We start from the raw sequence: 71,137 nt of genomic DNA on the forward strand, positions 1-71,137 counted from the left end.
TAATGGGTATGGCCTTGTTAGATAGAAGCTTCCTGAAAGCATCGCGTCGCTTAGTCGCGAGCTACCTTGTAAAGAGCTATCCTGTCGCGAGCTACTTTGTAGCGAGTTCCTTGGGATACTTCGAGGTGACTCCTCTCAAGGTTGCCTTTGGGGCAGTTTTTCTGCCTAAGTGTTGAAGCGAGCTGGTTATCCTAGCTCGTGAGCTGGGATAGACTTGTCCTGGAGTATTCCCTTTCAGTAGCTCGGGGTACCTCAAGCTCACGATGTAGTGAGCTTCCCCTATAGCGAGATATGGCATGACGAGCGGTCCTGTGGGCTCGTTACTCAGTCACGGACAGGCTGTGGTGCTGAGTTGTTGCTCGTGCTGAGTCATGTCCACGTGTCATCGTCTCAAGGGGTCAGGTCAAATCACCCTCCATCAATTTCCCCCCACTCCTCGGGCTAAGTATGCTACCTTAGCGTGAAGAGTTCATGAAGTGTGACGGGTGGATTTGACCGAAGTTCAAACTTGATTTACTGCTCGCATTAGATGTGTGCGCGGAAGTCAGGGGATTTCTGACTTTTTGAATGCCGAGAAACGCGCCGAAGCGACTCTTAACTCTGGATGTTGTGCAACCGTCATTACCTCGATCATGGGAGACATGCAGTCAGTCACATTTCGGTTTCAGTAGACGTGCGGTCAGCTTGACTGCGAACCGTCAGATCTGTCTCAATCTAGGCCGTTAATCTGGGGGTACAGTGGCTATAAATAGGACGGCCCTCAGGCCTCATTTTCTTTCACGCTAACTTGTTGTCTTTGGATTCCGAGGTCGCACATCCATCTTGTCTGCCCGAGCTCTTCTCCTGTTCACACCGTTTCATCTTTTCTGGAGAGTCTAATCATTCTGTCAATCATGTCTGGGTATCCGTACCACGTCCACTCCCATGACAGAAACCAGAATGACGCCCCCTCGAGCTCAGGGAGAGCTTGGGAGCAGGCTTCGGAGGCTCGGGAGGCCTCCGTCGAGGTGGCTTCTACTTCTCGGGGCAGGGAGCCCGACAGGTTCAGTCTCTCCTCAATGACGATGGAGAGACTTATGTCTCTAGTTAACTACTTTAACCTTCCCGGGGACCTCATCTATAGTCTCCCCTCCGGTAACTTTCCCTGGGAGCATGGTCCCAACGACATAGTGATTTTCCAAGAACAGCTCGAGGCTGGCCTGCGTCTTCCTCTGCACCCTCTAATAGTGGAGGTGTTGAATCATTTCAACGTCACCATTGACCAGCTCCATACCAATGCTATCTGGAATGTAGTTGGGACTATTTCTCTATGCTATGAGTATTGTCTTCCCCTTGATCTTGATATCTTTTCTACCATTCTCTACATCAAGAATGCTACTCCCGGAGCGCCTCCGGAAAGGCGTTCCTACTACTTTTCTCCCAGCCGCGGCTTCAAGCTCTTGCACGAGCAGAGAATAGGGTCCTGGCCTGTAAGCGGGATTATTTTGTGGTCTGTAATCCCGAGGGGTGGCCCTTCCCAACTTCTTGAAGGGCTGCCATCCAGGATTCTAGGGTTGAGTTGGACCCTAAAAATTGAAAAACGCTGCAGTCCTGTGCAGCAGTAGGTCTTAATTGTTCGAACTACTTGACCGAGGAAAAGCTCGCGTAGGGTGGTCTGAGTCCGGGTAGGTTGCTTTTTAGGTCGCGTAGTGCCTTGTAAATATATATATATATTTACTGGACTAATACCTTGTCGTTTTTTGGCAGCCATCATGTCTGGTGTTGACGCGCACCGCCTTCTTTCCAGCAACTAGAAGCGTAAGGCGAAGAGGTCTCGTCCTGATCGAACTTCCACTTCTGGGGGCACTGAGTTCGAGTCTGCTGAGCCAGACTTTGTTTCTTCACCACCTGAGGCTCCACCGGTCCCATATGAAGGAGTTGTCGGGGAAGGTGGCCCCGAGGAGGGCGAGCTCCTGAGGCCAGGGTTGTTTCCTTCTGGGCCAACCCGTCCATTCCCTTACCCGTAGTTACTGGTAGAGAACTGGGAGGGTGTCAATGACTACATCGTGGCTGGGCAGAAGAGCCGAAGGGCAATCTGCCACAAGGAGGTCGCTAGCTAAGGGGAGATGGAGCCCAAGGCGCTCGCCGCGTTTGCCGCTTTTCACTGTATGATGGTAAGTGGTCTTTTCTCTTTCTTCTCGTTCTTTCCATTATGTTCCTTTTTTCTGACCTTAGTCTCTTGTTGGCAAGTGAAATCCGCCATCCACGCCATGGCCCTCCAGACCAACATCCACTCCAGCGACTCTCGCAATCAAAGGGCCATCATCCAGAAGCTCCAGAGCGAGATCAACCAGGCCCGAGGTGAGATCCTTCAGGCTCCCAAGGGGAGCGAGGCCCAGGAGTTGCTTGCCCGGGACCAGGAGGCACAGATCGCCAGGATTTCTAAGGAGAGCGCGCGCTACAGGTAGGAGTCGTCGAGGGTGGCAGTAGAGAAGGAGCTCCTTCGCCAGCAGGTTCGAGACTTGGAGTCTACACTTCTGGACCGAACTCGGAACTTTGACACCATGGTGGAGGCCGAGCGAGCTAAGGCAGTCTGGGACTTCAAGGACCCCCAGGAGTATCACGACCTCCAAGTGGAGTACGGCTCGAGCTCGTACTGCTCTGGATTCAACCTCTGTCGCTGGTTGGTCCAAAAGAAGTTCTCTGGGCTCAACCTTGACGGTATCACAATGAAGGGCCTGGCTCCCGAGACGGCGGACCAGGCGAAGGAAGAGGAGCCTGACTCCCCGGAGGACAAGGACGAGGAGGAGGTGGACCCTTGAAGCTGGCGGCTCCTCTATTTTTCTATTCTTCTGATTAACTTCTGGTGGTTCTTGGGTGGTAGAACCCAGTTTTCAAAAATCTTCTTCTTGGGCAGTTGTGCCCCTTTTCTTACCTCTTGTTGAACTTTTTCAAGCTTTTTTAGCTCGGTTTTTATTTATGCATTAGTAATGAAATTCTTCCTTTTTCTGCTAAGTATGGTGTGCTCTTTTATTTTTTTGCCAAAGCGATCTCATCACTCAAGCTATTAGAGCTACATACCCGAAATAGGATTTTTCGGTAATTATTACCCCGAGCTATCCCTTAGTGTTTTGAGGCATTTTTATAGTATACAGCGAAGTAGTTACCGTGTATGCCCGAACTGTATGTTTGTAGGTCGTACCTTATCTGGTCCAACCGATGTATTGAGACGAGCTATGCTTCATAGGGTTCAGACCCAAGCTGCTTACGCCTCTGATACTTCATACTTTGCCTTCGCTAGCGAAGCGGATAAGTCTTTCATCGTGCCGAGGTCTTGGTTAGCTCGGTGTTTTAGCCCTTAGGCTGAGGGGGTAACTTATAGTCTGCCCTTGGAGTTTGCCCATGCCATGGAGGCGACTGAGTCTTATTGCACCGAGGTCGTGTTAGCTCGGCATTTTGGCCCTTAGGCTCTGAGAGTGACTCATGGTCTACTCAGTAGTTCATCCATGCCATAGAGGTGACTGGGTCTTATTGCGCCGAGGTCGTGTTAGCTCGGCATTTTGGCCCTTAGGCTCTGAGAGTGACTCATGGTCTACTCAGTAGTTACAGGTAATACTACCTTAAGTTGACAATATTCCATGCTCGAGGTACTTGTTTCCCTTCAAGGGTTTCGAGCTCGTATGTTCCTTCCCCAAGCACCCGTTTCACTTGGTAGAGTCCTTCCCAATTTGGTCCGAACTTGCCAACGTCGGGCTCAAGTACCATAACTTTACGAAGGAACAGGTCGCCAACGCGAAGGTTCCACTTCTTAACCCTAGCGTTATAGTATCGAGCTACTCTCTGCTGGTAAGTTGCGGTCCGGATATATGCAAGGTCCCTTACTTCGTCGAGTAAGTCGAGGTTGGTACGTAGCTCGTCTTCATTTGCTGAGTTTTCAAAAAGGAAACTAATTTATAATTTTTTAAAAATATTAAATAGGTTGTTAGGACAGATGGTGAAAATTGTCAAAAATAAAGAATTTGAAGAATCAACATTCTTTATATGGATCTATACTGGTGGTCATGGTGCAATTGTAACTCTCATCATCGTTACTATTTAACCTTTATGCCCCGTTTGCTTTTCGGTAAGTTCCTTACCCGAGCAAATTTATTTTCCCATGTTCTTTTATTTCTCAAGTAAATAAGGTAATGACCATTTTAGCCATAAAAATCTATTATTAAAAGGGGCATTTTTGCCCCATTCAAGTGTTGGCAACTTTCCCCCTATGTGGGAAAGATATTTACCCACCTAGGAGATGGGTATCACTTATAGGAAAATAAACTTTCTCCGGTCCCTACATAAAGCTAAAAAAAGAACATGGGATTCTTGGTCAATGAGAACTAAAATCCCATTGATCAACTTTCCCCGCTCTCCAAAGGTCATATAATTTTCTACCCATTTCACATACCCACACTTTATACAAATATTGATATTTTAAACCTTGGTTTAGACTCCACAGGAGAAAAACAAAAAACATGTTGATTTTAATCCTTTTCTTCCTCAAATCATAATACTACAAATCAAAAGGATTATTATATTTATGGTTTAAATTCGATAATTGTACATTTTCTTGACATTTTAACACAATATTTATAATACATATATATTTTATTTCAGTATATATTAACCAATATAAAAACGAGAAAGAAAAGGTATCAGTTCGATTTCAATTAACTAATAAAAAAAAAACAAAGGTTAATTGAATGGGCCATCCAATTAAAAAAAAATCTATTTAATAAGTCAACGACCTGTTGACCTGGACAATCGAATTGTCGACTCGTTTAACATTTTTTAGCTATTTTTTATTTTTTTATTTTTTATTAGAATGGGCCATCCATTCGAACTGGATGATCGAACCGTTGGCCCAAAAACCTGTGGCCAAAACAATTCCGCTTCCGAATCATTTTTTAAAATCATGCTTTCTAGTCCTCCTTTCTCTCTTTCCTTCTCTCCCTTATGCTTTATTACAAATTTACCACTGCTGAACATGGAACTTGATTGAAAAGAAAATGGAATTTCTCGGTTACAACCCGTTCTGAATCATTCCTAGGTAGCAACCTGGAATTTCTTGGTATTCGCTTCTTTTTCTTTTACTAATAAATCAGATTTGGTTGAATTTCCCAGCAAAATAAATAAATAATTATTTTACGCATGATTTTCAAAATCGGACCAGACCGTATGGTTGGACCGGAAAATCGTTTTTTATGCGTGGTTTTCAAAATTATTTTATGCATAGTTTTCTCCAAAATCATTGATTTTGGTCAACAAACCGCTGAACCGATCAATTAACCGTTCGAACCGTTTTGACCATTTTTCAATTTTTTTAATTTTTTTATCGGAAAGGAGACGATTGATTTTAAAAACCATGATTTTACGCTATATGATTTCCCACGCAAAAAGGGCAAGCTGGGTTTTAAAATTTTTCACCCAAACATAAGGTCATACGTAAACAGATTGCTAACGGATTGCTAGAGGGGTGGTCTTTGTCCCATTGATTACCCAAGAGGAGAGGCTTAAGTCCATTTTAAAAAGATAAGGGTGGTTTTAGGATTTAGGTCAAAGCTGAAGGGAGGTTCAAGTCTTTTCCCAAAAAAAAATCATTCCAGATTTCCATTGTTTGAAAATAATTTCCAAGTTGATCATTTATAGTGGGCCCTCTGTTGCTTTGCCCTTTGAAATTAGCTAAAAGGCCAAAAAGTCCGAAGTCCAAATCCCCCCTTGTCAGGGAAGAAACCGATAAAAAAAATGATTTACCGTCGACAGCAGGGTTCGAACCTGCGCGGGCGAAGCCCAACAGATTTCAAGTCTGTCTCCTTAACCACTCGGACATATCGACGTTGTTATGTATTATGTCGCAAACGTATTTTTATATTAATGATAGTCTCTTCAACATATTTTTTATATCACCATACTCTTGCAATATCGTAGAAATTATCCAAAATATTTAAATAAGATAATTTTTATACATACAAACACATGTATAATATCATATATTTATCATATTAAACAAAAAGTAAGTGTGACATATCAAAACTATTTTTACACATTAAAATACAAAAAAAAAAGAATTATAGAAAAAATTGAACATATATATAATTCTATATTTGCACTTATATTAAAAATATAAATAAGATTATGGAATTTTCTTTTGACTAAAACACTTATTTTTCAATTTAATCACTATTTAATTGAAATGTTTAAATTATAAAGTGAACTACTACTTTTTACCTCATTCAATTTCTTCTATTTAATTCTTACATTTTTTTTATAAACGAATAAAATAAAAAAGATAAAACATTACAAAGAGAACAATCTAGCCAAGCAAATAGGCTATTAACGATACTTGAAACTTCGCAACTAGATTCAATTATCACATATTCGGATAAGGTGTTTATGTAATCAGATTTGGATTTTACAATATGCATCCGATTAATAATAAAAAACAAAACAAATAAAATACATAATTATAGAAATTTTTAGATATATTATTACTATCATTCTCATCATCTAGAATTGTCATGTACAAAACATATGTATACTTATTAGTTATTACTAAAAAGGCAAAACCATGATAACCGAATATGTTAAATCTAGATAACGAGATGATGAGAATGCTACTAGGGGGTTGCAGTGGTAAGGTTCTCAAAGTCTCATCTAAGTTGACTAGCTACCTGTGGTGATGTACCTAAGCGTGTGTAATAGGAATTTTGCACTATAGTGTCTTACAAGCATTTCGTTTCACGATTGTTTTGAAATACACAAAAAAAAAATCATATTTGGTAAAGATATAGGTTGGCAGGGCGTCTGAAGTGTTTTTACTTATTAATATAATATAATGATAAGTTGAAAAATAAGTCAACTTTTACAAATTTCAACATGTCACATCATCTTAGTGATTAAAAATCGTCGAAGCGATTTAAGAATAATCAATTTTAACAATTAAAAAAAAAGGGAGAAGTACCAATCAGCCCAGATCAGAATTTACTAAGCCTAAAGAGGGAATGCATCATGACCGTGAATTGATGCCAAATTTACGGTACAGGGCAGAGGGCTAATTGTAAGGGGGCTGGAATTCAGAATTCTGCATCGTGTGTTTCCGTACTTTTCCCTTAAAAAAATGTTTACTCCAAATTCCGAAATTGATCATTGCAACAATTTTTTTTTTCAAATACGGATTGCCAAACATGATTAATTTGCGTTTCCATTTTTTTCCTGCGACAGGCTTGTAAAATGCTCAAGTGTCAAACGCCTAATTAAAAATCTATAAAATTGACTTGTGATTTATGGCAGTGAGGGAGATTAGATTCAAAGCTAATTATTGGTGGCCTTAGAAAAAAAGACTGGAGGGAAGAAAAAAAAAAAAAGAAAAATTGTGGGAAGAATGATAATGCTCCACTTTACTATTTTAATACATGGGCCCATGATCATTTAGGGCCCAATTGGTATGTCTTTTTGGGAAGATCTTCTAATAGCTTTGACAGTAAAAATATATACCAAGCTTTTACACGAAAATCTGAACAGTTTGAAGCATGTTTGATAGAAACACGTCTTTTAGTATCTTTCTGTACGATAATAAAATGCAAAAGACACGAAAAGCTTCACTTGGAGCTTCCCAAAATGGGTTTTTCACATCTTTTCGAAACTCTAGCTTTTGACGGTTAGATCTTTCATGGACCAGACAGAAATAGACCAAAAATCAGTTTACCTAACTTGTAAACAGTTGAAAGACCGCATAAAAAGATGTGCCAAACAGGCACTTAATCTTTTATTATGGCCTAATAGATTCCATACATTTTATGACTAACATGGGATGTTTTCATTAGTTACACAGCCATCGCATTTTATTAATCCAAATTTGAGAAAGAAGGCCCAACCTCGTTGAGAATAAGAAAGATGAGAGAAAAGAATGTTTCAACATAATTAGAATAAGGCCCAACAACATTCTTATTCATGCATACAAGTTACTCAAAAAATATGTTAATGCATATGAGGGAGGCAACTCATGATTGCTGACATATTAGCTAACCAAGGGCATGAATTGGATGAGTCGTTCCTTGGGCAACGTGGTAACCCCCGAAAAGCTTGTAATTTCATGGTTTGATTAACCTAAAGAGGTCTTGGCGTGTTAACCCCCGATCACCACCAGCGAGCACATTATAAATATTTTGGCAAATCTCTTAAATTATTCCTGCTATTCATGAAATTAACAAATTGTATCCTTATTTTTACTATCAGGTCAGTGACAAAAACTCTTTCACTTTTTTTGCGATAAAAACCTTTAAACTTTTATTTTATAACAAAGACTCCTTCGACTGTTAAATCAAATATAGGAAGCATTAAATCACCAAAATACTCCACTAAAACTTTCTCTATTTTCTTTTACTCATCATTTTCTCTTAAAAGTTAAAACCTAAATCACCCAAAAATACATATTTGATTGTCGCCCAAAAAGGAAAAAAAGAGAACTCTTCATCGTCTTCGTCTTTTCGATTGACGCAACGGTGGAGCGGTAGCAAGAGCTCTCCACTTTGGACGTTTCCTTCCGAAGAGACAGCAACCTAAACTAATAAGCCATTAGAAAAATAAAAAGAGGTCCAATCTCGGTTATTTTCAACACAGATAAAATCTAATCTATTCACAGTGATCATGAAAACTATATGGCAAACAAAGCTTTTAAAGAAAACAAACTCTGGACTAGGTGAGAGCCTATAGGTTACAAGAACTGGAACTGGTTCGGTGGAATTAGATTTCCCACTGCCAGAAAAAAATCTTCGTAGTCTTAGTTCCTTGTTTTCTCCAGTTTGGCTAAGAGTTGGCTCCTACCTGTGAAGGACGGCATCTGAGAGGAAGAAGAAGATGAAGGGTTACCGGGGAGCTTTCCCGAAGGGAACACTCTGATGGCTAAGTTATAACTCTCGGGAAAACTCAAAGAAGATGCAGAGAGTTAAGAGTGTTGAAAGTGCTAGCTTCAATACCTCTGGTTCGTGAGGGTTGGGGTCCTTTTTATATCGGAGCACGGTCACATCTGGCATAACCGCCACTGCTCTAGCCGTTACTATCAGGGCAGGTGTGGCAGGTGCAGGTTGCTGCTATAGGGCTACTACAAGGTATGGACTCGACAGGCGTGCCATGCTTTTCAGAGACGACAAGCAGAACACTGCCTGGCAAGGGATCCGAGCCCTGCCACCGGATCCGGTAGGTACGAATGTCAGGCAGGCACAGATGTCAGGCAGATCTCCCTGCAGCCTGCCGAGCTATTGTATGCCGAACCACCTGGGGCAGATTTTTCTTGCACCGAGGTGTCGAGGTACACCGAGGTGCCTGCACTGGAGGCGGGCCTTAAGCAAGTTCGAACAGGAGGTCTCAACGGTGCTGCCCCGAGGTGTTTCTCCTTCGGGACACTTAGCCAAAAGTCGGGGTGCTCCCTTCTTAGGAAGGGAGAGCTTGGGGCCCCTTAGGAGGAGCTCGGGTCTCAAGGGGAACTCGGGTCCCCTCTGGTCTTAGCAGGAGTTCGGGTCCCCTTGCACAGAGGAGCTCAGGGAACTCCACCTTCAGGCTTGGGGTGAGTCGTTTAGTCGGGCTTCGGCGAGCTTGTTACGCCAAGTTGTGGCCAGGCTGTCACGCTGAGTTGTCGCTTATGCCAGGTCATGTCCACGTGTCCCCGTGCTACGAGGTCGGGCCAAATCTCCCTACATCAATTGCCCCCCTCCCCATGCTAGGGGTGTTGACCCAGCGCGGGGAGTCTGTGTTCTGCCGGGTGGATTTGGCTCAGGGTCTAAGCCTTCTTGTCCGCCAGCTCAAAGGTTGGACCTGTTCCCTACTCGGTTTTGTCAGGCACAGCTCGGGTCGCGTAAAGTCTACGCGCGGACGTCACGCGTCTTATAGACTACGCGGACGTCAAAAAACGTGCTAAACTGATTTCGCCTCGAAGGTCGCATAACCGGTTTTCATGAGGATCGTCAGATTGCTTCGATCTCAACCGTTGATGCCCGCGTATAGTGGCTATAAAAAATGGGAATCCTGGTCATTTTCCTTTGCCACAAATCTTCAGCCGTAGTCTTGAGCTCGCGTCCAAAGCCTCCAGCTCGTGTCAGTTCTTCCCAGTCCAGTCCATCTCCTTTCGGTGAGTCACCCTAGCTCCTTTTTGGTTTTCTTATGTCTTCCTTTGATAGCCAATTAGATGAGCCCGAGGTGGGTACCTCGGCTCAGGGAGTCCAATCTCTCGAGGCGCAGGTGATCTCGGGTAACTTGGCGTCCACCTCTCACCGAGGTCGGATGCCGGACAGGTTCGGGCCTTCCACTATGACCGTGGAGAGGCTTCGTTAGCTTATTCAGCAGTACAGCCTGCCTAGGGAGTACACCTACAGTATCCCTGCAGGTAACTTCCCATGGGAGCGCAGCCCTGACGAGGTCGTAATCTTCCATGAGCAGCTCTTAGTCGGGCTCTCATAGTGGAGATATTGAACCACTTCAATGTTACAATAGACCAGCTTCACCTGAACTCGGTCCGTAACTTGGTCGAGACCATCTCCCTTTGCAACGAGTATGTCCTCCCCCTTAACTTGGACATACTTTGTTCCATCCTCACCATTAAGAAGAGTGTTTCATGCGTTCTCCCCGAGCACCGGAGGGCATACTACTTGTCCCCTCGCCCGGGCTTTAAGTTAATGCACAAGCTTCTTAGCAAGATCCCGACCTGGAAGCAGGACTACTTTGTAGTCCGGAACCCTGCGGGGTGGCCCTTCCCTACTCACTAGAGGGCGGCTATCCAAGACCCTGGTGTCATACTCGATAAGAAGACCAGGGAGGCATTTCAGTCGTGGGCTGAGGTCGGTTGTGATTTCAAAGATTATATCACCGAGGGTATGCTCTTCTAGGCCGGCTTGAGCCCGGGTAGGTAGCTAGTACCTTAGTTGTTTGGCCCGCTCCTTTCTTTTACTCGAGTACAAATGCCGAGCTCTATTGCAGGTCCCATGGAGGCAGACAAGCTCACGGGAGATCGGCTCTTCAAGAATATGAAGGGGAGGAAGAAGCGGGCTGCTAAGAGATCCCGTATCGAGTCACCATCAGCCCCCACTCCCGAGCCCAAGCTCCCACCGGCTCCAACTTCCGAGCCCGAGCTCCCTGGGGCTCCTCCGATCATTGACTTGGAGGAGTCCATACCACCAAGGGAGCTCGAGACCTCGGCTGAGCCCGCTACAAGGGCAGCATCTGAGGCCAAGGCAGCCACTAGGGCTGCCGACGTAGCTGCTGAGGTCTCCGCCGAGCCCATCCGCACAGCCGAGACGACGGTCTCCAGCTCGGGGAGCCCAAATGAGGGCCAAAGTATCTTGGTACCCCAGTGCGGTCTTTGGAAGAGTAAGATGGCCATTTACTCCGAGGAAATTTCAGTCTGGGTCAAAATGTTCAACCCTGCCCAGTTCAGAGCCCAAGCTACTACCCACACTATGGTGATAAGTTTCTCTTATCTTCCCTTTTCTTTCATATACACGTTTCTTCGGAACTAACTAACTTCCTTTGTTAGGTGAACTCCACCGTGCACGCCCTCGCTCTTCAGTCTGAGACGAACCTGAAGCGAGCTCTGACCGCCGAGGAGTCTTCCGCGCCGCTCATACCGACCTGAGAATAGCTCGCGAGCAGATCCACCGGTTGGAGAGCGGCACCATGGCCTAGAGGGGCGTCATTATGGCACTGACGACGGAGAAGGACGAGTTGGCACGCGAGAATGATGCACTGAGGGGCGAGATGGAGGCCCTCAAAACAGAGCTGACGCGTGAGAAGGGTGTGTTGAGGGGCGAGCTGGACGCCTTCAGGGCGGAGGCGGATGGCCTTAAGGAGAATAAGGAGGCCCTCCTGCACGAGGTGGAGTTCCTCAAGGAAAACATCGAGGAGAAGACCGAAATCTTCACTTAGGCGATAGAGGAAACGAAGGTCAAGGTAGTATCGGAGTACATCCAATCTGATAAATTAGATGTCGTTATGGGGAAGGCCTACTCAAGGGGTTCAAGCTCAGCAGGTGGCTGATAAGGCACATGTACCCCGAGCTCAACACAAGCGCCATCACCACCTCGCGGATCACAAATGAGATTGCTCGGCAATTCGGATTCAGAGGTGGAGGATGATGACGAAGCGGACGCCCCTGACCAGCCCAAAGCTCCTGAGGAGGTCTCACGCGGAGATGAAGAGCCCCCGAAGTGATTATCCTTGTATTCTGAGCCTGCAAGCTTAGTCTTTGTGGTTGTTTTTCTTTTTTGTCGAGTTCATTGTACAAAACTTGTTAAATGAAATTGATCTTTCTTTTCCAAGTGATCTTCCTTTTACAAGCGATCTCTCCTTTCCAAGTGTTGTTTGATCAGAGCTATCATGGTTGAGTGTGCGAAGTGATTTGACGTAGTAGGGCATAGTAAAGCATATGCCCGAATTGTCTTGTGGCGTACACCGAGGTGATTGACATAGCAACGCGTAGTAAGGCATAGTAAGGCATATGCCCGATTGGTCTTCTGGTTGTATGTCAGGGTGATTGTCATAATAAGGCACAGTAAGGCATAGTAAGGCATATGCCCGAACTATCTTCTGGATGTATGCCGAGGTGAGCTAAGCGTCGCGAAATCTGCTGGTCTTCTTGCGCCCTCAATACATCATGTACTATGGTGCCGAGCTCCTTGGTCAACTCGGTGTTTTAGCCCCTTAAAATATGTTCGCGTCATAGAGGTGGCTAGGTTATTATGCCAGAGTCTGTTAGTTCAGCATTTTGACCCTTGAGCCCTGAGAGACTCGTGGTCTGCTCTTGGAGTTTTATTGCGTCAAGGTCTTTGTTAGGTCGGCATTTTGGCCCTTAAGCCCTGGGAGTGACTCGTGGTCTACTCAGTTATTTATAGGTAATACTGTCTTAGGTTGACAATTGTTTGCTGAAATAGAGTTGTCGAATGAGAGAAGAAGAAGAAGAAGATATGAGATGGGCGGCAGAATTAGTTCTCAGCCAGCCCTAATCTATTATATATAACAACATTACATAATGTTACATAATGTTACATAAATAGACCAGAATGCCCCTGATTAGTGGAGGGACACCAACTCAAATAAACACTAAATAAAATTAGGCCCAATAACTAATGACTTAAGACCCAACAAGGATAAACATACAAATTAAGACAACCGAACCAACACTCCCCCTCAAGCTAAGCATGTATGTCAATCATGTTTATCTTGCCAAGTAAGTCCAAGAATTTCACTGTAGCTAGCCCTTTAGTCAGAACATCTGCAATCTGCATCTCGGAGGGAGTATAAGGGATGCAGAGTTCTCCTGAGACGATTCTTTCTCTGACAAAGTGACGGTCTATCTCAATATGTTTAGTTCTATCATGTTGCACTGGGTTATTTGCAATGTTGATAGCAGCCTTGTTGTCACAGTACAACCTGAGAGGACACTCAATCTTTATTCCAAGTTCACCAAGCAAGATCTTAAGCCATAAAAGTTCAGCAACACTATGAGCCATAGCTCGATATTCGGCCTCTGCACTAGATCTAGCAACCACATTCTGTTTTTTACTCCTCCAAGTAACTAAATTTCCTCCAACAAAGGTGCAGTACCCTGAAGTAGACTTCCTGTCCCCAACTGAGCCAGCCCAATCTGCATCAGTATATCCTTCAACTTCAATTTTACTGTTTTTCCTTAACAGAATCCCTTTCCCCGAGCAAGACTTCAAATATCTGAGGATCCTTTCCACAACTTTCATGTGAGGGATTTTAGGAGTGTGCATGAACTGACTGACAACATTTACAGCATAAGCAATGTTAGGGCGAGTGAGGGACAGGTAAATCAACTTCCCCACCAGCTTTTGGTATCTTTCCTTATCAACGTAGTCCTCTCCTACTGACTCCTGTAGACCATGATTCTGTTCTATTGGAGTATCTGCTGGCCTACACCCCATCGTGCCTGTCTCTTGAAGAAGATCAAGGATGTATTTCCGCTGACATATATAGATGCCCTCTTTGGATCTTGCAACTTCAATCCCAAGAAAGTATCTCAGTTGGCCTAGGTCTTTGATCTCAAATTCAGCAGCCAAAACCTCCTTTAGTCTTTTAATCTCTTCCTGATCATCCCCTGTAATTACCATATCATCCACATATACAATAAGTGCTATAAGTTTGCCATTTCTCTTCCTTATGAATAGGGTATGATCTGCCCCATTTTGAGTGTAACCCCCTTTCTTCATGACCCACATAGCTTCTCAAACCAACCTCGAGGGGACTGCTTAAGGCCATATAGGGCTTTTCTCAGTCTACATACCTTCTTGCCAAAACCTCCAACTGATGTAGCTCTCATGAGAAATTTGCAGCTAATGATAATAGAACTCGGATTGTGTTGAGTTTTGCCACCGGAGCAAAGGTTTCTTTGTAGTCAATCCCTTCTTTTTGCGTGAACCCTTTTGCTACTAGTCTAGCCTTGTACCTTTCAATGGACCCGTCCTCCCTCTGTTTCATAGTGAACACCCACTTGCATCCAACAGTGCCTTTCCCTTCTGGTAGATCCACTAATTCCCAAGTCCCTGCTTTCATTAAGGCCTTCATTTCTTCATCCATAGCCTCTTTCCATTTTGGGTCAGATACTACCTCAGAATACCAGGTAGGAACATGCACAGAAGATATAGCAGACACAAAAGAACAATAACGGGGAGACAAATGTGAGTAAGACACAAAATCAACAATGGGGTGTCTGATAGTACAAGAACGGGTAGACTTATGAAGGGCAATAGGAAGATCCAAGTCAGAGCAACTGATAGGATTACCTTGAGTTTCTGAGACAGGTTGATCCGAGTCCAATTGGTTGTTGTCATGAGTTAAAGGGCCCTTCTTCCTTCTGTTGTAGGTGATTCTGATATCTCTTTGCAGCCTGCTTGAGTCATCAGTAATATCTGCAACATCACAAGCAGTGGCTGGTACAATGGGAGCCTCACAAGATTCACCTGGGATACTACAACTAGGTGGATCAGGAGGAGAAGATGGAAGGTCTGAGGTAGAGAGAGGCACAAAGAAAGGGGGAACAGAAGAATCCTCTTCAATCCCACTAATCTCCCCTTGAAGAGGATTCTGGGAAGAAGGAAAATAGGATTGAGACTCAAAGAATACCACATCCTTTGTAACATATTTTTTCTTGGTGACTGGATCATAACGCTTGTATCCCTTTTGAGTAGGAGAGTACCCCAAGAAGATTCCCTTTGTAGCCCTAGGATCCAATTTGGTCTTCTTCGGATCCTTGACAGGTATAAAGCATACACACCCAAAGACTCTCGGTGGAAGAGAAAAGTCAAGAAGACGAGGGCAAAGAACAGAGAAAGGAGTTTTCATCCCCAATACCTTGGATGGCATTCGATTTATCAGGTCATGCAGTAAGGATTGCTTGAGACCAATAGTTTTTTGGAACTTTGTGCTGAAATAGTAAGGCTCGAGCAGTCTCCAATAGGTGCCTATTCTTGCGCTCAGCAACCCCATTCTGTTGGGGGGTACTAGCACAAGATGACTGATGAATCATTCCAGCATCGTCCATAAACAGATTCAAGGACCTTTCAAAGTATTCTGCAGCATTATCTGACCTGAATTGTTTGATTTTCATGCCAAATTGTGTTTCAATCATTTTGCAAAAAGTCATGATTACCCGCGGCACTTCTTCTCGTGTTTTTAATAAGTAAATCCATGTGCATCGAGAATATTGATCAATAAAACTGATAAAATATCGAAAACCATCAACAGAAATAATGGGAGAGGGGCCCCAAACATCAGAGTGGACTAAGTCAAAAGAAGCTTGAATTTCATTACTCGAAGTTGAATAAACAGTTCTACATTGCTTTGATAGTTGACAGACTTCACAAAATAACTCTTGACTTGAAACACCTTTGAATAATTCTGGAAACAATACTTCCAATGATGAAAACGGTAAATGACCTAGCCTAGCATGCCACAGATGTAAACTAGCTATTGACTCCACATTGGACTAACTACTAGTAGCAGATGTTTGTAATGCCGAACTGATGTCTGCATCAAGGTAGTAGAGACCTCCACACTCATGACCGCTCCCAATCGTTCTCTTCGACAATCTGTCCTGAAAGACACAATGGGTACGAAAAAAGGTTATGCTACAATTCAAATTTTTTGTAAGCTTTGAAACAGATAAGAGATTTGAAGAAAGATTGGGAACATGCAAGACAGATTTGAGTGAGAGGTCCTTGCTTAGGTCAACCACTCCCTTCCCAGAGATGGTAGAGAGAGAACCATCAGCAACCCTCATTTTATCTTGGCCAGACATTAAATGATAGGAAGAAAATAGGGAAGACATGTGTGTCATGTGGTCAGTTGTACTAGAATCAATAATCCAAGAGGCAGGATCAATAGTACTAGTTGCACTAAAGGCAGAGACAATACCTGATCTGGCAAGGGAGGAGGATGGAAGAGAATTGGTCCTTAGACGGGCTAGGGCCCGGCTAAGCACCTCTACCTCATCGGCAGTAAAACCCAAGGACCCGGTTCTAGGGGAATTAATACTCTGTCCCATGGAAGAGGAAGTAACTGTGGATGAGTGTTTTGAACCATCATCACTGTGACCCGTAGCCAGATTCACACTTGCAGATTGACCCTTCTGATGCTTCTTATCTTTCCTCAATGCAGCTGGCTTCAAATGCGGATGGAGAACCCAACAGGTCTCTTTCACATGCCTTTCCCCTCCACAGTGGGTGCACTTCTGATGTCTCTTGTCAGAATGTCTGTTTCCCCTTTGATTTGTAGAGATTAAGGCCGAATGTTCCACAGATTGTTCAACTATTTTAGTTTGAGTATCAACCTGCATCTCTTTTCTTCTCACCTCTTCATTCCTCACAAGGTAGTAAACATGATGTAAGTCTGGCATTTCATCCCTTCCCAGAATTTGGGACCTTATGCTCTCATATATAGGATCTAGGCCAGCCAGAAATTTAAATGCTCTACCCTCTTCAACTTGTTTGTCATGCTTTTCCTTGTCTCTGGCATTCTCCCAATCAATAATAAGGTGGTGATCTAACTCTTCCCATAGTCCTTCTAGTGTAGCAAAATATGTTGCAACACTCATATCTCATTGCCTCAAGGCAGCAATGTCTTGATTCAGTCTGTAAATTCTTGCATTATTCTTTTTCTGCCCATAGGTTTTATAAACTTTTTCCCATATCTTGGTAGCCGTGGAGAAATGTTGAACAGTCCTAACTACTCTTGGAGTCATTGAGGCAAGTAGCCAGGACATAACTGTAGCATTCTCCTTGCGCCAAGCTGCATATTCAGCACTCCCCACTTCGGGTTCCTTCTTCTGCCTATCCAAGTAACCGGTGAGTTCCCGGGATGTGATGAACAACATGGCTGAGACAGACCATTCTCTGAAGTTGTACTCATCCAACAACACACTTGTGATCTGTAGGTTGTGCAGATTTGGATTCTCCAAATTAGGAGACCTCCCACAAGCCCTAACATTTCTAGAAGACACTTCCCCAGATATGGAAGACATCTTCTCCTACTCGTAAAGTCAACACTGTAAACACAATATATAATGAACTGTTTCACACTTATGGAACTTACTGCACTGTAAACTCAATCCTGAGAACCCGACACAAAGCTGAAACATCGAGTACTACACTGCACACTGTTCCCTAATTACTGTTGTCGCAGATAATAATCTGTTGTGCTACCTTCTGCTGTGTTCTAATCACTGCTGCCGCAGCCTGCAACTTGTTGTGTTACCTTCTGCTCTCACCCACGAACAGTTCTAGGACTACTGAGATTCGTCCTTTCTCCTAGATCTGTTCTACACATATCTATCTTAGCCGAATGGCTACAGTCTGTTGTACAACGTCTATTAGGGCATCAGCCTCTGGGTCTATCTCCCCTTGGGCCCTACAACCAAGGGAAACCCTAGATGTAGGTCCAGTTGTGTTCTGCGACCAACCCTAGGGTTTCTTTGCAGCAACCAAGAAAAAGAAGAGAGAGAGTTAATTGCGAGTAAAAGAAAAGGCGGTTGCTGTAACCAGTCAAAAGATTAGTGCTCTGATACCATGTTTGCTGAAATAGAGCTGTCGAATGAGAGAAGAAGAAGAAGAAGATATGAGATGGGCGACAAAATTAGTTCTCAGCCAGCCCTAATCTATTATATATAACAACATTACATAATGTTACATAAATAGACCAAAATGCCCCTGATTAGTGGAGGGACACCTAGTCAAATAAACACTAAATAAGATTAGGCCCAATAACTAATGACTTAAGACCCAACAAGGATAAACATACAAATTAAGACAGTCGAACCAACAACAATATCCCATGCCCGAGGTACTTGTTCCCCTTCCCCTAGTACTCGCTTTACTCAGTAGGGTCCTTCCCAGTTCGGACCGAGCTTGCCAACACCGGGCTCATGCACCATAACCTTATGGAGAACCAGGTCGCTAACGCGGAGAGTCCGCTTTTTTACCCTGGCGTTATAGTACCGATCTACCCTTTGTTGGTAGGTTGCGGTCCTGATGAATGCGAGGTCCCGTACTTCTTCAAGCAAGTCGAGGTTGGTGCATAGCTCGTCTTCATTCGCCCTGTCATTATGCACTTCTACTCTCAGCGAGGGAACTTCGATATCGGCTGGAATGACTGCTTCAGTGTCGTAGGTGAGGTTAAAGGGGGTTTCTCCTGTGGCGGTCTTTTCTGTGGTACGACAGGCCCATAATACACATGGCAGGTCGTCTGCCCATAGTCCCTTAGCTCGGTCTAGTCGCGCCTTTAGTCCGCAGAGAATAGCTCTGTTCGTGACTTCCATCTAACCATTTGCCTGAATGTGCGCCACAGAGGTGAAGTTCTGCTGAATTCCCATGTCTCGGCACCAGTTTTGGAATTTGATGTTTTCGAACTGCTTACCATTGTTTGAGATCAGTACCCGAGGTAATCCGAAATGACATAATATGTTCTTCCAAAAGAAGTTCTGTACATTCCGAGTTGTGATTGTTGCGAGAGGTTCAGCTTCGACCCACTTTGTGAAATAGTCAACTGCTACCACCATGAACCTCCTTTGTCCTGTAGCCGGTGGGAATAGCCTGAGTAAGTCAATCCCCCATTATGCAAATGGCCACGGGCTATTGAGGTACTTTAGGTCGGTGGCAGGTTGGTGGTGGATGTTGGCGTGCTTCTGACACTTGTAAATTTTTTAATGAGATCAGTCGCATCGGCCTTCATCGTTGGCCAGTAATACCCCTGTCGTATTGCTTTCTGAGCGAGGGCTCTGCCCCCCAGGTGTCCACCGCACAGGCCCTCATGAGTATCACAGAGGACGAGCTCAGCTTCAGAGGGTCGTAGGCAGCGCACGTAGGGGAGCGTATAGGATCTTCGGTACAACCGTCCGTCTATCATGACGTATTTGGCTGCCTGACTCTCTACCCTCCTAGCGGCATTACGATCTGTGGGGAGGGTCCCATGTAGCAGGAAGCTCGTGAGCGGATCAATCCAGCTCGGCTCTGCTTGAACAACAGGAGCGACCTCCTTTGCCCCCCTGAGAATGCTAGGCTGAGGCAAGTTCTCTATATATACAGTCCTCATGGTGTTATCACCAGTGCTGGCCAACCGGGATAGGGCATCGGCCTCAGCGTTCTCTGACCTCGGAATTTGCTGGATGAAGTGTGACCAGAAGTTGAGCAAAGCTCCTCCCACTTTAGCTAAGTATGCTACCATGGTTGGCTCGTGAACTTCGTACTCACCCATAACCTAATTGACCACGAGCTGGGAATCACTACAAACGACGACGTGCTTGGCTTTTACTTCCTTTGCCAAATCCAACCCGGCTAGCAGCGCCTCGTACTCTGCCTCATTGTTGGATGTCGCGAACTCAAAGCGTAGTGTGTACTCCAGTTTCACACCGCTTGGCCCGTACAGAACAATCCAAGGTCTGCTGCCCTGCTGATTTGACGAGCCATCTACGTGAAGGATCCAGGGTTCTTCCTCGCAGTTCGGACCTGGCCTAACTAGGAGAGATGCTGCGCTGGTTGCTACTTCACGAGGCTCGGGTTCAACCGACCCGGGAACCCCGGGCATACCCGCGCGGGGGGCCTCATGTTCCACCGACCTGGGGGCTTCGAAGCTAAAGGTGCATTCTGCGACGAAATCTACTAAGGCTTGGGCCTTGATAGCAGTTCGTGACTTATACTGAAATTCATATTTGCTGAAATCGATGGCCCACTTTGTCAGCCTTCCCGAGACTTCGGGCTTGAGCAATACTTGCCTCAGAGGTTTGTTGGTAAGGACAACGATGGTGTGAGCTTGGAAGTACGAGCGGAGCTTCCGGGCTGCTATGACCATGGCATAGGCTAACTTTTCTATCTCTGGGTACCTTGTTTCTGCCCTGTAACACTTTACTAACATAATAGACGGGTCATTGAACCGGATCTACTTCTCTTATTAGTACCGATCTGACCACCTCGTCACTTGCCAAGAGGTATAGCTCTAAAACATCACCCACTTCGGGTCAAGTTAAGACCGGGATGCTGGCGAGGTGCCTTTTGAGCTCGTCGAACGCGAGTTGGCACTCTTCGGTCCATTCAAAGCCTTTGCTTTTTATGGCCTTAAAGAATGGCAGGCAGCGATCTGCTGACTTGGACATAAAGCGACTTAGAGCGGCTAATCGGCTGTTCAGCTTCTGGACCTCCTTTAATTTCTGGGGTCGTCTCATTTCTAGGATGGATTTGATTTTGTCTGGGTTGGCCTCAATGCCTCGCCGGTTAACGATGTACTCTAAGAATTTACCCAATGTGACACCGAAGACACACTTGTTGGGGTTTAGCTTCATATTAAATTTACGCAAGATTTCGAAAACTGAATGTAAATCTTGTATTAATTCATGTGAGAATTGGGTCTTGACGACCATATCGTCCACATAACACTCTACTTTTTTTCCAATTATTGGCTCAAACAGTTTGTTTACAAATCATTGAAAAGTGGCCCCAGCGTTTTTCAACCCAAAGGGCATGACCTTGTAACAGTACAGGCCGAACTCGGTTATGAAAGCAGTTTTCTCTTCATCAGTTGGGTCCATCCTGATCTCCCAGAGGGAACACTCTGATGGCTAAGTTAGAACTCTGGGGAAAACTCAAAGAAGATGCAGAGAGTTAAGAGTGCTGAAAGTGCTAGCTTCAATACCTCTGGTTCGTGAGGGTTGGGGTCCTTTTATACCGGAGCTCGGTCACATCTAGCATAACCGCCATTGCCCTAGCCATTACTGCCAGGGTAGGTGTGGCAGGTGCAGGTTGCTACTACAGGCTGCTACTGCAAGGTACGGACTCGACAGGCGTGCTATGCTTTTCAGAGACGGCAAGCAGAACGCCGCCTGGCAAGGGATCCGAGCCCTGCCACCGGATCCAGTAGGTACGGATGTCAGGCAAGCACAGATGTCAGGCAGATCTCCCTGCAACCTGCCAAGCTATTGTACGCCGAACCACCTGGGGCAGGTTTGCCTTGCACCGAGGTGCCAAGGTACACCTCGGTGCCGAGGTAGACCGAGGTGCCCGCACTGTAGGCGGGCCTTAAGCAAGTTCGAACAGGAGTCTCAACGGTGTTGCCCCGAGGTGTTTCTCCCTCAGGACACTTAGCCAAAATCTGGGGTGCTCCCTTCTTAGGAAGGGAGAGCTCGGGGCCCCTTGGGAGGAGCTCGGGTCTCAAGGGGAACTCGGGTCCCCTCGAGTCTTAGGAGTTCGGCTCCCCTTGCACGGGGGAGCTCGGGGAACTCCGCCTTCAGGCTTGTGGCGAACTGGGCCTTGCTTCTCGGTAGGTGTGAACCCGCCGAGTCGTTTGGTCGGGCTTCGACGAGCTCGTTACATCGGGTTGTAGCCAGGCGGTCACGCTGAGTTATCACTTATGCCAGGTCATATCCACGTATCCCCGTACTACGAGGTCGGACCAAATCTCTCTACATCAGTTACATTTTGATGATTTGGATTTGGTCAGAGATATCTTCTCACCGTTGAAATAAATAAGAAAAGTATAATTTAGAAATTAAAATAATTAAAATAATTAAATAAATATCCTTTTTGAAAATAACTGACGGAAAGACTAACGAAAGGGGCCTTTACTTAACGGTTAAAATTCAGGGAGTCTTTATCGCAAAAAAAAAATAAAAAATAAAAAAGTGCAGGGTCTCCCCTAACGAAAGGCGAGGAGTGGCATTATCATCCACCAACCACCGGAGAATTCCACCTTTTTCAAAAATCAAAGTATCCCTTATATTTTAGTTGGCGGGAGTCGACAGTCGAGAAGGTGACAGGCGGCTTCCTGTCGTTCCAGCAAGAATCCCATCTACGGACTGCTCTGTAAATTATGACGTCATAGCGTTTGTCATTGCTGGTCCCGCATTCAATGGCATTGATGAAACAGAACATTCCAATGGCATGAAAATTTAATTTGCTGAATCTGCAGGGGCATTCTGGTAGCCACCTAATCTTTACCGGTCCACGCATAGATCTTTCCAGAACCAGAACAAGTGGCCAACCGGGTTAACGGGAACTCGGTTGGGTTCCTCCCTCTATAAAATGCTCTCCCGAGCTTCTTTCGCCAACCATCTCTGATCTCTCCTTAGTCTATCGCTTCTGCATCCATCTAAATCTAAATCCGAAGGCCATGGCGGTTCCCAAAGTCCACGGTAGCGTATTTTCAACGGCGACGAACCGCGTCGTCGCATGCCTTCACGAGAAAGGCATCGCCTTCGAGTTCTCTCCCGTCGACATGAGATCCGGAGCTCACAAGAAGGAACCATTTCTTTCCCTCAACGTAAGTCCAAACATTCATATTTTCAGTCCACGCAAGTGAGTAAATGCTGAAAAGAAAAGGAACAATTCTATGATTTTCTTTCTCGCTGATTCTTCTGTTTGCTGGGTTTGCAATTGCAGCCATTCGGTCAGGTTCCGGCATTTGAAGAAGGAGATTTGAAGCTGTTTGGTAAGGTTTTTTTTTCTTTTTTTGCTTCGATCAGCTGATAAGCTTTGAAGTTTGAAGGCCGGATTAATTGTTGACTGAAGATGAAGCTATATATATTTCTGAGACTTATTTATAATCATATGTTTTGCAGAATCAAGGGCGATCACCAAATACATAGCCCACGAGTATCAGGAATCTGGGACTGAGCTGATCTACAAGGAACCAAAGAAAATGGCGATCCTGGCGGTGTGGATGGAGGTGGAGGCTCACCAGTTTGATCCGGCGTCGTCGGCGTTGGCCTGGGAGCTGGTGTTCAAGCCCATGTTTGGCATGACGACGGATGCGGCCACCGTGGAGCAGAATGAAGCGAAGCTGAGTAAGGTTCTGGACGTATACGAGGCTCGGCTGTCGGAGTCTAAGTACTTGGCCGGAGACTGCTTCACCTTGGCCGATCTCCACCACCTCCCTAACATCAATTGCTTGATGGGAACGCCGGTGAAGAAACTCTTCGAGAGTCGCCCTCACGTCAACGCCTGGTGCTCCGACATCTTGTCCCGTCCGGCATGGTCAAAGGTCCTTGAGACGCAAAAGCAGTCCTAGAATGAAGCCAGAAGCCATGGGCTCTTTTGTCTATTGCCTACCTTTTATGAGCAACGTGTTGATTGTTGTTGCAACTCATCTGTGTGACTTCGTGGGACCTACGTTCGCTGTTTGAATAAGAGTCTAATTTCCTGTATGGTATTTTCAATAATTGTCGAATCATCGTTTTCTTATCGGATAACGTTGGAGAGTAGTACACTTTTATTTATTTTTTCTTTTTTAGTTTTTTTTTATTTTAGTTGGGTCGTTATCGGGGTGTCAATTGGATCGGATTTGATCCAATCCGATTCACTCTAATGTGAACATCATAAATGGAACAGTTCCTTTAAATTCGTTTTGATTAAGATTGGTTTCAATCCAAACCTCGTCTATTGATACTTATAAACGTAAAATGGATTCCGCAAGGTAAAATGGATTCCGCATCTGCTACTCTTACATCTCGTTAGCCCTCATCAATAAAAGAATTGGGATCTTATTCTCTCTCTTCAAGATGAAAGGTTTAGGAGAAGTAGATACGATCTTGAGAATAAAAGTTAAAAAGCATAGTAGGGGTTATGCATTAATCCAATCACATTATATTGAAAAAGTACTTGAGAAATTTAATTATTTAGGGTTTAAATAACATAGCATATGATTCTAATATAAAGTTAGAATAAAATACTAATAGAGCAATTGTACAACTTGAGTATGCTAGTACAGTAGGAAACTTGATGTATATTATGCTTTGTACCAAATCTGATATTGCATTTGCAGTAACTAAATTCAGTCGATTTACAAATAATCCCAGTGCTCTGCACTGGAAGACAATTGAGAGAGTTTTTGAGTATCTCAAGAGAATCTTGAAACATGGTTTGTTTTACTGTGATTATCCAATTGTACTATAAGGGTACACTGATGCAAATTTGATTATCGGTAATAGAGATAACAAGTTCACCTCTGGATGGATTTTCGTCATTAGTGGGGGTGCGATCTCTTAATCATCTAAGAGACAAACTTGTATATCTCACTCGACCATGGAATCCAAATTCATAGCCTTAGCAGCTGTTGGAAAAGAGGCTGAACGGATTAGGAATTTATTATTGGATATAAAACTTTGGTCCATTCCTATGCCTCCAATTTTCATTTACTGTGATAGTGAGGTAATTCTGTCAAGAGCCTATAGTAATACCTACAATGGTAAGTCCAGACATACAAGTCTGAGGCATGAATTTGTTAGGCAACTGATTCAAGATGGAATCATTACTATAACCTATGTGATGTCAAGTAAAAACTTGGCTGATCCTCTTACCAAGGGCTTAGCCAGAGAATTGGTAAAAATGACAACCAAAGAGATGGGATTAAAACCCTTTACTTAATCACATGTAATGGTAATCCAACCTGAACTGAAAAACCATCAGTATTGGGTTTAATGGGTAACAACAAGTTACAACAATGTGACTATTAGCACTGACATTGAGAAATTTCTCATCACAAAATAAACAGTGTTGTCCGTTATGATGATAGGTTGAGTTGAGCTCTTAATGAAATTCTAAAATGTGTCAAATAACGGAACACATAGTGGAACTTCACCTATGTGAACATATAAGAGGTGCCGCTTCTCATGAGAGTTTGATTTGCTCCCGGGATTGTTCATGAAACCAGGAAAGAAGCACACATGGCCATAACAGTGCTAAGCAAAATTTGAAACTCTTGTAGAGATTGGACATTTTTTGTGTGTATGGGTGTCTCCGGTCTGTTTTGAGTGTAATTGGTTTAAGTTCTTACCACCAATAGCTTTGACAAAGCTTTGAGATATCTATACTAACAAAATGTTTAAATTGATAAACACATTTTGTATGCATAACCGTATCATAGTAGTTTAGATTGAGAGAAAACTATGTAATTAATCAATCAATGTGGGGGATTGTTGGATTTTAATCTCATAAGAGATTAAATCCAATGGGTTTGATTGGTCAATTACATGAGAATTTGCACTTGCACACTTGATTGAAAAATTAGCTTTTCTCTTACAAAACTCAGTTTTGAACTTGTCCCACATTGGAAAATTATAAGCTTTGTTTTCAGTATTTCAATAGGAGCTGATTTACACTCCTTAAAAATAGTAGAGGAGAGTATGGGGGTTTGATACCACGCAACGTGTGCACGCGTGTGCGCGGCGCATTGAGGAGCTTTATATGCACACTTCGCATGGCTCGCGAAGGACGGCTTTGGTTTTGGTGCGTTGTTGACCGTTGATGAGATCAACAATCACGATTCGATCGGGTGTGATCAAGAGGCACAATTCAAAAATAACAGTCATTAACCTTCAAAGTGCATTCTCTAAACCAACACCTACATTTTCTTCATACCTCTTCATAAACTATTTAAGGAGCATGAATCAGACTCTAAAAATACACATTTTCGAAATTCACTCTCTCTCTCAGTCCGATCTATTACAGTCTCACAGAAAGTTTTTCCGGAGATTCTTCAACTTTGTTGGTTGTAGTTCTATTGTATCATGTGAACGGATTTATCTGTAACTCAATAACAAACTCAGTAAAACTGAGTAGGGACAAATAACGTTCTAAAAACAATATCTTCAGACACGCTTCATAACTTCTCCAAAGTTACAATGACTCCATTTTCCAACAGCCCTCACGTCAACGCCTTATGCTCCGACATCTTATCCCGTCCAGCATGGTCAAAGGTCCATGAAATGCAAAATCAGCCCTAGAATGAAGCCAGAATCCATGGGCTCTTTTGTCTATTGCCTACCTTTTATGAGCAACGTGTTGATTGTTGTTACAACTCATCACAAGTCACCGCCTGACTTCGTGGGACCTACGTTCGCTGTTTGGATAAGAGTCTAATCTAATGTATAGATATTTTCAATAATTGCCGAATCATCGTTTTCTTATCGGATAACGTTGGAAAGTATTCCACTTTTATTTATTTTTTCTTTTTTAGTTTTCTTAGTGAGGTCGTTAACAGGGTGTCAATTGGATTGGATCAAATCCAATCCGATTCACTCTAACGTGAACATCATAAATGGATCAGTTCCTTTAAATTCGTTTTGATTAAGATTGGTTTCAATCCAAACCTGGTCTATTGATACTCAGAAACGTAAAATGAATTCCGCATCCGCTACTCCTACATCTCGTTAGCCCTCACCAATAAAAGAATTGGGATCTACGCATCATACAGGACACCTCATAATGACCTTACAGTTACAGTTACACGCACATCTCATCGTACATTGAGAATATCTTCCATACGGGAGTTGAGATTTCAATTCTATCAAGACGATTAATCTCTTTCTCCCCCACAAAACCGATTAACCTTTGAAAACCCTTATACCCTCTTCCCTGAACTATGAGTCGGGAACTCCGGTGGGAAGATCATCTTCAACTTCTCTTCTTCCTCTACTTTCTTACTCCCAAATTTTGTTTGGAGGAAAAGATTGCTGCTTATTTTCTTTCCATGGCACGATTTCATGTATGCATCTAAATACTCCCTGTTTTGGGTTGTAGCTAATTTACTTCGGTTAGTTTTAGGTGCATTTGTTAAAATGCAAGCTTGCTAATTAGAATGAAATTTATAGTCAAAACCTGAATTGAATGTGTATGTATTACTCTGATACCCAGATCTTGAATATGTTGAGGAATATTTTGTCAACGATTTCTTAATTTGTAAATTTATTATAAATGACTTATGTTGGCTTTTGTTCTCTTATCTTTTTATTACTTTTTTCTATTTTATATTATACCAGCAGGACTCATGCGATGCATTGGGATTTACTAAACGAATGCTAAACAATAAAAATATATATTTTTATTTTTTAAATAATCAATAATTATTTATATTTTGGGTTCGACTATGAAATGGGAAAGATGTGATGTTAGAAATTATTTTACCAATCAACTGGTATTACAAATGTGATATCTGATGTAACGGTTTCTGGTCACGTATCAATTTCTTCGTGATGTATCAATATTTTGGCTAAGTACCCCGTCAATGATGTTTGCTCCCAAGTGGCCTGTGACTCAGAGGCTGAAGTGGAGCTCCCTAGTGGCGAGCTACCTAGTGGCGAACTGCCTTGCAGTGAGTTACCTTGATGAGCTGCTTGGTGGTGAAATCCGACTACTCCCTATAGGAGATAATTAGCTCATCTTTGTAGACGGTGGGAACTGAGGGACCATCCTCCCTGCAGGAGATGATATGCTCATCCATGTAGACGACGGGAGCTAAGGGACCTGCAAGAACTGAATCAGAGAACCTAGGGTGTTTACCCGGCGAGGTCACTCCGAAGGCTAAGTTAGCACTTTGATAGTAGAGAGCTTGAAGATGATATTAGAGAATGAGAGAGCTAGAGAGCAGGGGTTACCATCCTTCCATCCCTCTTCCCCTCTAGGGGGTGAGGTTTTTATATACTAGAGTCCTCGTGGGTTTGGTGGAGCAATTCCTGGATTCCCGCTGTGATGGGACCTACTTTCGTGTTAGGTGGGGATAAAGCCACAAACTGTTAATGTTGCCCATTTCCGCCTAAGTCGGGGAGTGGGTGAACTAATATAGTCGTTACAAGTCACAATCTCGTAAAATGCGGGGTACGGTGGTGAGCTCCTCGGGGTTGTCAAGTTGGCGCGTGGGCCAGGCCGCCAGGTCGTGCCTGGGTCAGGCTACCAGCTCGTACCAAGGCCAGGCTGCCAGCTCGTGCCGAGGCAAGGCTGCCAGCTCGTGCCGAGGCAAGGCTGCCAGCTCGTGTCAGGGCCAAGCTGCCAGCTCGCGCGTGCGCCAGGCCACACCCGTGCCAGGCCGCGCCTGTGCCTGGTCGCGCCTGTGCTAGGCTACGCCTAGTGGAACACCATCAACTTAGCAAAGGCAAGTTGTTGCCAAAGTGGTCCCAGGTGTCACCTATTTGCTCTGAGGTGCCAGGCTACATGAGGGTGAGGTGCCTGTAAGTGGCGAGCTCGAGCTGTCTAGTTAAGAGGCTGCACTTAATTGGCATGAGGTGCCAGGTGTCACAATGTCACTAGAGGGCCAAATCCGCCCTCATCAGTATCCAATCAGGTGGTATTTATCAAAATTCATGGGTGGATTTTGATTGATGAAAACTCTTCTAATACTATATATTTCCCGTATCATAGTTTTTCCCTTATATTTTATATACTACTTTTAATAATTGTTTTACAATACAAAAATAATAATAATTAATTTCAGCTAGGGTTGTTCATCAAACTGACGAAACCAATCAACTTGAACCAAGTTGGTCGGTTTTCTAGCATTTTCAGTCAGCTTTGGTTCAATAATTTCCTAACTTGATCAGGTTGGATCAGTTTCGTTTTGGCCATTTTTAAATCGGCTTTAGTCTAAAATATTTTATGTCATAAATTTAATTTTTAAATTTTATTTTTCATAATACCATTATAATTTTTTAGATGTAAATTTATTTTTTTAAGTTTAAATCTTTTGAAGCGGCAAACAAAACCGAAAATAAAAAAGACCCAAACTGATACAATCCAAGTTGTCCTGTTTTCACTAATGGCCAGTCAACTTCGGGTGACCAATTCCCTAGCCTTACCAAGTCGATTTGGTTTGCCAACCAGCCTACAACCAACCCATGAACACTCCTAATTTTATTTAAATTAATAGTCTAATATGTCTCTAATAAATAATAATAGTTAATATCCAATAATTATTGAAAAGTTTTTATGAAAATACACAATTATTGAAAATATATTGATAATGAAAATACAATAATTACAAAAATACAATAAATACTAAAAAATATATTAAATTAATCAATAAATAGTGTAATCTCAAAAACTAGTTTAATCTCTAATAAATATTAATTAGTAAATTATAACAAAAATAATGTGGTTACTAAAGTGGAGGTTGGATCAGAACCTAATAAAGTGGGTTTTTGCCCCCCCCCCCCCCCAACATCAACTAAAATGTAAAGGATGATTACTCTTCAACACTCCTCAAACAACTTTCTCAAGTTATTTTCCCTCAAACCCTGTTTCTCCTACTCCCTATCTCATTTTATTGTCTAACACTTTAATTTAGCCCCCCCACCCAAAAAAAAAGTTCCTAGCTTAGCCAGTACTCTCATCCCCAACACATTAATTGATTATTAATGGACATTTATTGAACAAGGTCTTGAAAAAATTTGGATTTCATCATAAATACATTATTTGGGTTATGGAATGCATCAAATCTGTATCCCTCCAAATTCTTATAAATGGTTCTCCTTCTAAAGAAATTACTCCCTCAAGAGGTATTAGGCAAAGAGTAAAGGAGATCCTCTATCTCCCTATATTTTTTTTGTGTTATGTACTGAAGCCATGGGTAGAAAGATGGATAAAGAGGCTTCTATTAGGGAAAAGGAAATTGATTGCAAAGTATCTAGAAATGGGCTTACTATTTCCATCTTGCAATTTGCATCTGCATTATTTTTGCCAAAACATAAACAAATACTTACCTAAAAATCAAAGATATATATTTTGGATAATATTGTTGCAGCTTCGTGACAATGCCCTAATTACTCAAAAGTCTACTTTGGGTTTCTCTAAGAATGTTCCCCCTAGATTGCAAAAAGTCATGTCCAAAGCACTCAAAATTCCACTTGACAGCAAAAAAGATTCTTATCTTGGTGAACCTGTAATTGATGGTAAAGTGTCGACTAGTACATCTCAGAACCTCAAAGATAAAATTAGTAGTAAACTTGTAGGTAGAAGAAAAACACCATATCCATGGCGGGTAAGCTAACGTTGGTCAACTCAACAACAAATATTTGGGTAGAGAGAATTTCAGGACTATTAAACTAAGAAAAAACACATCTTGGGCTTGGAGAGGCATCCTCCAATCCCATGCGGTGATCAAGATGGATCATTGGTGATGGGTGTAAATTCAATGTGCATAATCATCGAGGGAGATTCGAAGTTGGTCATTGATTGTTATAAGAAGCTAGTGCTACCGCCATGGAGATTGAAAAGTGTAATTGAGGATTACAAGAGGATCAGGAGTCTCTTGGATTGCACGCTCTGCTATCGCCATGTCTATCGTGAAGCAAACCAAGCTGCCGTCTCACCTATCTTCCGGTGGAGATGGTTTTTCTTCTTTGGATCTGCCTAGAGAGATTTCTATAATTTGTTACGTCCCATCTTGTGTAGAAATTTACCAAAAAAGAGGCATTGGTTTGAAAATATGTGACCTGTGTGACCTAACCTGAATTTTAGTTCAGATCGGCTTGGTTCAGCCCGCCTTCTAGTTCGGTTCACTAGATAGGGGACCTAACCTGCTTTTTAAGTTAAGTCGGGTCGAGATCACGGATTGGATCAACTTTTGCCAGGTTTAAATGAAGGTCAATAATTGCTACCCATGGTGTGCAGGAAAGCCTCAGAATTATAGGACATATTGTGCAGCCTCATGAGTTTGCAATAAGAACAGAAGTCACATCTGCCCCACAGAAAGCGCTCCACACAAACACAATACATCCCAACTGTGTATTGAGAAATGAGAAGAGAACAGACCTGTTTGGGGCATGTGGGACGATTTTGGGGCGCGTTCAGTGGTGACTGGATCTGCTCCTCACAGCCACGCATTGAGAACATCTCCCCTGAATAATAACCAATAAGTAGGGGTGTCAATTGGACTGGATTTGGTCCAATCTGGTCCAGTCCAATGTGAGCCCATTACACCAATCCAGTCCAATGAATATTTTGGACCAGTCTAGAGACTGTTCAATCTGTTCAAATTCCTGTTAATTTAGATCGATTTCAACTCAAGCCTGGTCCATTGACAACTATGTTCTTATCTTCTATCAATCGATCAGATATTGGCTCAATCCAATATAAATTCATTATGGACGGACCAGGTTCAATCCAATATGTTATATTGATCCATCTAGTCCGTCCAAATTCAATATGTCTTATTGGTCCATCCAAAAGGATTTTGATTTGGACGGAGTCCAACCCAAAACCGGTCCATTGACACCCCTACCAATAAGTACGGAGCCGATCCGGTCTCCGTTCAGTGGGGCAGATGTGAACTCGTGAGAACAGGCCTGCTTGTAGTAGGGGAAAGTGGAGAACTGACAGCAGCTTCCTCATGTTCCGACTGGTTTGGTAGTTGAGAGGTCATAGTGTTTGTCATTCCCGGGGCCCTAGCTGTTTGTGAAATTGTTTATTTACTCTATTATTTATACCCTCCGAATCCACTAAAACAGCCATTGTTGATTTGTTGAATGATCATGAACCACGAACGTTCTTTTCTTTTTTTGCTTTTGAAAGAACCACAAGTGGCTTATGAATTCAGACCGGCCGGCCACACAACCATCTAGAAACTGTCCAGCTTTTACTAGTCCACGCCTTGGATCTTTCCAGAACAAGTGGCCGGCCGGCCCAAAGGCGGCCGAGTTCCATCCTTCGGTCGGTCCCTCCCCCTCTATAAAAAAGCCCTCTACAAGCTTCTTAATTTGCCCAACCATCTCTCCCCATCTAATCAATCTCTTTCAGTCTTTCTGCATCCATTTAAATCTAAGTCAGACGGCCATGGCAGTTCTGAAAGTCCACGGCAGCGTTATATCAACGGCGGCGAGGCGCGTCTTAGCATGCCTTTACGAGAAAGGACTCGACTTCGAGTTCGTTACCGTCGACATGAGAGTCGGAGATCACAAGAAGGAACCATTTCTTGCCCTCAACGTAAGTGTAAACACTAACATTCATCCACGAAGCCAGTGAATTATTGGCAAGCCAAAAACAAAGAACAACTCTGACTTTCTTTTTCTGTTGTATGGGTTTGCAGCCATTCGGTCAGGTTCCGGCATTTGAAGACGGAGACTTGAAGCTGTTTGGTAAGTTTTGCCTCGATCAGTGCAAAGACATAAGCTTAATTTGAAAGTCGAATTGTTCAGTACTGAAAGCTATGTGTTTTAATTGCAGAATCAAGGGCGATCACCAAGTACCTAGCCCACGAGTACCAGGAATCCGGGACTGAGTTGATCTACAAGGACTCAAAGAAAATGGCGATTCAGGCGGTGTGGATGGAGGTGGAAGCCCACCAGTATGACCCGGCGGCCTCAAAGCTGGTGTGGGAGCTGGCCGCGAAGCCCGCGTTTGGCATGACCACGGATGCAGCAGTTGTAGAGGAGAACGAAGCCAAGCTGAATAAGGTTCTGGATGTATACGAGGCTCGGCTTTCAGAGTCCAAGTACTTGGCCGGAGACTGCTTCACCTTGGCCGATCTCCACCACCTCCCTACCGTTACTTACTTGATGGGAACGCCGGCCAAGAAACTCTTCGAAAGCCGCCCCCACGTCAACGCCTGGTGCACCGACATCATGTCCCGACCAGCTTGGACAAAGGTCGTTGAGATGCAGAAGCAACACTAGATGAAGAAGCCATGGACTCTGTCTCTCTTCCGCATCGTCTCTCAAATTTCGAGCAGGGTTTTAACGGTGGTTTTGTCGTCGGTCGATTTTTTAGCGAACGAAGTTTGGATTGTTGTTACAACTCGGAAGTCATCTACTCTACTTTAGTTTTGTAATAAGAAGAATCGATATTTCAATAATAGTCCATTTGTCGTATTATAATAATAATAATAATAATAATGGAGAGTGTTCATTATAATAATAATGGAGAGTGTTCACTCTATTCTTGTTGTTCATGGGAGCTTAGTGGGTAACAGGATAAGATTAAAAAAACTGACACACCACGTGGATAGCAGCATCCAGGTCTGACTTCAGTCGGATCAAATCATCTACATCTACTGCAATCTTAATTGTTCCTAAAAGATGCGTTTGGATGCACTACAAGTTTAATTGCACTGATACAAAATTGTGGTAGTGAAAATGATTTGATGCAAATTCTTATTTATTCTTTGTATAATTTTTTTCTCAAATCAGAATTTACATCCCATTCATTAGTTAGACTCGTAAATCGGGTTGTGTCGTCTGGCATGATGGTCCATGAGCCGTGTTGAGCCTAGGGTCTTAGGTTCATGGGTCGGTACGATACTGTACAACCGAGTGGACAATGCTGCCTGTGTCTCGCGGGTTGATACAGCCTATATATATTATATATTTATATAATATTATATAAATTATAATTATATAATAATATAGTATATAATATATTAATAAAATAAATATTTTTTAATTTTATTATATTAATTTATTTAATTATTATATATAAACAATTTTATACATAAAATTCATATAAAATTAAAATTTTAAATTTTTATCAATTTTTTTTAAATAAATTGCTTTAGCCGATATACGGCTCGACTTGGTCTAAGACTCGACCCACGATACAATATGGATCCACATAGGCCTGGACTATGAGCCGTGTCAAGCTGACCCGAAATTTTTCATGGAAAAAAACAACACGGCCCATGACGACCCACAAACCAACACAGCACGGCTCAAGCTTTGAATGGACCGCCCACAGGCTGTGTCGTGACGGCCAAAAAGTCTGCTGTACCCATGCTAATTAGATTGTTTTGCCAGACGAGAGGCAACAAACAAGATCTGATTCGGAACATGACAATGAAGTCAAAGAATGAAAAATAAGAGAAAAGGTTAAGACGCCTGTTGCACATGTGAGGTGTACACATGATTCAATGCTGAGATGGCACATTGTTATTACGAGTGCAGGGAAGTGTGCATGATGCCATGTGCAGGAGATCCGGACTCCATTCATTATTGACACTACACTCTAATAATACTTGTAGCACTGCAAATAAATGCAACCAAAGTGAGATATAGAGCGTGTTCGGTACCGTCGGCGTTTCCTAAACAAACGGTGCCGTCTGTGCGCCTCGAGTTTGGGGAAAAGTGCCTCCATTTATGTAGCCGTTTGGGAAGCTTCACATTCTCGCTTCCCCTAACAGTCCCGACTCCCGCGTTTCACCAAACGCCAATCTTACCTGGCGTTGATGTATTAGTTGAGTGGGTATGGTCTAGTGTGTCACGGCCACAAAAAAAAGACTTGTAGCGCCGAGGCAATCATTCCACACAGCAATAGGAGGAATCGCCTTCTTCTCATCCTTAGCCCGTTCGATATACCCATTCATTCATTATCTCTTTTGAGGAAAAGGGGCCAACTGCTTAGTTCTTAATTTTCACAGCTAAAGTCTTAAGTTTTCTCCAATAAAATTTTGGGAAAACTTTTTATAGTTATCTGTATTTTAGGGCAAGTAATAATTTAATACTTGAATTTTAAAATATAATAATCTAATATTCGAATTTTCAAAATGCAATAATTTAGTAATACTGTTAATGGACCATTAATTATGTATATCATGTGACCTTATATATGATTTAAGACTTAAAATATCAAAATTTTCCTTTGACATTATTTATCTTCTTTCTCAAGAAAATGATTAGGTTCCAGGAACCCAAATTTCTTTATAAAGGTGAAGCCTCCATCCACCACCAAACCAAACGTTCTTTGTCGCACCGGAGAATGCTTGCATCAAAGGCTCCAGCCATGCCCGATTCCACCCCAACATCGTCATGATCTCGCTCATCTTTCAATGGCAAAACCTGGTTTTAGCCCTTTCTTTGAATTGGTATCAAATATCGTTCCCTGATTCTGTTGGTCTAATGGAGAACTCTTTGGCGGATTCCCGATGCAAGGTGTTTGGAGAGGAAATCCACACAAGGAAGGGTTGTTAAGAAATGCGGTCGGCCCTTGATTTTCAAAAGTGCCGATCTGAGGGATTTGTTCGTTGAGGTTGTTATGCCTGAGACCGAAGCTTACCATCATCAACAGTCTGTCAAGTGATCTTGGGAACTCGTCGGAGAAATGATTGGAGAGGTTTAGAGTCTCGGAAAGTGATTTCAAATCGCCGAGATCAGCTGGGATCGATCCGTTGAATTCGTTAGACGACAAATCGAGTTTAAGCAAGTTGTCGAGATTGGGCCAAATTCCGTCGAAAATCTCGCCGAAGAATTTGTAACAGGAGAGAACAAACCTCTGCAGCTGACAGCAATTCGCAAGGTCACTCAGGAGGGATCCAGAAAGCGAGTTTTGCGAAAGATCAAGGTTTTGAAGGCAGAGGAGATGACAAATTGAAGGCGAAAGCGGACCAGATAGATTGTTACTGTAGAGGAAGATACTATGGAGAGAGGTAGCGTTGAAGAGCTAAAGAGGAATGGAACCATAGAAGCAGTTGCTGTAGAGGTGGAGTCCGCCAAGAAAGATAAGAGCTCCGAGCTTGGAGGGTATGTAGCCACGAAGATTCTGTCTTGAAATGGCAATTGCGACAATGCAAGGGTCGGAGTATCCAGCAACATTCATGTAGGAAATTCCGGACCAATGGCATGGATCGGTGTTGTTTTTGTTCCAGTTGGTGAATGCAGAGATGTCTGACGTTTGGTCGACGGCAGACTTCAAAGCCAAAAGGGAGAGACCATCAGGGGATAGAGAGAAGGCAAAATTAGGGTTTTGGAGCAGCATAAAAAGAAAGAGTAGAAAGAGCTTCATTAATGGAAGGATGGCTCGTAATTAATCGGGTACTAAATTGACACTCGGCCTAAAGTATAGGGTACCTATAGAAATTTTCTGTTTTTCTCTTTCCGCTAGTAAGCCTCAAGTATGGGTTTTCATTAGAGTTGTTATCCATCTAAACTGACTAGAACTACCAGCCTACCTCCATAACCTCCATCAACAGCAGAACCCATTGGGTGCTTTGTCCAAGTGCAAGTTGAAAGCTCAAAAATGCAATTCCTGAAATCATAAGTAAAATATAGAGCCATATATGAAAGCATAGAGGACGATTCACAGCTTCTATAATCACAATTAGGTGGGACTCACAGGATACCCAGACCCACGGGTCATCCAAGTTCACTTGTAATCCGGACTTGCAATTTGCCTGGAATTGTAAATGAGGCTCGCAAGACAATAGATTCACAATCTATCACATTCTCCATTTTGTTGGGCAAACACAGAGAGGAAGCTTCATAGGAGCAATGGTTTGGTACTTTAGCATGTACAAAAGTATGGCCAAACAGAACAGAGGAGTCTTAAAGGAATAGCATTTTGTGGACTTCAAGTAGTTGGGACGAAGGGTGATATAGATAGAACCTAAATTTCAGACTTCGAATATAGTTTGCATTCAAAATCCAACGTTAGATCTCAAAATCGGCTATTATATGCAAGACTGGAACTTTCAACAAAAACCTCCTCTACTGTCATCGAAAGTCCATCCATAGTTAACCGTTGACACCCGGCAGAAAAACCCTAGCATAATGCATTAAATTTTTTAAATACCCATTTCTCCTTCATGTCAAATTGAAGAAAGTAAAACACTTTGTAAGGCCCATTATGTTCGTTGTCGTAATCAGAAATAGAATAAACTCCCCCGAATCAAAATTATAATGGTTTACTCCAACAACGTTGGTTAATACAAGAACGGGACTGGGAGCTAAAATCAGCTTGAATGAGATTTCGTTGCAAAGGCAGGGGGAGGGAATGAAAAATCCCTCAAATGGGAAAATGACATTCCACCTATATTGAAAACGGGATTCTAATCCTCCTCAAACAAACAGTTAAAATCTGAAGGTAAATTTCAGATCCAACCCCCCGATTCCCACAAACTAAATAGGGAGGCAATCGCAGGGGGTTTTCACGATTGTCAGACACCTCAGAGAGATTCTTACATTTAACCGTAATTTCTTAATAGTTTCGTTCCATCGCCAAACCCCTATTCTGCATTAACCCCGTTCGATCGAAATCGAAGAACAAGAAAAAAAATGAGGAAAACGGAGGCGATTATTTGTGAATTTTACCACATACTTGGAATGTACTTCAATAGCAACACCATAAAAAACTGAATCTCAAGATGAGATTTTTCTATTGGAGACGATTAATTAAGAAAAGAAGAAGGATTGCTACAAGGTTAACAGCACCACTCAAAGGGCTGCATTCTCTATATGGCACAAGTAATTAAGCCTTCTTGGGGGATTTAGGTTGAGAGGCCTTCTCGCTCTTCTCCGTCTTCTTGGGCAACAGCACAGAGTGAATGTTAGGGAGGACACCACCGCTGGCAATGGTGACTCCGTCCAGCAATCTACCCAGTTCCTCGTCGTTTCTTACTGCCAACAGTACGTGTCTGGGTATGATACGGTTCTTCTTGTTATCTCTTGCCGCGTTTCCAGCCAACTCTAACACCTATTTTCACCCAGAATTCACGAAGCAAACGACACGATTTAGGGAAAAATTAACAACGAAACGAAGCAGAAGTAGTTGATGACTTGAAGAAGCTGGTAAATAGAAGATCTGGTAATTTACCTCAGCTGCCAGATACTCGAGAACAGCGGCGAGATAGACCGGAGCACCGGTTCCGATCCTCTGAGCGTAGCGGCCTTTCTTCAGGAAGCGAGCAACACGACCGACGGGAAATTGCAAACCAGCCTTGATGGACTTCGAGACGGCCTTCTTTCGCTCACCACCTCGCCTGCCACCGGCTGCCTTTGTGGACTTCGTGCCCTCCATTACTGACTTTCAGAGAAGAGAAGAGATTCGAGAGAAGCAGAAGATTTTAGAGGGAAGAGTTTGATTTTTGAATGTGGAATGGTTGTTTTGGAGAATGCAATTCTATTTATAGTGGTAACGGGGCGGGAGTTCCATTTTCGCGATCGTGATCCAACGGCCGTAAGGCATGACGCGATGGCAATCCATGAGTCCGTGGTTCGTCCAATGGGGTTGTCTTTCCGCTTCAAGACTACAGCTTCTGTCGCGATGGTGATCCAACGACCGTGAGGCCTGACACGGTGGCAATCCGTGCGTTCCGAGCCCGTGCAATGAGGTTACCTTTTCGCATTCAAGACCACGGTTTTAGTTGCTGGAGTCTCGGTAGTCGGTACAAATGACTCTGATCACATTCTTTATCTTGACTTTTTTTTGTTTCTTCACTTCACCGGTGACCCAAGGATATCATTGATATTACTAATGCTATGTTTGGTTTGAAGGACAGAGTAGGGAAAGGAAGGGAAATGCGGGAACTTTATACAATATTTGTAAAGGTTTCGTTTCCTTACTCTTTCCTTCAAACCAAACATAGCCTAAGGAAAATTTATGATACAAGAAAGATATGATATGTATAGAGTTTTGAACCATCAAAATCTACTCATGAATTTTGATTGGTTAGTTGATTTTTTGATATCATATTTTTCCATATCATAGTCCAACCCCGTAGCAAGATGGCATAATGGTCTCCTACAAATATTTCGACTTCCCTCCTCAATTGCCATTATGTAATGAAAATAAAATCAATGAGCAATTGAGCAGCGTGTCAATGACAACAATAAATTAAGTTAATAAAACACAAATAAATTAATGTTAACTTATAAAACAATTAATCTAATCAATATAACTATTAAAATTAAGTTTTAAGTTTTAATTGAATCTTATTCATATTTCCTAAATCCTAGTGTAGTAATATGACATAAAAAATATGATTTGTTAACAATAAATCTGTAATACAACAATTTCTTAGACCTGTTATACTTGAATTTGGTTTTCACTAATGATACATGAAAAAAAAAACATCAAGTGAACAACACACATATATATATGTATATATCAAAAGGGCTAATATAAGAGCAAATTCAGTGGTAAGTGGTTAACAAACAGAACACATGTAGGTAGGGGTGGATTCGAGCTGAGCCGAGCTGAATACTTGGCTATTCAAGCTCAGCTCGCTGAAATTGTGTTAGGCTCAAGCTTGATTCAAGCTATAGATTTGAGCTCAAGCTCGGTTTGATTCAAAGCTTGCAAGTTCGAGCTCGGCTTGGCTCAAACTCAATTGCAAGCCAAGATTTTTTTCTAAAAAATATAAAGTATGCATATAAAAATATTTTTTTTTATTTTACATATTAAAAATTAAGAATTATAAAAATAATTTATTATTATACATATAAAAAATAAAAACATACATATAAATAATGTTTTATTTTACATCCAAAAAATAAGAATTATAAAAATTATTTACCATTATACATAAAAATAAAGATATCGTATATAAAATATTATTATATAATAAAAATTATTTATTATATATATTTATATATTTATATATTTACATTTATATGTATATAATAAAAAAATATTTATTTATTATACTATGCTTAAAGCTCGGTTTAAACCGAGCCAAGCCGAGTGTTAGGATTAGGAGTCCGTTCATGTATATATCCTCTTTCCTTATCATGAATAATTCAGATAGGATAGGAAAGATTGAGTCCCTGTAAACTTAGGAGTTCTAGTTGCCATAAGCTTAGGGGTTCAGTGGTTGTATTCATGTATATATATTTGAATTCTCAATGAATAAGAGACAGAAAAAGGAAAAACCAGAAAAGCTTTGGTTTTTTACATGGTATCAGAGCCAACTGAAAGTCACAGAGAGAGAGAGAGAGGAAGAAGAAGAAGAGAGAGATGGCCATCGACGACGAAAGCGGCAAGGGATACGCGACGAGTTGGAGCTTGTCGGCAAAGCCCTGTGATTCGTGCAAATCGGCGTCGGCCCTACTGTTCTGCCAGGCAAACTCGGCATTCCTCTGCTTCAACTGCAACGCCAAGGTTCATGGCGCGAACAAGCTCGCCTCCCGGCACAAGCGGGTCTGGATCTGCGAGGTCTGAGAGCAAGCCCCAGCCAGTGTCACCTGTAAGACTGACATTGCTGCCCTCTGCGTCACTTGCAACCGAGACATCCACTCGGCAAACCCACTCGCCCGGCGGCACGAGCAAATTCCTGCCATTCCGTTCTACGAATTGGTTGCCTCTGCCATGAAATCTAACATAGCCAACCTCCTTGCTCCTAATGGTCTCCTCAAGTCCTCGGACGACGATGACGATCGTAACGACAAAGAGGAAGACAATAACACCTGCCGCGAGGAGGCCGAAGCTGCTTCTTGGTTACTTCCAAACCCAAACCCTGGCAAACTCATGGAAACACCCGATCTGAAGTCAGACGACTATTTCTTCTCCAACGTGGATCCTTATCTCGATCTTAACTACGGGTCATCCATGGAGACGAGGTATCACCACCATAACAGCGCCAATGTTGATAGTGTAGTTCCTGTGCATACGAAACCCCCTCCGCCACCACTGATGAACACCTCTGATCGCTGCTTTGATATGGGTTTCTACCGATCCAAGCCTTCTTACGGCTACACCACTCCAACAATTAGCCAGAGCGTCTCTTCGTCGTCGTTGGACATTGGAGTAGTGCCCGACGGGAACAGCAACGCGGTCTCGGATATAACGAATCCGTTCGGACGGAAAGGCGGAGTGGATGCGGGCGGGGGGAATCACAGAGCAGGGGCAGGAGGAAAAAGTCGTGACGGCCAAGTTAGGGCCAATACAGCCAAAGTCTCTACGCAAGGCAATGCGTTTCAAGGAAAATCGGTCGATGCAGTCAAAACTGGGTTAAATGGACTAAGTAGTGAGCAGTGGAACATGTTACTCAACCTTTTGAACACACAAAAAGAGGGGAGTCAACAACGAAGTGATAAGCGAAAATTGTCAGAGTGAATAATAGACACAGGGGCTTCTCATCATATGACAGGAAGCCTTGAGTCGATGAGAGACATAAAGAACGTCATTCCATGCTCTGTCGGGCTGCCATATGGAAAAGCGACAATAGCAGTGAAAGAAGGCACAGTTGCGTTGGACGGTCATCTGAAACTGACTAATGTTTTATATGTGCATAGTTTGAATTGCAATTTAATTTCATTGTCGCAATTGATTGAGAAGTCGAATTGTGTTGTTCAGTTCACTAATAAATTTTGTGTGATATAGGACCGAACTACGAGGATGTTGATTGGAGCAGGTGAACAGCGAGAGGGACTCTAATATTTCCGGAGCATTGCTTCAGCAAGAGCTATGAAGACTACAGAGAGCAAGACGTGTGATATTTGGCATCAAAGGTTAGGGCATCCTTCTCATAAAATTGTTAAGTTGTTGCCTTTTGTTAGTACTAAAAATAATAAGAATGACAGTATTAAGGGTTGTGACATATGCTTCCGACCTAAACAATGTCGATAAGAGTTTGTTTCTAGTAATAATAAAGCATCCGATATTTTTGAGTTAATTCATTGTGATTTATGGGGTCCTTATAGAATTGCAACTTCTTGTGGTGCTCATTATTTCTTGACAATAGTAGATGATTTTTTAGAGGTGTTTGGATTTATCTTCTGATTGATAAGACAGAAGTGGGACAAGTTCTTCAAAATTTTTTTACTATAGTTCAAAGGCAATTTAACAAACCTGTCAAAGTGATTCGTACTGATAATGGGATCGAGTTTGTCTGTTTGGCTAGTTATTTTGCTCAACATGGTATTATTCATCAAACCACTTGTGTCAGGACCTCTCAACAAAACGGGAGGGTTGAACGCAAACACCACCACATACTCAATGTTGCCCGAGCATTGCGTTTTCAAGCTAGCATGCCTATTGATTTTTTGGGGGAATGTGTATTGACCGCATGTTATTTGATCAATCAAACATCGTCCATTCTGTTGAAGAGAAAGACTCCCTATGAAGTTTTATTTGGGCGACCTCCTTCTTATGATAATGTGCGAGTTTTTGGTTGCTTGGCATATGCACACAATCATGGACATGGAGGGGATAAATTTGTCAATCGAAGCAGACAGTGTGTTTTTGTTGGGTATCCTTTTGGAAAGAAAGGATGGAGCTTGTATGATTTAGAGTTCGGCACGTTCTTTGTATCAAGAGATGTTACATTTTTAGATGATGAATTCTCTTATGCACGCAATGAGGATGAACATCCAAACAAAGCACAAGGCCAATTTCATTGTGGAATAGGTGGGACAGATGAAGTATTGGTGCCGTCTACTTATTTACTAGGACAAGCAAATGGCGAGATGGAGATTGACCAGTGAGGCGAAATCGCTGAAGAAGGAGTCTGTGTAGAATAAGGAACGAACCCGCGTAGACCCGAATGCAAATGTTGGTGAACCCATGCATTCTTGTGACACCACCACAGAAAATGTAAGCGAAGACAGTCCTGACGTAAGGGGGGTGGCAATGTTGAACACTCTGAATTTCATTTGGGGCATGGGCATCAACAAAAACAACAGTCCACAAGGTTGAGAGATTATGTGCTTCACACCACACAGCGATTGAGTCCTTCTCCGCGTCCCTTTGCAAGTTCACTCGGCCAATCACATTCTACAGGTAGTCCTTATCCCATATATAACTATGTGAATTGTAACAATTTTTCTTGTCGACATCGCGTTTTCTTGGTAGCTATTACTGCAGGAGTTGAACCTATTTCTTTTGCTAAGGCTATGGAGGATGAAAAATGGAGGGATGCAATGCAGAAAGAAATGCAGGCACTTGAAAATAATCAGACATGGACCATGGAGCCTTTGCCATCCGAAAAATGAGCCATAGGATGCAAATGGGTGTATCGAATCAAATATAACGCTGATGGGACAGTGGAAAGATACAAAGCCCGTTTCGTGATTTTTGGGAACAAGCAGGATGAGGGAATTGATTATAATGAAACTTTTGCCCTAGTTGCAAAAATGGTTATTGTCCGTACCTTTCTTCCAGTCGCAGCAGTTAGAAATTGGGAGCTTCATCAAATGGACGTACATAACGCATTCTTGCATGGTGACCTTCATGAGGAAGTCTACATGCGAATGCCTCTTGGTTTTCAGTCAGATAAACCAGGTATGGTGTGTCGGTTGCGAAAATCTTTGTATGGCTTGAAACAAGCGACTACCAGCAGCGAGTAGCTCGGTATTATAATGCCCAGGTCAGGAAGTGACTATTCCGAGTCGACGACCTGGTCCTCTGTAAGGTGATGGTACCTGAGCCCGGTGTGGGTAAGCTCGGTCTGAATTGGAAAGGTCCATACCAGGTGAGACGGGTGTTCGGAGAAGGGACCTACGAGCTCGAGACCATGAAAGGAAAACGAGTACCTCGAGCTTGGAACGTTGACAACCTGAGAAGATACTATTATGAATTCGCGACTCCAACGCAACTGAAAAATTACTAAGTCCACAAGATCACTAAGTTGATCAAAAGGATGACAAACTGGAGAGAGGACCCCACATAACTCCCAGAGCCTAAGGGTTGTGTCGAGCTGATAAAAGACCCTGGCACAATATAAGACCTAGTCACCTATTCGGCATGGGCATAGAAGTCCTAGTCACCTCTTCGACATAGGCAGCCTAAGACCCAGTCGCCTTTTCAGCATGGACTTACAAAGACCTAGTCGCTTCGGCATAGGCATCCTAAGACCATGTTGCTTTAGCATAGGCAACCAAAACCCCAGTCGCTTTGGCATGGGTATGTCAAAAGTAGCTCGTGCGCAGGCAGGTCGGGCATATACTATACAATGTTTGTTCACCCTGCGCATACAACAACATCGGATTATTCCTACATGGTCTAGCTCGTCAGCTCGACGATTTGGGAGTAATCTATACTTAGAAAAATTTTGTGCACAAGAGGTTTCGAACTATTGTATTTCTTTAATGGGGAGATACTTGGAGTACATGGCAAAAAAAAAACAAGAGATTACAACTATTTAACCAAGCTCGGAGGCTCGGGACATCAAGTATGTACGGGGGTCCAAGAAAAGAGGCATATAAACGTCGACCAATTTGGGGCTTCTCACCCCCAACAATGGCATCAACAGGAAGGTCGGTCTCCATGCGGTCCTCGACGGTGGCATCCCCTTCTCCCTCCTCCGCTGTCTGTTCGTCGAGGAGGTCATTGCTACTCTCCTCTTCGGAGTCCGGGTCGTTAGCAGCCTCCCCAGCCATCTCCTCGGTAACCCGGGATGTGGTGATAGCGCTGAGGTCGAGCTCAGGGAACTTACATCATGTCAGCCACCTGCTAAGTTTGAAGCCCTTGCGATAGGCAACCGTTCCAGTCTTGATCAACAGATTATGCTGCTCCGCCGAAGACTTGTACTCCTCGATGGCCTTGACCTTGGCCTCCTTCAGCGCTTCGGTGAAGATCTCCGTGCGCTTCTTCACAAGTTCTTTGAGGTTCTCCTTTTCTCTTTGGAGGGCCTCCCTCTCTTCTTTGAGCCTCTTCTTCTCCTCCCTCAGCAGCACGATCAACTCCTTTTGAGCTCGCGCATCCTTCTCCAGTTTATGGATCTCGCCACAAGCTAAATCTATTTCGCACTGAATGCTTCAGGAAGTTTCTTCGGCTTGGAGGGCCCGCTTCAGCTGCACCTCTGACTAATAAGTCAAAGCATGGATCGCGGAATTCACTTCCCAAAAGAAGAAAAAAAATCTAAGTATCGAGAAAGTGGCGTGAAGAATATAGTCCAAGGTTTAGGTATGTACCACCATGCAGTGAGTCACCTCTTTAGCCCCGAGCTGAGCTACCGGCATATCGACCCAATGTACAACCTCCTCGGAGAAGACCGCTTCCTTACTCTTGAGGAGATCGAACCTTGGAGTCAAAATGCTCCAACCTGCTTGGGATGAGTCATCTCTCGAAGGGGTGGCCGCCTGAGTGTTCTGGGGCTTGGACACCGGGGTCTTCCTCAACCAAGTCGATAACTGGCGGGTGCTCGAAAATTGGGGGATGCTCGGGGATAGCGATGTTGACGTTGGAAGTGGTGGTGGCTTTGTGGAAACGAGCCTTTTTGGAGGCCCTCTTCTTCATCTCCCAAAGCGCTCGATAGTAGGAATATCAGCAATGGCTACTGCAAAAAGTAATGAACAGGGTAAGTCACAAGATCAAGATAAAACAAGAAGAAGAAAGCAAATACGACAATCGTGATGGCGATCTGCCCGAAGGACTTAGCCCGGCTTGTATGAGCTTCTCTTTGGTCACGAAGTTTTCAAACTTTAGCCCAAGCTTCGCCCAAGATTAGACTTCCTCCCGCGTCTGTTTGTCCAACATAGCGCTGGGGTCCTGAATGGCAGGCCTCCATTGAGTTGGAAATGGCCACCCCGCACTCTTGCGAACTACGAAGTAGCGCCTCTTCCAGGTCGGGACTTTGTTCGGGAGCTCGTGCAAGAATTTGTACTCGGGACGAGGAGACATGTAATAATTTCGCCTATGGTCGGGGAGAACACAAGATGAATTCTTTTTTATGGACAAGATCGAGGAAAAGGTATCGAGGTCCAAAGGCCGGTTATAGTCGTGGAAAAGGGAGATGGTACCTACAATATTACGGATCGAGTTGGGATAGAGCTGGTTTATGGCGACGCCGAAGAATTTGATGACCTCAACTATGAAAGGGTGAAGTGAGAAACGTAGCCTAGCTACGAGCTGCTCCTCGAAGATCACGATCTCGTCATGATCGTGATCACAAGGAAAATTACCTAAGGGAATGCTATACACAAGGCTGTAGGGCAGCCTGTACCGAGCTACCAAGGATAGGAGCCTGTCAGCCATCATCGTAGATGGGCCGAAGCTGTCCGATGCCCAACCCTGACGCAAAGTGTAGGATAGTTGACACTGAGCTAGGAGACTCGGACCCGATCTCAAGGAACTCAATCACGTGGTTTGTGGTGAGAAAAATGGGCCCTTTGGCCCCTATTTATAGCCACCGTAACCGAGGTTCAACGACCAAGATCTGCATGATCCAACAGCTCCTATGAAAACCGGCTGCACGCCACCCGAGGTTGAAATCAGTTAAGCGTGTGTTTTGATGTCTGCGGAGTTTATAAATGGCGTGACATCCGCGCATACCTGATACGCGATCTGGGTCATTTCTTGGTCGAGCCAAGCGGTCATATAGGTTCGACCGAACATCCACCCTCCGCACCATCTAGACATTGTGCCAAATCCACCTGGGTTCGTCATGAACTCCCCATGCTGGGTCAGGACCTCTGGCATGAGGAATGGGGGGAAATTGATGAGGGGTGATTTGGCCCGACCTAGTAAGTGAAGGACACATGGACACGACCTGCCAGCAGGATGACAAATCAGTAAGGAGAGACTTGTTAGCAGTTCGGGAGCTTGGGTGTTCGGGCACCTCGGTACCAAAGCCACTTCGGCACCCGAGTACCGAAGTGAGACATAATCGATTCCAGAAGCTTCTCAGCGGACTCTGAATCTCCCAGGATCACGCCGCGAAACAACAGGCCTTATCCTCTCCCCGCCCGAATTGAAAGATAACGATAAACTTCATTGACTGATACGTTACTCTCCTTCTAAAGCGAAACGGATCCCATCTACGCGGGTTGAGGATCCCAGAGCCGTTTCGTGAGACCCACGACAAATCAACTATATAAGGGCATCGACCCCCAAGACCCAGGTATGCGCGATTAAGTGCATTCTAGCTCTCCTATTTCTTAAACTCTTAGCTCACATCACAGTTATTGACTTAAGCATCAGAGCGATCTCGTCGGGTTAGCCACCCCGGGTTCTCTAATCCTTCTTTTCTTTGTAGTTCGAACAACCTACTTGGCAACAGACATTCGAGCTGCCCTACAGCTAGAAGCATCTAGATCGCGCACCATCACTATTTATATATTATTAAAATATTTTTATTATACATAATATTATTGAGACAGGCTTTTTAAAAAATGTCCAAACTCGACTTAAAAAATATAGTTTAAAACCCAACCCTGAACCCATAAACCTAAAATTTTATCCAAACCCAATAAAAAAATGGACCCGTCTAGGCCAATTCGTCAGGCTACCCAATCCACACACAGGTCTAGGCACAATGAAAGAAAATTCATAAAAAACTGCTTTTGTTTCATAGTCCATTTTGACTAGCATTGATTGACAGAAAATAAGGACCGTCCATTTAGTATAAGAATGGAGCTTCGGGCAGCCGAAAGTCATGATGGACGATCTGAGTCATATATTGCCGGAAGGGTTTGATTACAGCCCACAGGTGATCGGTTAAGTTTCTCCGGTATCATATATGGAAAAGTTATGATATCTGAAAAATAATTAACCAATAGTTAATTTAATAATTTTAAATTTTTAGCTTAAAGGAATCGTAAGCAAAAATGCGCATCCGGGGAATCGAACCCCGGTCAGTACCGTGGGAGGGTACTATGATACCACTACACCAGATGCGCTCGCTTGCTGCGTTCTGAAAAATAAAATCTTTAAAAACCTCCCCACCTTTTTATGAATGGATTGTACGCACCAACAAAACATATTGAATTTAACCTGTCCTGACTTAATGGTCTAAAGTATTTATTGGATTGGATTAAACCTTATCCATTCATAATGAATTTATATTGGACTGGGTTGGACTGAGCCAATATCTGGTCCATTTATAGAAGATAAGAATATAGGTATTAATGGATCAGGTCTGGGTTAGAATTAATCTAAATTAAAACAAATTTGAATAGATTGGATGGTCCAAAATGGTCCAGAATATTCATCAGAATGGATTGGACCTGGCCCATTTGTAATGAACTCACATTGGGCTGGATCGGATTGGACCAAATCCAGTCCAATTGACACCCCTATGCCAATCAACTGATCAAGGCGATTTACCATGCACCTAACAGACCCAGAGAACGAACCGATTAGGGGTCTAGTTCCCAGGTCGAACAATCGGTCCATTCTGACAAAAAAATAAAAAAAATAAAAATGGTCAAAACCGTTCGAACGGTTAACCACCCGAGTCAGTAGTTTGCTTACCAAAATCAACGGTTTTTGAAGAAAATCTGACTTTGGGGAAAAATGGAATCGGTCACCTGACCGGTTCCCAGTTTTACCGGTCCGGTCCAGTTTTGAAAACCATGCTTCAGATTGAATCCTGCCTGCACCAGAGTTTTGGGGGGGGGGGTTGTGTTTTGGGTGATGGGCTACCCCCTGTAGCCCAATGGCGCAAAACAATCAAGAGACACCTTCATGTTTCTTTGCAAACTACAAATTTACTTTTTGTAGTTAGGGCTGTCAATGGACCAAATATTGGTCCAACCCAGTCCCATCCAACATGAATCCATTACAGATGGACCATGTTCAATCCAATTCAATAAATATTTTGGACTAGACTGGTTCAATTCAATGTCTTATTGGACCATCCGACATATTCAAGTTGGTTTTAATTCAGATTGCATCCAACCCAAACCCGGCCCATTAACACCCTTACTCTTATCTTTGTCAATAGACCAGATATTAATTCTACTGGACCTGATCCAATATAAATACATTACAGAAGGACCAGGTCCAATCCAATCCAATAAATACTTGGGACCATTAAGTCTGGATCGGTGCAATTCAATGTCTTATTGGATCGTCCAACCCATTCAAATGGGTTTTAATTTGATGGAATCCAACCCGAACCTAGTCCATTGACACCCCTATTTGCAATACAATGTATTTGATAAATGAAAAATAAAAAAAAAGTTTTAAACAGTAACTCGTGAAAGAATATATATATACTCTACATATGTATAAACAGTGTATTTGAATTGGGCCAAATAAATGTACATACCCTATGCATACAATTACATCTACTTCTCTCCATACAAAGATATTATATAAACATGTCATGGAGCTTAGATCTGATGGGGTTCGGGTGGGCTGGGCTAGACTAACTTGAATGTTATCCATCTGAAAGACCAAGAGTTCAAATCTAAACTCGGGTTGGGAGGAGCTGATCCAAGTTTCCCATAATAGAGGGGTGCATCTTGTGTGGATTAAGGTTGGGATTTTGTCAAAATTCCAATGAATCCAACCCAAAACCTGAGCCCCAATCAGTGTAAAATGCTATTTTTTTTGAGAATGTGTAAAATGTTAATTTGGGCCTACCCAAATTGCATCCTTATTAGTATTTCACCATAAACGAATCACAAGACAAATAGTAACCTTTCCATGTCAAATTTTTGGGAAACCGAAGTAGCGAACTACTCAGTCTCTCTTAATCTCAGTTAATTTTGTATTGATGGAATTACGGATGTAGTAAAACAAAAGAACAGAGGACGTTCTTGTACTTTTCAGTTGGTTGGAAAATTAAGGCAGGACCAAATATCTGTAAAAATGTAGCTTTTATTTAACCAGTCCATAATCCATATGACAGGCACGAGAATCATTAGTCTATGTGAAAACTGAAAAAGTGAAAACACAATCGCCAATCCACCTTTGGTCGGGTGATTGGGGCACCTGCTTAGAAGGCCTCCAAATCTCCAGAGCGAAGCAAATAAATCTCTATAGATGATAAAATGAGAGAAAATAAATTAATATGTTTTGAAAACATGCACAAAAAATAAAAAATCAACATCGGTTAAAACTTAAAAAGTGATTTGTTATAATTTACAAGTACTAAATGGGTTAAGGACAGACAAAAAAGGACGTGGGTAAAAAAAATAATAAATGATTTAATCACTACTAATTTAATAGTGAATATAGCTTTAAATAGAACAGATTTGCGAAATAGGATTTATGTAACTGATACTGAGGGCAAGGCTTGGACAGCGACAATGACGGCAATGATGACTAAGATAATGTTTCTAAAGTGCAATTGTCCACACAAGTGATAAGATTCATCATGGTTTTGAAAATCAGACCAAAACAGAATCATTTTAACCGCCGGTTCCCAGTCAAATGGTCTGATTATCCGGTTCGAGCCTGAGCCACAGTTTTAAGGTCCAAAATTAGACCTGAACCCATGACCAGTTCCCAAGTCAATGGTCCAACCATCCAGTCCGATCTGGTTTTCAAAAGCATTATCCTCGTATTGCTTCCAAATCACATCCCTGTAAAATTGTTTTTGAATTTTTAAAAATAAGAAATTAAATACGGTATTATACTATTTATAAAATAGAGTTACTCAAGTCAAACTCCTCATATTGCTTGGCATCTCCTTTATAAATTTGTGATTTTTTTGAATTTTTAAAAACAAAAAATTAAATACAGGGCCATTAATTTGAAGCTCACCCGCAACTAATTAAATTGAGGAACTGAATGTAACATTTGGGCATATTTTAACACCCGCCCGTACATTGCACGGACCTCTTTAATAACTTCAATAGAATAGTGAAGCCCTGCAAGTGTTGCGACTTACAAGTAGTTTCTCAAGTCCCAAATCACAGCGCCTCGCCTCGCCTCGGTGTCAAACCTGTCTTCAGCTGCATTCCGGTTGGTACGACTGAGTTCAGGTTATATGGAGTGATTTGGCTCACCCGTTCTGACTTCTGATCCAGTGTTTGCCCATCCCTATCAAAAAAGCAGAGTCAGTTCTCTTATTCTTGTCGGGAACATGAATCAGCATGTCAAACTTGAACGAGGTCCCCTCCCTGAGTTCCTGGTACTTGAGTAACCCAATTCAAAGATACTAATTGCTTGAAAATTTAAAACGACGACTTTGGCTAATTTTATCGGTCCGGACTCCCCATTAGCTGAAACTGATGTGTTAGGGGATGTATAGCTAAAAATAACACCCGCATCAAGTGTACCATTCTCAACCTCTCTTCACATGTTGGCTGACGTAGGATGTTAAAACTGGGGCCAATCCCGAATAATGGTCAGTTTTTTCCCAATCTTAAATGGGAATGAGAAAAATATTTTTACCCCGATTTGGAAATAGGGTTTGTATATAATTCTCAAAATCCAGTGATATATTAGTAAAATACCCCTAGATTTAATATTAATTTTTATAATATCTCTAACTTTTCTTCAAATTCTTAAAATCCTAAAGTCCCATAATTCCTTTTCTAAAGGACCCCCAAATTGTTATAATTCAATTTCTAAAATACTCTTAAATTTCCATAATTCTATTTGTAAAATATCCATAAATTATATTATTTTTAAGTGATTGATCAAGGTGGAGAAAATTCAGGGGTTCCTTATACCCGATGGATAATGAATGCTCCACCATGAACCTGCCTGTTGCTGGGGACAGGGCAGAGTGCCTTGGGGTGCCCCGCCATTGCTACTTATTATTGGTTACACAACCCAGAGAACGGCCATATCAAGTTCAGCTAATCCATGCTCAATTTTGCCTGAATTCAATGTGAAACAACCCGGGGAATAAAAAAGGTTAGGTGTTAGATTGGGTTGAAGGTCGGATGAGGGTATGGTTTGAAAAATATCAGTCCGATTTAACTTGGGTTGCGTTTGGGGAGCCTTGATGTTTCAGGTGAACTTAAAGCCTCTCACATTTCTTTCCTTGAGCAACCCAAGCATTCCAATGCATAGTTGTCCTTGACATCTGAACGATTAACAGGTGGAGAAAATAATAAATAGATACCTGATAGGCCGATACTTGCTTATTTCCCAATATCAGTGCTCCAACATAGAATTTGAGGAAAGCGGAGGGAAAGCTTCTTGGTTGCTTACATGGCTGCGGTTGCAAAGTTTGCCTACGTTCTCACCAGTCACCGCACTAGATTTTGACGTGCATGGATTAAGATTCCTGGAGCCATGCCCTTTCCTAGGTGGGCCTTGGCTTAATGTTTAGGCTTCAATAATTTTGCTGCTAATCTTCCTCTAACTGTTCTAAGATCTTGACGATGGCCTGCTTTTCTCTTTCGTGTCTTCCTTCTATTTTTCCACTTTTCTAAGCGCTTGCGACGGATCTCAGGATCAGCCCAGCCCCTTCTCCAGTCTGAGAAAGAGCAATTAGATTTGCATTTTCTCGCTGAGAGCAGCATATCTGCTTCAGGGTAAACATAGAAAGTTTGCTCTGTGTCTGACTGCAGAAACCCAAGTCCCAACTTTGTTGGCTCTGGGAATTTTATACAAACCCGTGTCTGCAGAAAGAATTTCATTTCAAACAATCAGAACAGAGTGACTACAGCTGCTTGTAAAAACATAGAAATCACATACAGATATGGATGCTTACATATGCACAACCACGCATTTCTTATGAAGAATGCAAGGGTTTCTTTGAAAAACACTTACTAATACCAGAGAAGAGTTAAAAAAGGAGTACGGCTCAATAATCTGAAAATCATGCATGTCCAAGTGGAATGGCAGAGCAGGATTAATGTAACGAACCCCACATATTTGGGGCCCTTAGTTGAGTTATATGCATATCCAAAACTAATCATCTTTTATTTTATTTGTGGGCATTAGGTCAAACTATAAGAGGAAGTATGCTTCGAACCAGGGAAAACAGAATGAAATAAGGGAAAACAAACGCTTCACTTTCTTGAAAAAATCATTCTTCCTAGATGCGTGTAAAACACTTCCTGCAATAAAATCAACTTGTCATCATGAGCTATTCATAGCTGAAACATGACTGAGCATGTATGCCTACAAATACATGGTAACCTGAAAATTAATAACATAACAGAACAATTTTGTATTTTCATAATTGATAACTACTGAATCAACAAAAAATAAAATTAAATAAATAAATTACGACTACTAAGAGCATCTGGAATGCAAATATATAATCACTACGAAAACAATTCATGCATTTGCACTTCATGCAGAAACCATATATTCCTCGTACTACATTTTAATCGTTACTTCCTCTGTGCTATGAAAACATCTATGGAAAATGATATCAATAGTAACTATGCATCAAAATAAAAGAGAAAATATTAATGTGGTTTTAAGTGCAAACCATGCCATCTCCTTCTTTTATATAGCCCCTATCTTCTAATATGCGAGCAAGACCTTGCCACCACAGTCGATCACTTGCTGCAAATTTGTGGTACTGTCCAAAAACGCATCAGTAAGAACTATGTTTTTTATTTTTTTTTTGGTATGAATAATGAAGAAATCAAATAATCTGATTTTTTTTACAGGCAATTATGACAAGAAACTTGAAAGCTGTAGAGAAGATGGGCCGAATGGCCCATAGGCTGTTTATCCTTCTTTATCTTTTATGTTCTTTGCTATAATGGGCCTTATTCTGGGCCTATTCTTTCTATGTTATGCTCTTTTAATTTCTTGCCCAACTAAGGGCCTCTTTGTAAATTATCAAAGTTTAACTTAATAAAATTGTGTTAGGGGTGTAAGAGTAGAGATGAAGGTTCGAAACTCTCTTACTCTAAACCCTTATTGCCGCCATCTTCTTCTTCATCTTCTCTTCCTTAAAAGAATGATTTCTGTTGTTTTATTTTGATTTCTGCATCTGTTCTAAACAGTCCTTTATTCTCAAAAGACTGTTTTTCTTCTTGGTATCAGAGCAGGTTCATTTTTCCCTCTTTTTCACATTTTTTCCCATACACAGTGTGTATGGAGAACTGAACCGTACAGACTGTTAAAGGACTCGGTTCTGCCCAGTTGTTAGTGGTTTCTGGAGAGAAGAGGACTGACTGTGTCGCCTCCTTGGTTGATTCTAGTGTACTGCCCGAAACCCTAGTTTCCTAGAGAAATCTGTTTGCGAGCTCCGTAGGGTGTTTGGACTGGGTGCTCAGTGTTTGGAGGTTTTCTGATTTTCTTTCTTGAAGACCGAACCAAGTTGGTTAGTGTTCCGTGTAGTCTACAAGGTGCGGCTTCTGTTTCTGTTTCTCTCAGCTTCCGGGTGTGACTCAGATTTGTGGTACTGCTGCATTGAGGTAGGCTTAACACAGTCCTTGTTCCATCTTCATTCAGTGTCTTTTGAAGTTGATTGAATTTTTTTTTTGAAGTGTTTAAAGAGATGAACTCCTCAGAGATTGAAAACAAGAATGTTGCTGAATCCGGGCAGGTTCTAGGAGCCTCTGTTGACTCTTTATTGACTGTGACCACAGTCAAGCTGGATGGAACTAATTATCTGGCATGGTCACAATCGATAAAGATTCATATCTATAGTAGAGGAAAGTGGGGTTTTATCTCCGGGAGTAAAAAGGCTCCCTCAGAAGATGATCCATCTTATGAGAAGTGGATGCAAGAAAATTATACTATTATTGGGTGGCTTGTGAACTCAATGCAGCCACAGATTAGTCAGCACTATTTGTGGATGAACTCAGCAAAGGAAATCTGGGATAGTGTTGCTGAAACTTATTCCCAAAAATTAAATGTAGCTAGAGCTTACAAGTTGAGAAGTGATGTGAAGAATATAAGACAGGGGGAGAAACCTTTAGCTGTATACTTCTCAACACTGAAGTCTTTGTGGCAAGAAATAGATTTGATAGATTTGATGCAGAGACCTACAGAAAACTGGTTGAGAGAAACAGGGTGTTTGAGTTCTTAACTGGACTAAACCCAGAGTATGATATTACAAAACAAAATATTTTATCCAAGGATAGTATCTCACTGTCACAAGCTGATGCCTTGGTAAGTAGTGAAGAGAGCAGAAAGATTGTCCAGGTTCAAGGGGCTGGTCTAAATGATCACTTTGCTAATATGGGAGTGAAACCCAAAGGGGTTGCAAGGACTCCAAGTGGCTCAGGGAAGAAAGAGGTTGTCTGTGAGTATTGTAAAAGGCCAAAACACACTAAAGACAAGTGCTGGAAATTACATCCTGAGCTTCTACCTCTTCGGTTTCAGAAGAAGCATGATAATAAAAGGGCAGAGAGTGCTAATGTTGCTGCTGGTCCAGATAGTGACAAGTACCAAACTGAAGAGATGACAACTAGTGCGCAGTTAGCAGCCATGAAAGCAGAATATGAGAAATTTGGGAGGATGATCAGTCACCTAGAGGGTGTGACTTCTTCTTCCAACCCTTCAGAAAATTCAACATCTTTTGCATTTGCTCATTCAGGTATACAGGCTTTTGCCAATCATGCAACCATTTCAGGTAATCATAGGATTCCTTGGATTATTGATTCAGGTGCTTCTGATCATATGACCAACCTTTCTACCTTGTTTGTTTCATATGATTTACTTCCTGGACATGACAAAATCACCCTAGCCGATGGTTCTCTTGCCTCTATCTCCGGCAAGGGAACCATCAAGGCTACAGATTCCTTGATCCTTCTTTCTGCTCTTCATGTACCTAGACTAAATACAAACTTGTTATCTGTAAGTAGTCTAACTAAGCCAATAAATTGTTATGTAACCTTCTTCCCTTCCTACTGTATTTTTCAGGATCTGGAGTCTCAGAAGGTGATTGGGAGTGGCCGTGAGGCGAATGGAATATACCTGCTTGATACTTCGGGGCAGTGCTCTGAACAACCTGGAAAAACTGCTTTTGGGTCTATATCTACAGAGTCTATCAGTCGAGTCATGTTATGGCATTTTCGTTTGGGTCATCTTTCTTTTTCTGCATTGAGTCATTTATTCCCTAAACTGTTTAAGGGAATTAGTTTGTCCAGTCTTCATTGTGAGTCTTGTGAGCTGTCAAAGCATTGTAGAAACAGTTATCCCTTGAGTAATAAAAGATCTTCTTCTCCTTTTAATATTGTGCATTCTGATGTGTGGGGGCCTTACCACTTACCCTCTATGGGTGGCTACAAATATTTTATCTTGTTCATTGATGAATTTTCTCGGTTTACTTGGATATTCCTGATGAAATCCCGTGATGAAGTTCCCAAACTTGTGAGGCAATTCCATGAATTTGTCCTAACCCAGTTTGATACCGGGATTAAAATTTTTAGATCTGACAATGCAAAAGAATATTTTGAGAACTTGTCCTGCTATCTCACTGACTTAGGGGCTATTAATCAAAACTCCTGTGTTAGAACCCCAGAACAGAATGGAGTTGTTGAAAGAAAAAATAGACATATTGTTGAAGTTGCAAGAAGTATCATGTTTGCCTCACATGTTCCTACAAAGTTTTGGGGTGATGTTGTTCTCACTGCTACCTACCTCAAACCGTATGCCATCCAGGGTTTTGGGGTTTAAGTCTCCTTTCAGTCTCCATCCGGACAATAAGCTTTTTTCTATTCCTCTTCGTGTCTTTGGCTGCACCTGTTATGTACATATCCCTAGTGTCCAAAGACATAAATTTGAGCCAAAAGCCCACAAGTGTATCTTCCTTGGTTATTCCCCCACATAGAAGGGCTACTGTTGCTTTGATCCAAAGATTGGTACTCGATATGTTACAATGGATGTCACTTTTGATGAGCTTTCTTCCTTTTATGGTTCCACTATGGAGGGACATTGTCCAAAGGGGAAGGATTTGTCACAGGCCTTTGCTCTTCCTCTTCATGTTTCAGTTGAGTCTTTTACTTAATCTCTTCCTCCTTCAAATGAATCAAGGGAGGATCAATCATTCCACTTTTCCTGTCCCAGTGTTCCTTCCCCTTTACCTCCTCGTCCTCTTTTTAATCCCAGGATGTATCAAAGGCAAAGATTCAGAAATGAGCAGGTTGTTTCCCCTACAACACATGAGCCTCGTGCACTTCCAGTTACAGATGAGACAACAAGTACTGTTTAAGCCCCTTTGGAACCATCCTTTCCAGACCTTGATATCCCCATTGCTATTAGGAAAGGAAAAATGAAGTGTACTACACATTGCATTTCCAAACACCTTTCTTATAGTATGCTTTCTCCTTCATATTTTGCCTACCTTTCTTCTGTTGCCTCTAACCCAATTCCCAGGTCTGTGTCAGAAGCTCTTAATATTCCAGAATGGAGGGATGCTATGAGATCCGAAATTGATGCCCTACTCAAAAATGACACTTGGGAAGTGATTGATTTGCCTGAAGGGAATGATCCAGTTGACTGTAAGTGGGTCTTTACTATCAAATATCATACTGATGGTACCATTGAGAGGTACAAGGCTAGGCTAGTTGCAAAAGGTTATACACAAGCATATGGGATTGATTATCTGGAGACCTTTGTCCCTGTTGCCAAGATGACTTCTGTGAGAGTTCTTCTATCTTTGGCTGCCCACTCAGACTGACCACTTTATCAACTGGATGTAAAGAATGCATTTCTGAATGGAGAATTACACGAGGAGGTTTATGTCTCTTCCTCCAGGGATGTATGAAACAAATATGAAAGGAAAGGTATGCAAGCTGAAGAGATCTCTTTATGGACTAAAACAGTCCCCTAGAGCATGGTTTGAGAGGTTTAGGGCTGCCCTTGTTAACTTTGGCTATGTACAGACACAATCTGATCATACTCTCTTTGTGAAGAGGAGAGGATTTTTGGCAGTTTACCTGATTGTGTATGTTGATGATATTGTTGTGACTGGTAATGATGTTTCAAAAATTAATGATCTCAAATCTTTTCTTCATACAGAGTTTGAGATCAAAGATTTGGGGGAATTGAGATACTTCCTTGGCATAGAAGTTGCTAGATCCAAGGATGAGATTCTTATCTCTCAGAGGAAGTATGCTCTTGATTTGCTCTCTGAAACAGGGAAGATGGGTGCTAGACTAGTTGCTGCTCCTATTGATATGAGTCATAAACTCTCTGCTTCAGATGGAATATTGTTAGAAGACAAAAGAATCTTCCAGAGACTCCTTGGAAAACTTCTTTATCTATGCATGACTCGGCCAGACATTGCATATGCTGTCAGTTGCATCAGCCAATTCATGCATGCTCCCCGGGATACTCATATGGTAGCAACAGAGCGAATCCTGTGTTATTTGAAGGGCTCCCCTGGAAAGGGAATAATGTTTGCCAAGCATGGCCATATGAAACTTGAAGCCTATACAGGTGCTGACTGGGCTGGAAACATTGATGACAGAAGATCTACTTTTGGGTACTACAGCTTGGTGGCAGGTAATATTGTCTCTTGGAGAAGCAAGAAACAATCTGTTGTTGCTCGATCTTCAGCAGAAGTAGAATACAGAGCCATGACACATGGAGTTTCTGAACTATTGTGGTTAAAATCATTGATGGAGGAACTGAGGATTGAGCATGATAAGCCAATGATGTTATATTGTGATAATCGGGCTGCCATCAACATTGCTCACAACCCAATACAACATGACAGAACTAAGCATATTGAAGTTGACAGACACTTCATTCGAGAAAAAGTGGCTTCTGGTGAAGTATGTCTACCTTTCATCACCTCTGAAGGATAGTTAGCATATTTCCTCACCAAGGGCATTCCCAAGGCTAAACTTCAGCATGATACTGGCAAGCTTGGCATGATTGACATCTATGCTCAGCTTGAGGGGGAGTGTAGAGAAGATGGGCCGAATGACCCATAGGCTGTTTATCCTTTTTTATCTTTTATGTTCTTTGCTGTAATGGGCCTTATTCTGGGCCTATTCTTTCTATGTTATGTTCTTTTAATTTCTTGCCCAACTAAGGGCCTCTTTGTAAATTATCAAAGTTTAACTTAATAAAATTGTGTTAGGGGTGTAAGAGTAGAGATGAAGGTTCAAAACTCTCTTACTCTGAACCCTTATTGCCGCCATCTTCTTCTTCATCTTCTCTTCCTTAAAAGAATGATTTTTGTTGTTTTATTTTGATTTCTGCATCTATTCTAAACAGTCCTTTATTCTCAAAAGACTATTTTTCTTCTAAAGCAATAATTTGTTAATCCGGTTCCTTAGCAAGCTTATAAGAGATGACTTAACATCTAACTGAATTTACAACCATGTTTATAAGCGTCACAGCGTACAAATAATATCATTCTACTGATTCTTTTCTTTCACTTATATCAGGTAGAACCAAGTTTGGTTCATTTATATTTGAATTTGTATCAATTCAGAATTTCAGGTTGTAATTGGATATTGAATAGAATTAATAAATTAAACTAAAAACTAACAAAGTATCATACATAATTAATAAAATGACTTTGATATTGTAGATCATGAACAAAACATATAAGCATATACATTGAAATCAAATTGAATCAGATTATATTTGATTGAATAGGGGTAGATCCATATTCAATCTAATTATAAATTGATCAAATTTGGATCACCCTTAACTGGATCAAATTTGAATTCGAATTGGAATAAATAGATACCATTTACATTCCTATTTGGCCTGTCCTTGGTCAATACACATCCCCCAAATCACCTGATCTCTGACTCTAACCATTGAATATGAAAAGTCTTCCATAATGTAGTCAGAAGCAATGCTGTAATTAGGAGCTTTAAGAACACTGTATAGTCGTTTTGTCAGCAAGTTAAATTTACACACCAGAATAGAATGGCGAGGCAGGATTCATGTAGCCGACCCCATATAGTTAGGATAAGGGCTGTTCATGACCATGCAGTGGGGCAAGCATCTGCACGCCAGTGTTCCAATAGCAGTTCATCTGTTGGGAATTATTGACCAGGGTGATTTCTGACGTGTTTATTTATTGAGGATTGGGAAGATATGTTCATGAGGCTAGTTTGCCCAAAAGCAAGAAATATGACAGCAAAACAAACTGCAGACAGAAAGGCCCTTGTGCTTATGATACTTGCCTCCAAGTTTATGCAAAGAGATATGAAAATATAATAGAGCAAACTGAAAGTAAATTCAAGAACTACCTGTTCCCTTATTTTGCAGACCACCATCCTGAAGTCTGGTCTCTCAATGAGTCTCCCTCTAAATTCACTACATATTGGATCATCAAAAGAGCTATACCTGTGATTCATTGGCTCCTGAAATTCCAAAGATGCTTCTTGTTCAGAAAATATAATACAAGACCAAAAAAAAAAAGAATAATGCTCTTTTCTATCTGCAATATGGGCATATGATACTACAAAACAAGCATCTAAGGGTTGTTTCACTGTTTGCAAGACTTTGTATTTTATGCAAAGAAAGTCAAATGCTCTCTTGCTAATTTGACCTTTACTTATTTACTCAAAAAGTTAGGGTTCCTTGTACAAAAAGTAGTTTTAACTTGCATGACAGGCATCCATTTTAGGAAAAGCTTCAAATCCAAATTATCAGTTCTCACACTTTTCAGCCTAAGATATTACCAGTTCACTAAGCAATATCCCCTAGTTAAAACCCACCTAAGAACCAAACATTTAGAACCTTGGCCAGGATGCACATGGAAGCAAAACAAGTAGGCTGGAATCTAGCCATAGCAGGGGTTGTAAACAGTTGCAAAAGACCTCTTGTCAGAGTGGGTCAATATCTGACCCATTCATAAATTTGGGTCCCAGTCAGATTCTAAAGGAAACCACATTTATGGTGGAATCCAGATCAACCCAGATGCATTTCAGATCTATACTGGACCCGGTCCATTAAAAATATAGGCCCTCTAATGATACTGTTACGAAATTATAGGCTGTAAATATGTAGTATTAGCCCAATTAGGAATAGCTTGATTATAGGAATTATTCTTTCTTTGATTTTCTTCCTATTTTAGTATCTACAAGGCTGTATGATTTTCTTCCTTTTTTGTATCTGCAAGGCTGTATGATTTTCTTCCTTTTTAGTATCTACAAGGCTGTATATATATGTACTACTTTCTCAATAGAAAGAAATCAATTTCTTCCAATTCTTGTTCTATCACATGGTATCAGAGCTGGAGACACCAATTCCAGTCTGAAACTAATTTCTGGTTTTCTTCCCTCTACTGCCCCAGTGAGCAGCAGCTGCGATCTCTAGGTCACCCATTCCGAGTGGCATCTGCATCTCACCGCCCCTACCAGTGGAAGCGGAATCCCAGATCGACCTACCCACCATCACCCATCTCTTCTTCACTTCGATTGGGAGAGGGGTTTCAAGTCTGCAACAGGTCGGAGAGTAGCACAACAGCCTCGGTGTTACTCCTGTGGTGTTTGTTTACCCATCAGGAAAATCTTTCTTCTCTGTTCTTTTTATACAGTTGATATTTCGGTGCTGCCAGTTGTGGTTTCTTGTTGTTTGGGTGTTGCATTTGTTGCCGATTCTGTTTAAGTGTGTTTTATTAGCTTTGCTGGTTGTTAAGAGTTTATTTTCCTGTGCTTATGATGGCTGTTGAACAAAAAAACTTGGCTATGCCTAGTGTTATCCCCATTCTGTCTAAGATCACTGAACAAAAACTAAACGGAATTAATTATTTAGACTAGAGTAAGACTGTTCGTTTGTATTTACAGAGTATCTCTAAGGACAACCATCTGACTAAGGACCCTCCTACTAATGAGACCCGCACTGAATGGCTAAGGATTGACGCTCAATTGTTTTTGCAAATCCGCAATTCTATTGAGAATGAGTACGTCGGTCATGTCTCTCACTGTGAGTTTGTAAAAGAACTAATGGAATATTTCCCATATTTTTTATGTTTGCAAGACATTTTATCGGGCTGAACAACAGGATCCAGTCTCTTCAGACCTATTTCATGAATTTCAAACGCACTTATGAGGAATTGAACGCCTTGTTACCTTTCAGTACTGATATCAAAATTCAGCAGACTCAACGCGAACAGATGGCTATTATGAGTTTTCTGGCTGGCCTTAATCCTCAATTTGATGGTGCTAAGTCACAGATTCTGTCTAATCCTGAGATTACCTCTTTAAAAGAGGTCTTTACTAGGGTCCTTCGTACAGATACTGGTTCCCATACCTCACCTGTACAACAACCTAGTGCACTTGTCAGTCAGAATGGATCAACTGGCCAGTCTCATTCTCAGAATAGTAACAGAGGTGGCAGTAATAGTGGTTGGAATGCTGGAACTCAGGCCACAAGGGGAGTAGTTTGCTACTATTGTCATGAACCAGGACACACTAAAAGGACTTGCCAGAAATTGCCAAAGAAAAACCAGAAGTCTTCTGGGTCTCAGTCAGCTCATGTTGTAACTACGAGTGATGCTCCCCATCCATCGTCAAATCAGACCATTACAATTTCTGCAGATGAGTATGCAAAATTTACCCAGTATCAAGAGGCATTAAAGAACTCCTCTCAGTCCATCACTGCCCTTGCTGAGTCAGGTAAAACCAATACATGTCTTCTTTCTTCTTCCTCTCAGTGGGTCATTGATTCTGGTGCAACAGATCATATGACAGGTAATCCTAGTCTCTTTTCCACTTTCCAATCACACACTTTTCCTTCTTCAGTCACCTTAGCAAATGGTTCTATTTCTTCTGTCCTTGGTTCTGGCACCATCAATCCCACACCAACACTTTCTTTGTCATCCGTATTGAGTTTACCAAAATTTTCTTTTAATTTGGTATCTATTAGCAAACTCACTCGTACTCTTAACTGTTGTATCTCATTCTTTCCTGATCATTGTCTGTTTCAGGATCTTATGACGAAGAGGATTATTGGTAAAGGACGAAAATCAGGAGGTCTGTACATTTTGGATACCCAGGAACCTCAGACCATTGCCTATTCCAGTACTTTATCTCCTTTTGAAGCTCATTGTCGATTGGGGCATCCATCTTTACCTTTGTTAAAGAAGTTATCTCCTCAGTTTCATGATGTATCTTCTTTAGATTGTGAGTCTTTTTAGTTTGCAAAACATCGTCTATCGTCTGTTTCTCGAGTTAATAAAAGGGCTAGTCATGCTTTTGAATTAGTACATTCAGATGTTTGGGGACCTTGTCCTATTATGTCTAAGACTGGATTTCGATATTTTGTTACCTTTGTGGACGATTTTTCTCGTATGACTTGGCTTTATTTAATGAAATCTCGTTCTGAGTTGCTTTTACATTTTAAAACATTTTGTGCTGAAATAAAAACCCAGTTTGATGTGTTTGTACAAACATTGCGAAGTGATAATGCCAAAGAATATTTCTCTGATTCCTTCCAGACTTACATGGCTCAAAATGGAATTCTCCATCAATCATCTTGTGTTGATACTCCATCTCAAAATGAAGTGGCTGAGAGAAAAAATAGACATCTTCTTGAAACTTCCAGGGCTCTTTTATTTCAAACACATGTTCCTAAACAGTTTTGGGCTGATGCTGTTTCTACAACCTGTTTTTTGATTAATCGCATGCCTTCCACTGTTCTAAATGATCAGATCCCTTATAAGATTCAGTTTCCTAATAAATCTGTGTTTCCTGTTGAACCTCGTATCTTTGGATGTTCTTGTTTTGTTCGTGATGTTCGTCCGTAGGTTTCCAAATTGGACCCCAAGTCATTAAAATGTGTCTTCCTGGGATACTCTCGTCTCCAAAAGGGGTACAGGTGTTTTTCTACTCTCTTGAATCTTGTGTCAGCTGATGTTACATTCCATGAACATCTTCCTTTCTTTACTGCTCCATCTACACCCGTGTCCACAACATGATGATCTACTAGTGTATCATGTCACCGGTCCAGACGCTAGTGTTGTTCCAATACCCCATCACCACCTTCTCAACCAAAACTACCTATTACTCAAGTCTATTCTCGACGACCTAATCCTCCTGTGACAAGTCCGGCACCGGTCTCTTCTTCGTCATCGGATCCAATGCCCTATGATATTGATCTACCTATTGCTCTTCGGAAAGGTAAATGTCAGTGTACTTATCTAATTTCCTCTTATGTTACCTATGATCGTTTGTCCTCTACTTGTTTGTTTGTTGCCTCTCTTGATTTTGTAGGGATTCCCAAAACTGTTCACCAGGCTTTATCCCATCTTGGGTGGCGTGATGCCATGCTTGAGGAAATGAATGCCTTGACTGAGAATGGTACTTGGGATCTGGTCGATTTACTTGTTGGTAAGAAAGTGGTTGGATGCAAGTGGGTCTTTGTAGTCAAATTTAATTCTGATGGATCAGTGGCTCGCCTAAAGGCTCGCCTGGTGGCCAAAGGCTATGCATAGACATATGGAGTGGACTATTCTGATACTTTCTCCCCTGTGGCAAAATTGACTTCAGTTCGATTATTTATTTCTTTGGCAGCTACATATGATTGGCCACTTTACCAGCTTGATATTAAAAATGCTTTCCTGCATGGAGTTCTTCAGGAGGAGGTTTATATGGAGCAACCACCTGAGTTTGTTGCTCAGGGGGAGTCTGGGAAAGTTTGTCGTCTTCGAAAATCGCTGTATGGACTAAAACAGAGTCCTCGAGCTTGGTTTGGAAAATTCATTCAGGCAGTAGAGAGATTTGGGATGAGGAAGTGCAAATCTGACCATACTGCTTTCTATAAGCAGTCCACATTTGGCATCATTATACTTGTTGTATATGTAGACGATATTGTTACCACTGGGAGTGACACGAAGGGAATCTCATCCTTGAAATCCTTCTTGCAGAGCCAGTTCAATACTAAAGATTTGGGGCACCTAAAATACTTCTTGGGGATTGAGGTGGCAAGGAGTGAAAGAGGCATTTTCTGTCTTAGAGGAAGTATGTTTTGGACCTGTTATCAGAAACTGGGAAACTGGGAGTCAAACCATGCAATACTCCAATGCTTCCTAACCAGCAACTCACAAAGGATGGAGATGCTTTTGATGATCCTAAACGATATAGAAGATTAGTTGGAAAGTTGAACTATCTCACAGTGACTCGTCCAGACATTGCTTACTCAGTTAGTATTGTAAGTCAATTTATGTCCTCTCCTATAGTGCATCATTGGGCAACCTTAGAACAAATCTTGTGTTACTTGAAAGGAGCTCCTGGACGGGGGATACTGTATCGGAATCATGGTCACAGTAACATCGAGTGTTTTTCTGATGCGAACTAGGCAAGTTCCAAGATCGAAGGTCCACTACTGGCTATTGTGTTTTCGTTGGTGGTAATCTGGTTTCGTGGAAGAGTAAGAAGCAAAATGTGGTGTCGCGATCTAGTGCAGAATCTGAGTATAGAGCAATGGCACAAGCTTTGTGTGAGGTTATGTGGGTTTCTCAACTCTTAACTGAGGTCAGTCTTAAAGTCTCAGTTCCAACGAAGCTATGGTGCGATAATCAAGCTGCGATTCATATTGCTTCGAATCCAGTTTTTCATGAACGAACTAAACATATTGAGATAGACTGTCATTTCGTTCGTGAGAAAATTCAACAAAACTTGATCTCTACAGCATATGTGAAGACTGGAGAGCAGTTAGGAGATATCTTTACAAAAGCTCTTAATGGAGCTCGGATTTCTTATATTTGTAACAAGTTGGGCATGATTGACATCTATGCTCCATCTTGAGGGGGAGTGTTACGAAATTATAGGCTGTAAATATGTAGTATTAGCCCAATTAGGAATAACTTGATTATAGGAATTATTCTTTCTTTGATTTTCTTCCTATTTTAGTATCTACAGGGTTGTATGATTTTCTTCCTTTTTTGTATCTGCAAGGCTGTATGATTTTCTTCCTTTTTAGTATCTACAAGGCTGTATATATATGTACTACTTTCTCAATAGAAAGACATCAATTTCTTCCAATTCTTGTTCTATCACAGATACAAACTGTTAATAGCCTAATAAATGCATGAAGAATGGCAGATATCAAGATTTGTTCTGCTCCTTTTCATCTCCTACACCCACAGGTTGAAGGGAGTAAGATGGGCAGTATTAACACTGGGCACTAGCTTGCCCATTTTCCTGGAGAAGATACAATCTTATAAATTTTTTTAATTTTAACAGGTCAGAAACGACTCAAGAGCTATTGTAAGTGAATATGAGCAAATAACCAAATGCTAATAAACGATTCACATGCTAATAATACTTACATACAAAGCAGAAAGAACCTGCATGAAAATATGTGCCTCTTCCCACAGATTCTGCATTTCTGGAGGCCTACCAACACAGACATCACACCTGCATATGGGAAATTTTCAAAAAGAAGAGATTGCAATTGTAGACATACATGAGTATGAACAGTGGAGACAAAGATTAGCATCATCTTCCTGAGCATTTGTACAATTATGAACACTTGGATATTTCATGTTTGGAGAGAACACAAACAGAATAAAAAGGTCATTAACCAATGTTGATCCCAGCTATCTGGGGTCCTCAGAGAACAGGGTATTATGAGAAATATGCAAAGACATTAGAAAAAGATACATGGAAATAGTATTAGAAAGAGAGAACAACAAATTCAAGCATGCTTGGCATTTCCATTTGGCAGATCCTCTGATCCTGCAGCGAAGCTTAACAATAAAGTAAAAACATGGTTTTACATATAAAGGTAAATCTTAGTCTTCCCTAGATCATATCAGGGCATGACTTCTTGCTCTGGCATGCTTGTATTGGGTGTATCCTACAGAATCTGCTCCCTTTCACTCTGGTGCGAAATAAGAGTTATTTACTGAGCAAATCATTGGAAAAAAGTTCTTCATATGAGAAATTATTGAAGATAATCAAGGACAGTATTTAATTAGATTGGCATTGAAATTTAAATATGAATATGGAGTTTTCTTTTAAAACTTGCTAACAGAAAAATTTATAAATCTGCCATTATATCAGTTGTGGAATTCCCTTATTATCTCTTCTTGACAGCCATATAAGTTTTTCATCCATTGAGGAACCCTTTCCATCGAACAAAACAATCTTATCTCAAGAGATATAGAGAAACTCTAAATTAAGGGAGGGGGCATAACATACAAGAGACACTTCTCATAACTAAATTTCTCTCCAAAGTACTCCACCAAAGTCTTTGCTCGACAACATGCAGTAGCCATTCCATATCTGCAAATGAGAAAGGTTGTGAGATTTTTTTATTATTAATTATTGTTATTATTATTATTTTTTTTTTTGGGGGGGGGGGTGGTTACTTGTGGACATGGAACAAGATAAAGTCCTAGCAGAAGTATTTAACACAAACCTGAAGCAATCAGATAACATTTTATATGCTTGTTTTGTCTGCTCTTCACTTCGTTGACTTGGCAAAAGTGTTGGTATTCTGGCTAGGTTTGCATAAAGAACTGCTTGACAAAACATAAAAATTATAAATATTAACAATTAAGACAATGACTGTTAGAAAGAGAATTCCGACATAGATTTTGTGCATGAAAGATAATCCAAGAACTGTTATTCAAAGGTACAATTTGCGATGGTTTTAGAAGAGGAAGTTTAACTGCAAAATCAATTTCTCACTTTGTTTTGATTCTTGCCTCATTATGCAGCAGTTGTCATACTGCTAAGAACTGACAATATGCTAATTTGTCAATGATTGCCAGATCAAGACAGTTTGTTACTATATTCCAAGAAGATTAACTGAAAATATTATATAACCATATTCAAAGAGAAAGCAACAATTGCCATTAAAAAATGTAACTCACTGCAATCTGCTAATTTCCCATCCCTTCCAGCTCGACCTGCTTCTTGGTAATATGCTTCCAAACTCTGCCATTTGATTTAACAAAATCAAAAGATGCTGCAACATATATAAATATTTTGTATGGAAAAATTAAGAGAATAAAGAATGAAAGCTTGTCGGTTAACCACAAAAAGACTCTCACACACTCCAAAAATACACAATGATTTGTTGATTGAAAAAACTTGTTATTGAAGCAGAAAGTTAACTATTTCAAGCAACCATGTAAGACTCAGACTGGACAGATTGGTCAAACCATTAGACCTGGGAACCAAAAGTTATTCTGGTTTTTTTAAACCCTGGTTTTCAAATTTTTGGAAAACCAGCAGTACCAATTAAACCCCAGCATAACCACTGACAACCAGTTGGGTTTTAATGACACACCGGGGTCAGTAAATGCTCAGAAACTTAAAATGCCAATGGTATGATATGAACTCATGACCTATTAGTTAGGTAATTATCTTATTACCAGTAATCCAACACAACTACATGTGTTATAATTTACAAAAAAATATGATGTATATTGATTATATAACCTGCAGTCAAACTGTTTGACCCACAACCTGGCAAGCATTTCGGTTTTTTGTCTGGTCCGAGTCTTACAGCACTGATTTTAAGAATAAATCAAGTTGGGAGAGGCTGAATTCATACAAGAATAGTGCAGAGATATCGGATCCAAAAAATAGACCTGTGGCCAACCATAATGGATAATTCTCCGGACATTTGACTTGTCAATCCCCATCCCAAAAGCAATTGTTGCAACTATAACCTGGAGATCAGAGAAAACAACAGTGCACTTTATGACACAGTTTCATTTATTTCTTATGAGTTATATTTTCAAATGGAAGAAAGAAAGGTGAGAATGAAAAGTATTCACAACCCATTATAACAATGTTAGGTCATTCCATTTGAAAATCCACAAAAATTTGGTCGACAAAAGTCACATCCACTTGAGCTGTCGTAATGGCTATTCCCTTAGTTCATTTGTCTTATAACCATGTTTACTCTTCAACACAATGTTGCAGTGTGTATAAATATGTCTGATAAAATGTTTTAAAAGGCATTTGAGGTGTGCACAGGCACGCACAAAATACCCTGATGCATATGCTGGAGGAATGGATGCTTCTGAGGCATACACCTCAAACACCTTTTGCATGAGGTGTACAAATCATGCATTCCCCATGACAGAAAGAAGAAGAACTTCCTCCTCTTGACGAGCTTTACACCTCCTTGTGCACAGGAGGCTTATGCCTCTTGCATTATGAACTACACCTTGCACTTCATATCGCACCTCCCACTTTTTAAAACATTAGTGTACACATACTTTCAAGGTCCAAGAAAGTTATTTTGCCTCCAACCAATCAACCACCTAAGAATCCATTCTATTTCTATATTACTATAGACATGAGAGCATCCTAATCTCAGCCTATGCAGACATGCAGTAGAGCTAGCAGCTATGCCCAAGTAAAATCCATTTAACATATTGGACCAGAATATAGCAAGATAATGTATCTTTGGTTATTTCTAAGTACTTCACCAATATTATCTGAGTTCCCAGGGTTCCCAATACAGCATATTGAGAAAATGGCTTAGGGAAGTTGTCCTTTGCATGCTTTGTGCCATTAAAACAATACAACTTTAACTACCATAAAGAAAAAAAGAAAAAGATAGTTCTCATTGCAACTTTCCTTGCTGGGATTATAATCATCATTAGAGTGCATTATTCAATCACAAGAACACCATGTTGAATTGAGATTCCATGTAGCATGTACCCGAGATAAGTAATTAACTTAAAGTAGTTATCTAATGGTAGTATGGTCCTATTGCCCTATCTTTTTAACAATGAGCTTAAACTGGATACCTATCATCTTAAAGTCAAAATTTTCCTGATTTTAAAGAGAACTCAGCACCGACTAAATGGGGCCAAGGAAGAAAATTTAAGAAAAAAGAAAAAAAATGTCAAATATCTTTCTTAAAAAATTATGTTTTCCCATTCTATTGGAGTGAAGGAGATAATATAACAAGAAATGGCAAAAACATGTCAAGCCCCAAGAATTCTACAAAAAAAACCAGGAAAATAGGAAGGTCTCTCTTGTTAGTAGCATAGATACATAATAGTAATACTAAACCCTATTAAAGAGGACAAACATTAAAAAAAAAATAGAGAGAAGCAGTTTCTCTACATAAACAGAATGTTCATTTACACCATATCATGACTAAGACTCAACTATCAAATTGCTAATATATGAAGAGATTCAAACTATAGGTTTGAGCACCTAGTGAGAAATCAATCAGCTTACCATTCAAAAGTTATACATGGTTCGACTTGACCAAAATTAATCTAAGAACTATTTTCCATCATATAGTTTCTCCATACCTCCAAAGCATTTTGATGAAAATCTTTGTGAACACGCCTTAGATGTGACTTGGGCAACTGGAAAAAGGCATATAGATTAATTGTTCAGCCAAAATACAAATAACATTTTGATGGCAACAAGCAACTTATGCAGTAATAAAGATAATATCCTTTTTTTTAATAAGCACCAACTCAAAATATATACCTAAGTGACTGAATTTGTATATAACCTTGACAAAAATTTAAGAGCATATTCAAAGGCAAAGTAAGATTGCAAGAAAGGTAAAACAATCAAATGCCATTCCAGTTGATTGTTTAGTGCTTGATGAAACACCCTGCAAAGCTGAAAAGAGTGTGGATGATGGTTGTCTATATTTATTTCTGCAGCCACCAAATTTCCATGTTCTTTGGTGTTTCTGCACCTTCAAGGGTCATGCACCTAATATCTACGATTAAAGAAATTGACTAACACTATAAATTGTTTGCTTGTGGTCTCATAAGAAAATATGGAGAGAGAGAGAGAGAGAGAATTGAAGGATATCTGAGATATGGAAGAAGGTTAAGGAAAAAGGCACAAACATACCTTTGCATTGTAAGCAGCAGCCTTTACACCAAATTTGCATAGATATTTTGCTAATCTTAGCGTTTCCTTTCTAGTGGGGACATATATAATAGTCGGTCCATGATCTGAAGGCCCTTGTAAATGTCTCAGGCTTTCTTCCAGCTTGATTGGGGGACTGAGTGTCTCTAATGAAGAACAAATATCTCTGTTCTCAGGAGAATCCCCATAGAACTCACCACAGGCAACTACAAAATGGGGAATCGTGGAATTGATGTATTAGCACAAGAGTTTTGGAGACTCATAGTCAAACCCTTGATCTTTATTTGATGAATAGATATCATTATTGAACAGTAGGAGAAACATATCCACAGCCAACACATACAATGCTAAAAGTAGGAGAGAAATTAGCAAGTAAATGGTGAAGGAAAATACCATCCAAATCATCCACACAGCGAAAGTTATCTAGATCATCTTCCAAATATTCAACCGAAAGTTGGTCTTCCATTGAAGAAGCTGGATAATTCCCAATTTGAGAACTTGCTTCAGCATCATTTCCATCCAAATAATCCTGTTCGAGATCCTCAAAATCGCTCAGAGATCCTTCATTTGCATCAGACATGCTGCAATTGTCAGAGTCATCATCTGACTCGCATGAGATAACACAATCTTCCTTACCACCATCAATTCTCTTTTTGGTATAAATATCTATCAATTCAGAGAAGTCCATCTCATAAGATGCTATAGAAGATGTTCTGCTATGCTTTACCTGTAAGCAACAGAAAAGAGAATGAACATTGATGTACATTAAAAGAACTAAGGGATACATCAAGTGGAAGCCATGATGAAAGCAAATTAAAATGGTATTTAGAAACAATACTG

General features: G+C 41.6%; 4 protein-coding genes, 2 non-coding genes and 1 pseudogene across 8 annotated transcripts in view; 3 read left to right on the forward strand and 4 right to left on the reverse strand.

Moving 5' to 3' along the window:
- Positions 1–5,772: 5,772 nt before the first annotated feature.
- On the reverse strand, positions 5,773–5,854 carry TRNAS-UGA (transfer RNA serine (anticodon UGA)). Its single transcript has one exon. It is a non-coding gene; the product is annotated as a tRNA-Ser (tRNA).
- A 16,742-nt stretch (positions 5,855–22,596) lies between these two features.
- On the forward strand, positions 22,597–23,915 carry LOC104599001 (glutathione S-transferase-like). Its single transcript, XM_010261358.3, has 3 exons — positions 22,597–22,824; positions 22,944–22,992; positions 23,123–23,915. The coding sequence occupies exons 1-3, from the start codon at positions 22,675–22,677 to the stop codon at positions 23,569–23,571; spliced, it is 648 nt and encodes a 215-aa protein (XP_010259660.1). The 5' UTR covers positions 22,597–22,674; the 3' UTR covers positions 23,572–23,915.
- A 7,868-nt stretch (positions 23,916–31,783) lies between these two features.
- Positions 31,784–33,203, forward strand: LOC104598999 (glutathione S-transferase-like). The gene is made up of 3 exons (XM_010261357.3): positions 31,784–32,252; positions 32,356–32,404; positions 32,493–33,203. Exons 1-3 carry the CDS (start codon positions 31,857–31,859, stop codon positions 32,939–32,941), a joined length of 894 nt encoding a protein of 297 aa, XP_010259659.1. The 5' UTR covers positions 31,784–31,856; the 3' UTR covers positions 32,942–33,203.
- Positions 33,204–37,376: 4,173 nt separating this feature from the next.
- HTA7 (histone H2A 7) lies at positions 37,377–38,137 on the reverse strand. Its single transcript, XM_010261356.3, has 2 exons — positions 37,845–38,137; positions 37,377–37,724 (listed from the first exon to the last, which is right to left on the reverse strand). Exons 1-2 carry the CDS (start codon positions 38,046–38,048, stop codon positions 37,500–37,502), a joined length of 429 nt encoding a protein of 142 aa, XP_010259658.1. The 5' UTR covers positions 38,049–38,137; the 3' UTR covers positions 37,377–37,499.
- A 1,820-nt stretch (positions 38,138–39,957) lies between these two features.
- On the forward strand, positions 39,958–41,084 carry LOC104599068 (zinc finger protein CONSTANS-LIKE 5-like; annotated as a pseudogene).
- Positions 41,085–47,516: 6,432 nt separating this feature from the next.
- On the reverse strand, positions 47,517–47,587 carry TRNAG-CCC (transfer RNA glycine (anticodon CCC)). Its single transcript has one exon. It is a non-coding gene; the product is annotated as a tRNA-Gly (tRNA).
- A 2,663-nt stretch (positions 47,588–50,250) lies between these two features.
- The window catches only part of RECQSIM (RECQ helicase SIM), a 26,105-nt gene continuing 5,218 nt past the window's right edge, over positions 50,251–71,137 (reverse strand). Inside the window, exons 6-17 of one of the 3 annotated variants that reach the window (XM_010261353.3) lie at positions 70,691–71,024; positions 70,280–70,503; positions 69,718–69,774; positions 68,029–68,109; positions 67,306–67,369; positions 66,849–66,951; positions 66,629–66,712; positions 65,755–65,842; positions 59,729–59,842; positions 53,038–53,130; positions 51,715–52,216; positions 50,251–50,681 (exon numbers count right to left, since the gene is read on the reverse strand). In XM_010261353.3, the coding sequence (XP_010259655.1) occupies positions 51,914–52,216; positions 53,038–53,130; positions 59,729–59,842; positions 65,755–65,842; positions 66,629–66,712; positions 66,849–66,951; positions 67,306–67,369; positions 68,029–68,109; positions 69,718–69,774; positions 70,280–70,503; positions 70,691–71,024 (1,545 nt within the window). In that variant the 3' untranslated portion in view covers positions 50,251–50,681; positions 51,715–51,913. Of the gene's footprint in view, positions 50,682–51,714; positions 52,217–53,037; positions 53,131–59,441; positions 59,626–59,728; positions 59,843–65,754; positions 65,843–66,628; positions 66,713–66,848; positions 66,952–67,305; positions 67,370–68,028; positions 68,110–69,717; positions 69,775–70,279; positions 70,504–70,690; positions 71,025–71,137 lie in introns of those variants that run through there. The other 2 variants (XM_010261354.3, XM_088901030.1) reach the window with 2 other exon arrangements.

Source organism: Nelumbo nucifera, chromosome 3, assembly GCF_055504915.1.
Source record: "Nelumbo nucifera cultivar China Antique chromosome 3, China Antique-T2T, whole genome shotgun sequence".
In the NCBI taxonomy this organism is placed as follows: domain Eukaryota; kingdom Viridiplantae; phylum Streptophyta; class Magnoliopsida; order Proteales; family Nelumbonaceae; genus Nelumbo; species Nelumbo nucifera.

Excerpts from the sequence above, each read along its gene's own strand:
- LOC104599001 (XM_010261358.3), top strand. The coding sequence starts at position 22,675 with ATGGCGGTTCCCAAAGTCCACGGTAGCGTATTTTCAACGGCGACGAAC. Across the intron at positions 22,825-22,943 it reads AACCATTTCTTTCCCTCAAC|CCATTCGGTCAGGTTCCGGC; the intron begins GTAAGTCCAAAC and ends TTGCAATTGCAG. Across the intron at positions 22,993-23,122 it reads AGGAGATTTGAAGCTGTTTG|AATCAAGGGCGATCACCAAA; the intron begins GTAAGGTTTTTT and ends TATGTTTTGCAG.
- LOC104598999 (XM_010261357.3), top strand. The coding sequence starts at position 31,857 with ATGAATTCAGACCGGCCGGCCACACAACCATCTAGAAACTGTCCAGCT. Across the intron at positions 32,253-32,355 it reads AACCATTTCTTGCCCTCAAC|CCATTCGGTCAGGTTCCGGC; the intron begins GTAAGTGTAAAC and ends ATGGGTTTGCAG. Across the intron at positions 32,405-32,492 it reads CGGAGACTTGAAGCTGTTTG|AATCAAGGGCGATCACCAAG; the intron begins GTAAGTTTTGCC and ends TTTTAATTGCAG.
- HTA7 (XM_010261356.3), bottom strand. The coding sequence starts at position 38,048 with ATGGAGGGCACGAAGTCCACAAAGGCAGCCGGTGGCAGGCGAGGTGGT. Across the intron at positions 37,725-37,844 it reads TCGAGTATCTGGCAGCTGAG|GTGTTAGAGTTGGCTGGAAA; the intron begins GTAAATTACCAG and ends GGGTGAAAATAG.